General features: G+C 44.1%; 1 protein-coding gene across 3 annotated transcripts; it reads left to right on the top strand.

Moving 5' to 3' along the window:
- The first annotated feature begins 29,468 nt into the window (after positions 1-29,468).
- On the top strand, positions 29,469-70,248 carry MMD (monocyte to macrophage differentiation associated). 3 transcript variants are annotated; one of them, XM_034067669.1, is made up of 7 exons: positions 29,469-29,516; positions 59,271-59,352; positions 65,214-65,374; positions 66,182-66,256; positions 66,629-66,730; positions 67,190-67,259; positions 67,965-70,248. In XM_034067669.1, exons 1-7 carry the CDS (start codon positions 29,476-29,478, stop codon positions 68,163-68,165), a joined length of 732 nt encoding a protein of 243 aa, XP_033923560.1. In that variant the 5' UTR covers positions 29,469-29,475; the 3' UTR covers positions 68,166-70,248. The 3 variants fall into 3 exon arrangements, with proteins under 3 accessions (XP_033923560.1, XP_030902234.1, XP_005146214.1); XM_031046374.2 differs by lacking the exon at positions 29,469-29,516 and adding an exon at positions 49,629-49,736; XM_005146157.4 differs by lacking the exon at positions 29,469-29,516 and adding an exon at positions 53,154-53,409.
- The last annotated feature ends 1,275 nt before the right edge of the window (positions 70,249-71,523 follow it).

Genomic DNA, 71,523 nt, shown 5'->3' with positions numbered 1-71,523 from the left:
CATCCTATGTGCAGCTCCACTCATCCTAGTGAAACAGTATGAACAGTGTTGAGTATCGCTGTGCAGACTCGGCACCAGTTAGAGAAGGATGAAGGTGTGTCTGATGCAGCTGCAGAGGGTCATGGTGTGGATCACAATGAGGTCATAGGAAGCTCTGTAGTTTTTCTTAGTCCAGATGAGAGAAGTATTTGTTTAGGAGTGTCCTCCCCAGAGCTGGGTAGCTGCAGAGTCAAAACACTTCACTTGCATTTCGGAGGTAGAGCTACAATTCTCCAGGGTAGGGGTGGGAGTGTTGCAATCAAGGCTCCTGCCCTCAGCATGATAGGAGAGGTGGAGGGGAAATGATTTTCCAAGTCACTCCTAGGAGCTCTGTATTTTCATGTTAAAAAAGCAGGATTGATGGATAACGCTGCCAAAGCATTGGCTGGAATAGAAACTCCTTTCGCTTTGCAGATGGGAGGTACTGGATGGCTGCACTAGCTCCTTTGGGGTATGAGTTTTTCTGCTTTCATAATTCAGAGTATTCTGAGGATGCATTTGTTCATCAAGATACTTCAGTGCAGCTCCACAAAAGCAGTTGTGATTCAGAGACAGGGCAGTACACAAAGACGCAGCCAGTACAGTGTGCAAATGAAGGTATGTTCTCTTGTTCAAGGAGTTCAGGGGTCAGTTGGAAGAGTTAGGGAGGAGGTTTTGCTATCACTAGTGTACTGGATTAAAACCAGGACCAAGAGTCTGAACAGCTTATTGGGGAGCAAAGGATATTATGGCAAAGCAGGGGGGTCCGTGTGACCTGCATCCCAGTGGAACAACATGGCCATGAAGCAGCAGGCTAAGAGCGATGAAGCGCTGCCATCTCACGCCCCATTCGCTGAGCACTGGAAGGATTACATCCTAACCCCAAAGGATGACTGCAAGCCCTGGACAACTGTTTGTTGTGGGGTTGCTACTGGAGTCTCTGGTATAAAGGAGTTTCTCAGGCATGTTGGTGAGTCATCCGATACAGGAGGAGTCTGAGACAGGAACTACACGTTGCCCCCTGGCCCAGCAGCCGATCCTGGATGGTGCCTGCTATTTAAATCGACAACAGAAGTGTCAATGTATCTGTGACATTTTTCAAAGATGGCTGAGGAGAGCAGGAGCTGACAAATGGTTCTTCCACTTCTCCCGGCTAATTTTGGATGAGCTGCATTTACAAACAGGTGCTGACATGTCCACAGGTCCCCACATTCCTCAGTGTGTCTCTGGGATTTCCAACACCCAAACCTGTGGAGAGCAGTGAGCTCAGGTGCATTAGTGTTCCATCCTTTGCAGTGTATGCAGGCATGTCACACATCATCAGGCCTGGTTTTAAATGCCTGCTTGGCTGATCTCTTAGAAGGAAGTTAAGCACTTCCCCCCCCAGTTGCCCTCTTCTGCCCATGTCCTTGGTGTAAACTGTGGATTTTATCAGATCTGGCCTTGTGCTCTGTGTAAAAGGTGCCAAATATACCCTGGAGCTGGAGCCAGCAGGGAATTGTGTTGGTTACAGACCACAGCAGAGGCTGTGATGACAGAAATGACCATTCTGGGCCCTGCTGTGTCTACTAGTGGGAAGATAGATATGGTGAAATGGCTTTTATCATCATGAGGCATGTCCAGGAGGAAGGAATCTTCTGTATAAAATGAGGACTCATTGGTCCTCATCAACCATTTACTGTCTGGAGCAAGGGAGCCAGCACCCACTGAGGGGTGGGATACCCCAGCAGATGAGGACTGCTTCAGCTCTGTGCCAGGGTGCTGAGGCTTTGCCCCAGGGTGGAACAAAGTGCTGCTAAGGAACATCCAATTGCTCATTCAGACCTCCGCTGGTGCTGAGGTGCGTGTGGAAGATGCCGTTTCTGAGAGCATGTTTATCTCTGAGGCATTTCCAAAGAAAACACTCCGTTTCCCCAGCTTTGTGCTGGCAGAACTTCTATGGAAAGGGAAAATGAAAAACAAACAAGGTTCCTTTTCAGAGAGCTCTGGTGCAAACCACAACGCTGTCCAGTGCTTCTCACAGCTCTGGGCTCACAGAGGCAGTTGTTTCTGGTGGTGGTCAAGCACCATTTACTGCAATTAAACCTTTCTTTTTCCTCACTAACTCTCTTAGAGTGATTTTGGTCCCAGTCCCCTTGAGGAATGGGCAGTCAAGACTATTGGATATTCCTGACCCTCAAAATGCTGATTGAGAATGAGCATTATCTCAGGGGAAGCACCCCCAGAGGTCTTGTTGAAGGAAGAGGCACAGCCAAAGCAAAGGCAGCTGGCTTGGGTCAGAGCAGCATCCTGGAGGACCACAGTGTGGTTAGACTGTCCTAGAGACCTGAAGGCAAGCTGGCAGGCGTTCTGTGAAAGGAATAACATACATACTGAGTTATCTTTGAAAGCTCACTACGTTCTCAAGAAGTCTGAGTATTTTTCAGCTTTCATCAGGATTCTCATGGACCCTCTTTATCTTTTAAATTTAAAAAGTCCCTGTAGAGCCACAGCAGCTTCACAGGTTGTCAGCCTGTTCCCATCAGGGTGACGGCCCTGAGTGCCATCTCTCCCATAGGAGCCACCATCTGCCCTAGGCTCCTGATGCTCCCCTGTCTCATGCAGCAGGAATTCAGTCCCCGAGATAGGCACAGTGATGTTACCAGTGTAAATGGCAGGAAAAAGAATTACTCAGTGGCTTTTCTTTGCCCCTTCACATGGGCAAGGGGAGAAAGTGAAGGAAACCCCTTCATTACACATTGTACTCCCTTCATTCCTTCAATCACAGGTTGCTTGGAGAGGTGGTAGGTGCTCCATCCCTGGAAAGATTCAAGGTCAGGTTGACTGGACCAACCTGATCTGATTGGCGATGTCCCTGATCGTGTCAGGGGGTTTGGAACTAGACAACCTTTGAAGGTCTTTTCCAACCCAAACCATTCTGTGCTGCTGTGAAACGTCATCTGCACAATTAGACACTATGAGAAGGTTTATACATGACAGCATGTGGCCTTGAAGTATGTCTGTTTGTCAGTCTGACTTTCTGCAATATTTAGCTCAACTGTACACAAATATTACTAGTTTAAGGCCAAAGATACAAACTCCTTTTTGATCATCTCTAGCTTCAAGTACAGATCTAAGTAGAAAAAGTTAAAGGTGAGGATGTCAATAGGAATTCATAATTTAGGGGGAAAATACAATGTCTCTGACTAGCTTGTTTTCCACTCTCCTTTACTAGGTATTGCTTGAAGGAGCCTGAATAAAAGCAGTGGCTTAAATCAACATGGTATCAAGTAACAGCACTGCAGAAAACAGAGCTCCTCAGAGCGGCTTCAGGGCAGAGCTACCCTGGGAACTGTACAAGCCTAAGAAGTCAAAAACACTGACTTGAATAAGAATGAGACCATTTTGGGCAGCTGAAATTTAATGTGGAGCCTGAATAAAAGCCCTTCCAGTTCACTGGGAGTACATGTGAATAACTTACTGTTTTTGGCTGAAATCATGGTGTTAAGAGCAGGCAGCAGCATTACACAGCACGCTTTTCATTACTGATGTCAATTTTGATACAGTCCCAGTGGGACTATAGAAAACTCTGCCCCATTATGTTTCAGAACAATAGGATCACTGCAAAAGAAAGACACCAAGTGCGAGTATGCCAAGCTAATTCCTTTCCAGCTTCAGCTTGAGCACAAACAGTCAGGAATGAACATCCTTACATCTTGAGGTGAGCAGAATCAATATTCAGATCTCTGTAATGTGGCTTTCTATGGGCTTTCTTTATACCCTGTTTTGGCAAGGATGATGGATCAGCGTTATGCTCTTCTGAAATGCCATTCCGTGTGTGTGTTGGAGCCCTGCTATCATGTGAGCCCTGAGCACCACCAGCATGTTAGGAAGGGTTGCTATGGGCTATGATGCTGATCTATCAGGACCTGTCTCCAGTAGCAGTTGCTGATATGAAGGTATAACTTCCATTGGTGACAATGTGCAATTATAGTATGTAGCTCCATGGACTGCTTTCTAGGATGGTACAGTTGTTGAGGAAGTGCTGATGTCTTATTGCCTTGACTTCCAATAACCATTGGGGTTTCACTGACTTAATCATAAGCTTATGATTAAAAGTCAAACTCTTTTTCCTGTATCTATTTTCAGAGTTAACAGAGAATGAACAGGCCACTACCAAAAGGTGTTTGACATCTTGTAAACTGTGAGTTGATCATGAATAGCTAGTTGTTGCCAGGCTGTTGACTTGGGGTGAGCTACCAGGTGAAGCGAGTGTTGCATTTATCCCTCTTTTTTTGAGTCCCTTGGGGAAAGCACTTACAGTTTCTGTCAGTAAAGTAACCAATGGGGAAGATGTAGAAACTTTCCGAATACAGGCCATCCTCATTTAACTATATCATGAGGATAATAAATACATCAGAAGGGTAAGCACCAGGGAGGAAGAAGAGCTATTGAAACAGGACAATGTTGGCATGAGAACAAATGAGTCTAGGCTGGCCATAAATATATTTGGGGTGGCATTTGGAAGATCTCTGGCCATCAGAGAGAATTTCTTTCAGTTAAAGAAATGTGGGAAAGAAACTGATTCTTCTCTATGGGATGAAGCTTGGCAAGTGTATGTGAGCAATTACACGTCACAACTGCTGTCTGCAGTTCTGCAGATCTCTTCCTGATCTCTGCTCCTATTTCAAAGGATAAAGGCAGATTTTCATCACTCTACTTCACTTAATCTTTGTAAAAGAGGACTTCCTGTGCAGTTCATTGAAACCATCAATTGTAGTTCCAGCTTTGGACAAAAGACTTCAGATTTCCAATTCCTTTTTTGAGTTTATTCAGAACAACTGAGAGCACCAGCCAAAGAGCAGTGTGAAGAACCACTAGTAGAGCTAACTGACATCATTCTGCACTTTGCTGTTCCAGTGCTAAAACCAGCAAGTCACTGGGAACTGGAACTTGCACAGAAAACCATGTCAGTAGATAATGAACTGCAGGGAGAAGGTAGTAAATCTACCATGTCTCATCTCTATAAACCAAGTGATTAAATCCTCAGCTTTATCCAGAGAGCTGCAAGTGTGGTTATACTCAGAGCTGGAATGCTTCTTCCATTGCGATGCGACTCCCAGGCATGTCTGTGACCTGTCTGCTCTGTTGCACCAGGACGACGTAAGAGCCTGCTGTATCTGCTCACTCTTCCATGTCTTCTCTACATCCTCAGTGTTTGCAGTAGGTTTTTCTCTCTGCATTGTCCAGGAGCAACTTTTCTCCAAACTCAGTCAAAGTATCCCAGACGTTCATGACTCGATATCTCTAGCTTCTGTCTCAAACACATCTTGTACTCCACAGCCTCCTAGTTCAGACCCAGGGGCAGGTCTACATCTCCATGTGAACCGGCCACCTCTCCTCACTCTTTGCACCCCACAAATTGCTTCCAGGCTTTTTGCAGACTAGTTGCTACAGGAGTCCCCCAGTGTTTCCTATATGCCTTGCCTCTCAGCCCAGTAACAGTCCCAGCATATCTTGCACTTGATATTTCTCCAAAAAGTGCCTTTGGGCTGAACTTTAGAAGGGATTTGACAAGGGGAGAAGTCTCCCACGTGCTGAAGCTGAGCCTCTGTGCAGGAAAATGCTGATTCAAACTAACAGGAAACTTTCACTGGAGTTCTTTGATCCAGAGTGGAATTTCTGGACAAAATTAAAGTTCACGTGAGGCAAATTCTTTTGTTTTCTTTCCTCAAGATGCTTGGCTCCTTTGAATCCTTTGTTGCATCTGAGAGACACAACTGGTGTGCCTGTGGATCACCCTTTCAGCCTGCTCACAGCTGCTTTTTCCTCTTCTTGGGCTGGCAGTTCTCATTCTTCTAGTTGGGATCAGCTTCCCTTAGTCCTAAATTATCTTCATACTTGCCACTTCTCTAATCTCAGTTTCAGGAACTACCTGCTTTAAGAAGGATAAGCAAGTGGAGTGGAACAGAGCTTTATAGAAACTAAAACATCTGCTTCTGGTCCCTGTTTGTGAACCTTAAGGTAAAATCATTGATTATGGACTTCCACCCCAAAAACCTGTTTGCTCCCTCCTAAATAACTGAGTTTTGTAAGACTTAATTTTCCCCCTCCTTATCCCAGTAACATACTTGAAATTGCTATTAAAATTGGGGATTTCTCTGAACTTCAGCAGCATAACAATGTCACCAGACAATCTATACTGATAATTTCAGAAGCACACAACTGCAAACAAGCAGATTTAAATTCAACAGCCTCATCTACAGAGAACTGAATGTACAAGCTGTTGCAAGCCATTAGGAAAGCTGATGGATTAGAAGATATTTTGGTATGCCTCTACAATCAGATATCCTATGATACAACCTGGTTTTACTTCAACTCCTGCCTCTTTGTATAATTTCTTCTAATGATAAATGACCCAGCCTTGAGGATGTTTATAGTTCTCAGTTCACTGAGAGTGGAACAGATACCAGTGCTCACATCTTCCAGTTCTCTGACGATGCTGTTGCTGGCCATGGGGAAACAGTCTGGAAGTGACCCATGCTAATAAACATGTGTAGGAGTCCCTGAGATGGATCTCAATGGATTTTTTGTAGCCAGTTTCCCTTTCCCTCTCTCCTTTTCTTTTTTTTCTTCCCCAAATCTACAGAAGGAATAAACTGAAAAGGACTGTATATGTTATAAGCCCACAAGGAAATGAGCCAGAAAGTGATAGGGTGAGTCTCTGAGTCATTAAAGTCAGTTCATACCCTGAAGGAGGCTACAGCAAGACAAGCCAACATAAATATACACTATATTTGTCATATGTCTTTGTTACCCTGGGTGGCCTGCCATCAGTTAACAGGGTAAGGGGAGAAAAGTAGAATACATGAGTATTACAGGATCCTAATCCAGTTCTCATTAACCAGCTAATTTATATGCCTTATCTGAACCAGAATTTGATATTAGTCTGGTGTAAATCTAGAGAAATTACTACATGTTTTACTGAATTCAAGTCCCACAGCTATTGGAACCTGCCCCTTTTCTTCTTGTTGTATGTTCCTAATCTAAGTAACAAATGGAGGTTTGCAGTCAAACAGGACTGCTTTATCATAAGAAAAGCCATACTACAATAAATGCAAATCTTGCACAGCCAGTCTGTTTTATGGAGTTTCAGACCTTGATCCCTGGATAACCCATAAGGGAAGGCTTACAAAGGCTTTGGAGAAAGATGCATGATGCTGGAAGACATTAATGTATTGGCCACAAGTACAGAGAGCGTTATCTCTTAAGATGTAGAGCCAAATTCTGGTTTTCATTAAACTGGTGCAGATCTGGAGAACATTGCTTGCAGTGTTGTCACTCAGGATCTGCTTAGTGTAATAAGAAACAGAGAATTGGTCCAAACATTAAACCACCAACACAGAGTTAAGCTCCATTGTTAATTTGGGTATATGCAGGTGTAAACCTGAGTTTTGCTTGAGGCAAGAATGAGGGCTGTATGTGAGCTGCTCTGTGACCAAAATCAATAAAAATACAATGAAACTCGTGCCGGAAGGGAGCAAAGCCTGGATCCCCTGCTTGGGTGAGGGTTAACTCAACTTGTGAGTGCTGCTTGGAGAAGAGGTGCTTAAGAGACCCACACAGGGCAGGGCTGGGAGCTGCAGTGTGCTGGGCACCTTTGGATGAGCAGGATTACCCCTATGATGGAAGGTTAAGGCGTCCTTTATCCTGTATTGGAAACCTGTGTTGACACCATGGTTTTGTAGACTCACAGATTGGTCTGGGTTGGAAGGAACCTTAAAGTGCATTTATTTCCATCCCCCTGCTATGGATAGGGACCCGTTTCACTGGAGCAGCTGCTCCAAGCCCCTGTGTCCAACCTGGCCTTGAACACTGCCAGGGATGGGGCAGCCACAGCTTCTCTGGGCACCCTGTGCCAGCACCTCAGCATCTTTCATGGGGAAAAATTTCTTCCCACTATCTAATCTGAATCCTGCTTGGATCCTGGCAGGTCTGGGCAAGGCTGTTTTAATGAGCTCAGGAAAGGCACTGTATGAGTGCCTCATGCATAAGTTGCAGTGCTGACCCTCTTCCTCATCCTTCCAGGGAGGCACGGGTGCTTGCTGGCACTGCATGGCCGGCTGCTGGCAGGAGCAAGGGGAAGCTCCACACTCACCCTGCTCTATCCTGTGGCTGTAAAAACAAACACACAAAGGGGTGGGGGAACCCCCAAAAACATCACTACCTTGTTTTGCTTGCCTATCACAAATCTAAACACAATATTTTCTCATTCTTGGGCCTGTATGAATTTGTGACAGTACAATCGGAGGCCGGCGCCCTGAGTGTATTGTCTTGAGGAGCTTACCAAGGAAATCGAGACTTTGGTCAGCAATTGTAAATATCCTCCTGTAATTGAGTTTGTTTGTTCTGCAGTGCGCTCCGGCGTCATGGGCTGTGGGACACCCTGGCACCAGGTTACTGGTGGGAAAGATCCGCTGCTCAGATAAGGATGGGAATAAACTCCACCCACAGAAATGCCACAGAAAAACCCCTGATTTATCCATTAATTGCTTTAAGGGGTGGTGAGTGCAAGTACAACAATGGGGTATTGACAATAATATGCCTCTTTGGCAGGAAAAGGGCTTTCCCCTTGCTCCGAGGCTTTAATGCGCTTGTTCTTGGAATTATTAAAAGTTTGCAAATCCTGCACTGGCTCTGGGATGCAAAATAAAAGACAAGGACCCAGCAAAGAAACCGCGTGTTGGAACAGCCGTTTCTTGCTTGGGGTGAAGCTAAATGCACCTCTTGCTGTGAAATACACCCAACGTCACAGGCTGCGAGTCCACTTGAGATGGAGTTTGCACAATGCATTTTGGGGGGGTTTTAAGGGTTCTTTTTGTGACCTGCTCCTTATTTGTAATTCCCAGTGTAGGAGGTTTCCCAGCTCACAAAGGAATCTGTCTGTTTACCAACCCCAGCTGTTTTCTGAAAGGCTGCACAGAAAGCTTAGCAGATCCTGGGTTTCAGAGAGTGGGAGCTGTGGGGAGAGCAGGTCTGGCTGATGTCCACTGGGGTGCAAGGGGAGAGAAGGAGCAGGCAGGGATCTTGATCATGCAGACCCCTGAGACACAGCAACTGCTGCAGCTCAAATGAGAGCAAGTGGCAAAGAACTGCTTGAACCACTTTGAAGTGTTTTGGGAGAGGTGGTCCCAGGTCATGGGGTTTTGCTCCCTATCTGTGCTCACAGGCCAATGTGATGCTGTGCGTTATCTGCCCACAGGAGCTGGTAAACTGAGGCACAGATGGTCACTGAGCTCTTGTCAAAGATGACAAAGATCCCAAAGCATCAAAATCCTCAGCAGTGTCCAGTGTTTGGTTATAAGTGACAGTCAGCAAGTTAGGGCTCTTACTGCCAAAATCCAAACTGAACCCTCCTCCTAGGGCATTCCCTGCAGGCTGTGCTGCTTGTGCTGATAGTGGGGATTGCTTTGCCTGGAGGAGAAAAGGAGCCGTTTTCTGTGCTCTTCATTTTCATGTGCCTGTGAAAGATGTGAGTGTTACTGGGAAGGGTATGCCAGAGGCCATGACCAGACAGAAAGGAGCCACCTGGCCCTGCACAGCCAACCCACAGTAGTGTCTGCCTTCCCAGAGCACAGTATAAACAGTGTCCACTCTGACAAATACATTAAGAAATCAAGCCCAGCTTCAGTGGATTTATTAGGGAGGAACTAGATATGATACGAACACAAGAAATATCATTTGGACTCTTGAAACTCATCCTGCGTGCTGCTAGTGCCGTGCCATCAAGTCCTCTGCTTGTTCAAGGCTGCTCAGGGTGCATGTACTCCCATGGGCAGGATTTCAGGGCTTTGCTTTAAGTCTGATCACGACTTTTAAAGAGACTTTCTCTGTTTCAGTCTGTCAAGCAGATAAAAACCTTTTCAATACTCCAGAAGCTGCAGGCAGTGGGTATCAGGCTACAGCTCAGTGTCAAGTCACACTGTTTCCACAACCACGGCAAAAAAACCATAGCCTCAAGAGATGCTCATCTACTGGGAACTCAATTTCAGTATATGTTCTCTTGCTAATGAGTCAGAGGTTCAAGTCTGTTCCCTGTTACTCAGTATGAATCTAGAAAGCTCTCCATTAAATTAGTTTATGCTTTGAAAGTCAGTGGAGTTGTTCCAAATTTGCATTGACATAATTGAAAGCAGAATAGGGCCCAGCAGCTCAGCTGACAGCAGCTGAGTCAGGGCAACTTAATCTGATCAAACCAAAGAGACCCTGAACAAATGGCTGGTTGGTTTATGACCACTCTAAGTGTTTCTCCATCTGGTACATAAGGTGCTTCAGGCCAGCAAGTTTCTTTAAAGCCTTCGTGAAAGGCTTCGGTATGTTATGTGTATCTGCAAACACTGATGGTACCTATGGAACTGGAGTTGTGGTGAGGTCTCTGTAGCCATTGCCATGGGTAAGACTGGCTGGTGGGCTTGTGCCATTGAGCACTGAGAGCAGAGTGACGTGTCTCAGCCCAGCTTGTGAATGTACAAACTCCTGAGCTCTTGAAACCTGCAGCATCCAAAAGAGCAGACATAGGCAGACATAGGACTGGAGCCTATGCTGCTCTCCTTAACATTGGTGGGAATTACTCACAAACAGCAGGAAATAGATTATGCTGTAGATCTGCTCTCATGGTGCTGACTGCTGTGCAGATAGCAGATATCCGAGGTTTGTGGGGAGAAGAGGCTGAGCACGCTGTATATCTTTTAAAATGCCTATGGTTTGAAAGGCAGGGCTCTATTGTTTTGTGTTGTGGAGAGGCTGCTCCCTGGAGGATATCCTGTCTGAGACGACCCTGTGCCAGTCTGTCCCATGTCTGCGGAGGGGCTGGATGGTCAGCATGGAAAGAATTAAATAATGCCTTGTAAAAGCAGTGATTTGTTTAGAGGGATGAGGTGGGTGAGGGAAGTCTGAGACTTTGCACATTTAGATAGGGTTTTAGCAGTGTGCCTGCAGTCCTGCTCCTCGGGGCACCCCTGCAGGCTGCTGGCCACTAATGGTGTGCAAGGATGTGTCAGTATCAGTATTGATTTGCACTGTGTCCTCTGGGGAACATGGCCACAAAGGGAAGCATCCAACCACAGCAGTATGAGTGAGCCCCAGTCAGGGTCTCCACGTCATTGTGCCATTTGGCAAATGCTCTGGGAAAAGCAGCTTATTCCAATGAAACTGCCCTGCTCGAGGACTTGTGTGATATCCTAGCTCTGACTTATTTAGTCTGCCCTGCTGGATATGAAAAGGAAAACATATCATTTAAACTAAGTAACACACCAAGTCATTTTGTGTGTGGAATTCACCACAGTTTTGTTCCAGCAGTGGTTTAAAGAACATGCTCTGCTCTGAGCCAGTGTGGTCCTTGGAGGGACAGATCCATGAGGAACTGCCCTCAGAGAGAGCAGCTCGTGAGGATCTCAGCATGTTGGGCTCCTTGCCCATCCTGTGACTCACCCCTTCGATGCCATGGTGCCAGTTGCACCAGCAGAGCTGTGCATGTGGGTATGAGGGGTGTTCCCAGTTTGGAGGGGATGGTCAGGAGGTTGGGATGGGAAAAAGCCTCAGGGATGTGGCAGCAGCCAGTCTGTTCCCATTGGCTCTCTGTAAATACAGGCAAATGATTCTCATGCATCTTTTTCCAGTGAAAAGTATAGATTTGGTGACATCAGGATGTTTTCTGAGCCTATGTTGTGTTTGTTGAAGCTTTTGTTTAGATATTTAGGGTTTTCTCTAAAAATAACTTCAATGTTCTCTTCTAAGGTTCACAAGACTAAAGTGGTCCCCATTTCGAGACAGGGTGGTGGAAATGGCTTCAGCATTTTCTCCAATGGCATAACCATTAAAAACGGAAAAAAAGAAAAAAAATAACCCCCCAGAATTTAAAATAAAATGTTTGGATTTGCTGAGCTATTTTTTTAACCAATCCAAAGTAACATTTCAGTCTTGCTGCCTCCTCCAAGCGCAGAGACTGCAGCCTGCACTGACACATACCGGGACAGAGCCGACTGCTGCTGTTAGTCCCTGACGATGCCTCTGGGAGGGCAGAGATGAAGGATGAACTCTTGCATTTGCCATTTAAGCCCCATTTTGTGAGGCCACTGGGACACACCAGTGCCCATCACTCCATCCTGGCCAGTGGCTGCAGAGCCACAGTCCACAGCAGTTCAGCTTGGTCCTGAGGGCAGCAATTTATCCAGCCCTTCCCTCTCTTTCCCAGTCAGGTCAGTCATCATAACTCTGACCTTAGCTTGCTCCATTAGCTGGATGCTGTTTCCCGAGCAACGCCAGGGCATTTGGAGAGGATTTGTTGTATTAAGTTATAAATCACAGCCCTGAGCTGAACCGCCTCACCAGAACTTTCCTCACAGCTCTTTCTCTCTCCCATCCGGAAAAACAGATGGTTGTCGTCTGCATTGGCAGAAATGCATCACAAATCGCACAGGGGGTGTGTGTAGAGAAGTCAGCCTTGCTCAGGTTTCAGGCTTTACAAGAATAGGCAAGAATTTGGATTACTCTTCATGTGGAAGGGGATAAAACATCCCTTATTTGCTGCTGTTTGGCCCATGTGAGAGAAGAGGCAGTGCCACAATCCTCCCATTGGGCTGCACCAGCAAGGATATTGCTTCTGCACAAGTTTTGAAAGAAACAACTTGTTTCAGCACTTCATTTGGCCACAAGTTCCTTTGGAACTGGCTTGAGTCTGGATTTTAATGAGCTGAGAATGCTTGAGGTCTTCTGCACCCAGTCTTGATATTCACCAGAAGTCCAGCTCTTTTTTGCTCTATACTTCCATGAGCAAACCAAGCTCCCAAAGGAAACCAAGGCTCCCACTGGGGAGTGTGTCCATGGCAGTGCAAAGCTACATGTCCCACGGAACAGCATCTGGGGATGGGCCACTGCTGTGTGCTGTGGTCTGAGGAGCAATGGGACATCTGGAGCTCGTCTCCCTCCACCCAGCATGGACATGGTACCACTGTGCCTTAATATTGGCGGGTGGATTCTGATGGGGTTGCTGCAAGTGCTGACTCATTTGGCAGCTGGACACAGCCCGTGAGTCACTGTGAATCACATCCGTTGCACCTCAGGGTGCATCATTGCTCTTAAAGTCTTTGATGTGGGCTATATGTACGATCCCTTGGAAACAGCTTCCCTTAATTAAATTTAAGGAAAAGCATCACTGGATTTCAGAGCCCCAGTTAGCAGGAAAAGCAAACTCCAAACATGAGCATTTAAGCCCATTTCTGGCAGGACACACTGAGGTCTGCTTCATGCAGCCAGGAGTTTCCAAATGGCACTGAGTATTGCGAATGACACAGTGAAGCTGATCACAAAAGTTGCCTCAATATAGCTTGGAGATGACCAGTTGCAGGCAGCCAAGCTCAGCTTTTCCTCATGCTGCAGCTCAGAAGCGCAGGGCTACCACAGGATATGGAGGTGTGACTGGGGAAGGCAATTTTGTACCTGTTGTCTGCTCCAGAGGCCATAGAAAGCATTTGTCAAAACCCCAGTGCTTTCAGTTGACTTTTGCAAAGACTGCAGGAAAGCAAATACGGTCATTGACTATTTCAGCAAGGTACTTAAGCGCATACTTGAAGCTAGACAGCTTTTTAAGTGCCTTTATGAGCAGGAGCCAAGACAACCAGGGAATACAGTAGATCTTTCTTCCCTGGCCTAAAATCAGCAGAGGCTTCGTCATGTCTAATACAAAAGCCATCTTCAAATCCTGTTTCTTCCTTCCCCTCCCGTGTGGGCCAGGGAGCTCAGTTTAGAGCCACCAAACTCACTGTAGTTGTCGCTTCCATGCTGGAGATGGTGGCACTGTCCTGTCAGCCCAGCCACAAAGTGGCCCTGTCACTACTCATCGTCCCAAAAACTTGCACTTTAACCCTAATAGCAACCCTACTTTTATCCATGCCACTCTTTCTTTTCCCCCCAGTTTATCTGACTGCTTCAGGCTGTGGGATTCTGGCAGGGGTTTTGGAGAAGCAGGGTTTGTAATGCCCCAGGCAGCATTGCCACTTGGGTTGGATCAGTCTGCACAGCTAGGGCAGGGTGCAGCTGATACCACAACCTGGCGAGAAAGACCAGATTATTCTCTGTGGCTCCCCCTCTCTGTGTTTCAATAAACACCCAGTTCACTTTTTCCTCCACATTTTCCTTGGTTTATTCTTCTGGCTCAGTCCCAGCTGGACTGGGAGAACTGGATAAAGCCTTTAGTGAGAGCCTGTGCCCTGGACAAGCTGCAGGGCTACCGAGTGTTTCTCCTGAGTGTGCGTGCACTCATGAATACAAGGGAGTTATGCTTCTCATCTGAGTGAGAAGATGATTTTCCTCTGAGGTATTTTATTCTCAATGATCAGTCTCATTCATAAGTGCCCTTCTGCCTCTCAGGTGGAGTGCTCTTGACTGGGTGATTTTTGTTCTGGGAGCTGGTTTATTTTGCACAACAGCTGCGAGGAGGCACCAAAGGCTGTGAACCAAGCCATAAATCCAGGCTGCAGTCCTTTGTGCCCAGTTGTGAAAACACAAAACTAAATGATTACTCTGTCTGCTTCGCTGGCTCCACTTGCATTCACTTGAGGCAATTTCCTTTTGCAGCTGAGTTAAGTCATCCAGGGCGATGGTTGCTGCAAGAGGAGTTGTGTGTTAACTGGGATCAGCACCTCTCTGAATAACCCATTGTGTCAGACCGTGCCAGAGCTGATTTTCTAAAGAGGAGCTTCTCAAGAACAAAGCCTTTCCCCCTCTAAGTGATTTGGCTCAGAAAATGAAGGCAGAATTCCCTTTTAGCTTCTTGTCTGTGGGGTACAAATCCATACGTAACAAGCACCTACAAGATGCATCAGTCCTTTAACTGTCACTGGGGTGAAGGGCTGGTGGAAAAGCCGTGTGTAGGAAGGCAGGAGGAGGGAAAGCCTAGCTGGTTCGGGATCTGGACATCTTCCAGCGTGGCTCTGGCCCACAGGGGTGGGCTAGGATTAGGAACTGGAAGAGGGGTTTTAAGAAGAGACTAAAGAAGCTGCACGGCCCATGTTAGCTTTGGTGTGTGATCTGGAGAACCCAGAGTCTTTCACCACTCCTGTCACAACAAATGAGCAAACAAACACACACACAAAAAAGCACAGCATAAAGAGAAGTGTTTGGTGAGCAGGAAAAATGGAACAATTTATTGCCAGTAAATAAAGGAAAATAAAACCAAATGGGCTTAAGGGATACCAGGAAAACAACCCTCTGCATTCTTCTCACCAGAGATGCAGACGTATTGTAGGGGCCTGAGGCATGTGATTCCTACCAGAACTGGTGTGGGTTGGGTAGCTGTCTCCTGGCTGCTGTGAAAATCACTTCCAATACATATGTCTGTGGGGACATGTGAATTATGGTAGGGAAGGCAGCCTGGCTGAGCTCGCAGCCCTGATCCAAGTGAAGATGTTATTTCCTGTTCTGCTTGAATCCCTCTTGCTGCCACTGATAGAATACTCTCAACTGTTGATGTTCAGGTTGTATTTACTGTGAATCTGGGAACTCAGAGAGGCCCCTCTGCACACCATGGGGCTGAGAGGGGCCCTACCTACTGATTTATTGGTTTGCAATTACATTAACATCTTGATGGCTGGATTTAGCATTTCCCACTATTAAACCTGTGGTGGTGTTAATGGGCCAGTGATCATGAGATGGGATTAAGGGAGCATTGCTGTAGTGCAGGTCTGGGACACTGTGCACACCCCACAGCAAGCCGTGAGCACCTTGGCTACAAACCTGCAGGCAGAGCATCCGCTTTCTGCAGCGTGGTTTGAGTTACTGTAAAATTCCCACTTCTTTTTGCAGCTTCTGTGAAGAAAACCCCAGGCTGGTGGTGCTGTGGCCAATGCTGCAGTGTCATCACTGTGGTGGTGGGCAGCTCTTGACCAAACCCTCATCCACAGGTCTCATGGTGTTGTTGCATCTCCTTTGGCACATGGCAACCATCCTGTGGCCGTAGCTTGAGTTTCTGCATCGATGCACATCACCTGCACGCAGCCAAATGGTCCTGTCCCCATATTTTGTCCTGTGGCACAGGGGAGGGCTTGTCTTTCAAGAGCATCTCTTCATCCTCTGGACACACCAGGCAGGTGGGAGATTTCCTTTGCAATTAGATGGGGTTAAGGAGCAGCTGTGACTTTCAAGAACATAACATGTTAGACTTACCTAAACCTGGACATTGTTTCGGGTTATAGCAAGGTGTGTGCTTGATGCAGTACTGGTCTTATCCTGGGGTCAAGAGAACCTTGGCTCCAGTTTCTTTCAATCCACTGAGCTGTGTTTGCAGGGCTGATGAAGTGAAACATGAGCAGGTCAGAGGTTGCCACACTAACAGCCACTGACATCTACTTGAGGACAAATGCAAATAGTTTGGCTGCAGAACACAGAGTTTTTTATATGTGTGCATGGAATTTCCATGAACAAACCCATCAATTTTCATTTTTTAACATTTCCAAACATTTTTACTGTCTGATGTGTTGCAAAGTGCTGGTGCTGCAAGTCTGGGCTCTCCTGGGTTAAAAGGAATGAGTGCCTTGCAGTGGCTTTCATGAGCTCCTTCTCTCAGTTTGTGGTTGTTGAGTTCAGCATTTTTGGTGTGTGTGTTTTAAGGAGTGATTCACTTCTTTTTGCTCAGGGCTAGCTCGGTTTCAGTAGGAGCAGGCCAAGGAGGATATATGGGTTTGGTTTTGCAAAACCTCATCAGTGACTTTTAATTTGCTAATCCAAACCCAGAACTAATGGGTGGCTTGGGTCCAGCTTTTATTTATCTAAAATTTATCTAAAATGAAGTGATTAAAACCAAAGCTGAGGTTTGGGGACATGGATCTTCTTTTAACCCACTCTTGCGCCATCATTTTATCTTCTTTGCAGAAGAAGAAAAATGAGACTTTCTGAATGAGCATCAAACACCAGAAAACCTTTGATGGCATCTTTTTGATGACATGCTTTTTTCCTGATGGTGACTTATTTCCAGCTGGTTTCACTTTCTGCAGAGCTCAGCAACACACTGCTCTGGATGTGTAATGCTGGGGGGGGAGTCTCAGCATGGAACAGATTTGCATCATGGAGTGGTGGGACTGCAGTGCTGATACCAGCTTGCTCACACCCAAGGAAGAGCCTGGGCTGTCCTGGGGGATAGGAGTGAGCCCTTGCAGCCCCAGCCATGAAACCTCTCCCCAGCTCTGCCCCTGATAGGCTCAAGATGTCACTGGCAAAGGGACATTGTCCTGTTTTAGGGCTGAAAAACAAGTCTGAAAGGCAGAAACAATTTGCCCAAGGATATGTGACTGAGCCAAATACTGAATTCAGGTTTCTAGCTCTTCTGCTCCTTCTGGCACAGGCTCACCTTTCTTTGCTGGTCTCAGAACCACTGCTTGTGGGGAATACAGGGGACTGGTGTGATTTCAGCCCTGGCAGGGGGATCCTTTATTCTCCTACATAGGCAGGCGGTGCACAATATAACCCTTTTGACTCTTTTTTTCCCCTATATCTCCTGAGGCACTCTCCTGGGTAAGTGGAGCTGAGCCCTCCATGCAGCCTGTGGTGTGGAGCAGCTCAAACAAAAGAGTTCATGTCAGAGGGTTTTATTTCCACTTCAGCATTTTAGATTTCTGAGAGCCTCCAAAGCACAGTGCTGCAGTGCCTGCGAGGGAGCATGAATTGAACATCTGGTAAAGGTTAGGGTCAAACATATAAATGGGGGAAGCACAGCACATTTCATTAAAATACTCCATCTGTGACGTCAATTGAACTGATCAAGCCCTTCTGCATTGCAGTGAGGGAACCATTAACTTCATCCAGTGGAGAGTGTTTATATGGAAAATATGAGGCCAGGAAGTTTCTCCTGATTGTGATATTAAGGGTATCAAAGGAGCTCTCTCTCTTTTTTGTGTGTGTTTAATCTCTACGTGTTGCTTTTCCACCCTGTTACCATCACACCAGCCTATTCCCTGGCTACTGCAGCGTGCCACTTGCCATCTCCTGCCAGCCAAGCTGCTGTCTTCTGCCTCTCGTGGACTTGGATGCCATGAGAGCTTGTGGAGCCACTCTCAGTTGTCCCATTTTGCAGGGAGCCATGCGAGGCAGCTTCCTACCACACGTGCACAGGTTGGCCACTGTCCAAAGTACACTTGGAAGAATTAAGATTAGGTTTAGGAGTGTAATAAAAAAAGAGCTTCCATGGGAACAAAATTCCTACTCTTGCAGTTGTTTAAATCACAAGACAGCATGTCTGCATGGACCTAAAATAGCAGGGATCGATGTGGGACACCCCAGTGTGCTCATAGAGCATAATGCATAAAGCATTAAAGTCCTTGCATTTTTCTCCAGTAATTTTGATTAATTCAAAGCCTGTTTGGTTCCTGCCAGGCAAGAAAGGGCCTTGATTTCTGTGCTGCAGGAGAGAGGAAAGAAGCTGCCATTAAACGACTCTATTGCAGTTTTTGTAGTGCTGAAGTCTTCCTGAAGTTCTCGTAGCTTAAAGAAGCAATCACATCTCAGCCACCACACACACCTCGACAATGGTTGTCATGGGCCTTGGATTTCTTGCAGCAAGGCCTCCAAAGCAAACTCTTCTTTCTGGGAGAAGGAGGCTCCCTGCAGGTGGACTTTGTTCTTTTTTCCTTCTTTTTAAACTTAAAAGAGCTTTTGTTTAACTTCTGAGCGAGCCCTTTGCTTTCAGTGACCTGAGCGCAGGCACACAATCCAGCTGGGAAAACAAGGTTGCTGTAAAAGCAGCAGCCCAGCAAAGACATGGCTGAAACCATGAGAAAAATGGGTTTCTTGCCATGCAACTGGGTGGTCCACATGGAGCAAAGTGTTGTGCTGGGTCTTGTGAAACTTAACACACCTCTGGGCACAAACATCTCCTCTGCAGGATCAGGCATCTCGTTTGCCTCCTGTTACATCCCAAGGCTTTTCCTAAAGCCATGTCCTGCTGCTGTAAAACCTGCCCTTTGTGGAGCTGAAGGACAAGTACTGGGGGATGGCTACTGATTTCCACCTGAGGTATCTCTAGAAAGTGGTGGGGTGAATGGAAAGCCCTAAAGCAAAATTGCCTTTTCTGAGAAAAAGGTATATCCTCCTTGCTTTTTCCACATGAATCTGACCTTTAAATCCATACTCTTACAGACACACGTTCATACAAGTGAGCCATTCCCTTCAACACTGAAGAACTGTCCATGGCTTCTTGTAGACTGCTTTGTGGTTCAGGGTCATGCAGTTGGGGATGGGGTTGGGGTTGATAACATGCCAGTGTGGGTGATTTGGGACCTCTGTGTCCTTTGAAGCAGTGTCAAGGGGGAGAGGGGCAACTCCTCTCTCCTTCCTACAGCTGTAAAGCTTCTTCATCCATTTAATGAGGCAAATCACAAGCCTTGTTTTCACAAACATGTATGTGGAGCTCTCGAGATCATGATCCAGGATGGGTCAGCCAATGTGCTGTTTGAAAAGCATTACAATGTTCAAAATGGAATTGTTTTCCTCCTTTGAATCACGACAGTCTACTGAAGTGCTTCAGCCCAGAGCCAAGTGTTTGAAATTGGAGATTTGTTTTGTGTAGTCGAGCACTGAGTCTCCATGTTGTCTGGGAATAAAACATACAAAATCTTTCAAAGTCCAAAGGATTTGCCAAGCGTGAGAATGTGATTTTGCACTCTAATTAGTTGATCTGTCAGAATAAGAATGAAAACAACACTTGGCTGCACTTAATTAAGGTACTGCCTCAACTAGGACAATACTGGTGGTGGAGTTCAGACTTGTCACTATGAGGAGGTTCAGCCATTGCTGCCCAGATGTAGCCCTCAGGTTGACTGAAGTGTGGTGACACCAGAGAGGAGGATGGCATTTACCAGTCTCACATCACAGTGTTTTCCTTTGGTTTGGTTGTGTCTCTGCATGGGTTGGTTCATGTGGGCTGCAGCTGCTGGAATGCATCATTGACTCACAAAGATGGCACACAGCTAAACGATTTGACAACAGCCTCTCTGTCCCGAAGGACTACTGATTATCTGAGCATAATTGTGACCAAGAACTATCAAACATTAGGCAAAAGACAAGTTTGATATATTAAATTGAAAATAGATATCTCTATACAGAGTGACAAGAGCATAAATTGTTGTCTCATCCTCCCTTCTCACAGGAGGATCTGCCTCTGACACAAATGGTGGATTTAATGCCTGGAGGATTTAAAGCTTAAGCTCTCATAATTTCCTCTTTGGCCACCTTTGCTACATGAAGATTACGTATGCTGCTAATCAAAAGAAGTTGCGGAGCAGTTGGCTCAAAATGTTGTAACTGTTCTCAGAATATCATGTATTTGTCTGATTTATCTCCACTGAATGACCCAATACACAGTTAAGTGCTACTGGGTAGTGAATTACTTGAAAGCATGAGCTGTATTTTAGTAGGAGTTCACACAAATGGGTCTGTGGAGCATCACAGGGGTTTTAGCCAACTGGGCTCAGCTCCATGGCTCTGGGGAAAGCTCAGGGCAAAGAAATCCTCATTTCATCTTGTGCTTGTGAACATTTTCATAGTCACCTTCCCACCACTTTGAGTTCTGCTTTCAGTCAAAGGATACATTCAAGTTGAGTTCAGCTGAGTTTTCGCTCCGGGAGGTTGAAATACATTAACAGGAACAAAGAGAAACCAGAATGTTATGAATTAGCACTAACAAGATGTCTGATGAATGACATCAAAACTTGACTAAAGCTAAGCCTGCAGTGGTACACAAAGAGCCAGAAGACAGATAGGAACCGCAGAGGAAGCTAAGGGAGAACAACACAGCAATGATAAGACAGCAGCTGGGAGAGAACAATGCAGAAATGACTGGGGCTAAATGTGCAGCAGAAAACCAAGCCTGGTGCCAAGAAAGAAACCCAAGGAACACGGCAGGACTGACTGCAGTAAAACTGATGGGTCTAGACAAGAAGTCAAGCCCAAGTGTCGGGAGCAAAGCTGGAAGGAGGAGATTAGAGGCCCAAACCTCCCAATAGCATGGGGCCTTGATTTCCTTTCCATCAGAGATGAAAAGCTCCCAGGAAAAGTCCCTTGCTGCAGACAGGAGTCCTGCTTTTGTCCAAGGAAATACAAAATTAAAAGGTGGGTGTGGAAGAAGCAGAGAGAGCAAAAACCAGAAGCCTGGTGGAGAACAGAGTGGAAGTGGGTGAGGCAGGGGAACAGGATTCAGGTCAGACTGACACATCAGTTATTTATTACTGTTTGTATCCCCATATCTTCCATCTCAAAAGGAAGGCAAAGGCTTTGTCCTCAGAGGCCGGTTATCTGCACCCGAGGGCGGCTGGCAGCAGTGGGTTCCGGTGGCAAGGGACCGTGTCCCTGGATGGAGGTGGCGCCAGGCTGGCCCTGCACGTCAGCTGAGAGGCACAGTGATGGGAGCAGGGGCTTGGGATGCTGGGATGGTCACATTTCACCTTCCCTTGTGGGCAAATGAACTAACTCTAAGAAATGCAGGTTGCTGTGAAGGAGGGACAAGAGGTGACGTGGCTGCTTAGGTTTGAACATGGTGGGAATGGCACAGTTCAAGCATCCATCTCTGCTGAGCAAAGATGTCCACATGTGCCTAGCTGGAGGCATTGAACAAGTCCTACACTCTTGACTGAGGATTAGGTTTAAGCCTGTTCTGTTTTTCTAAATTAAACTGTTGCTTTAAAAACACTGAGAACTCGAAATCAGGGACAGCAAAGCCAATCTTGCTCTAGTTTTCATATTTGTTCCCAGAGGCTTGTTGGCAAAACTGTACTCTATGTACTTTTACAAAAGAAATCTAGGACAGAATAATTTGAATAGAGAGCTATAAGTGATAAAAATCTGTTTATACCACAACATCTCCAGCCAAATGATTGACGTATACATTTCTGTCCTTCCATTGATGTAACTTTTCAATTTCCTGTTGATGTCTAAGCTTGATTTATTTTTCCATTTATTTGGGTTTTACAAAGGACACTAAAGAGCTTGGCACTTGGGTCTCTATTTTTTCATCATTCAACTCTCTTAGTCCTCGATCACTTCATTGTTTCTGCAAACAATGAAAAAGAGAGATGGAAAGAACAGCTGTGAACAGCTGGTTTGTTCACCAGGTGCCTGACTGGTATTCAAGTATCCTCTTTTGAGGGAGGTCTGTATTCCCTGAATAACCCTGAAAAGGCGAAATTCAGAGTTCACTTTATTTGCTGCCTTTGTACATGACGTGACAGAGATTTGCAGGGATCCTAGCAAGGAGCCTGAAAATCAAAGCAAACAAGAAAAGCTGCCTCAGGAAACCTCAGGGTTTTTTCTTTCCAGATGCATCCCAGCTGAATAAAGCAGAGATCTCTGCAAGACCTTCTCAGGCTGATTTTGCCAAGCTATTTTTAGTGAATCTTCCTCTTCTTATCATCAAACTCCTCTCTGCCTCCTTCACCCAACATCACATTCAACAGAGCCATGGGCAGATCTAGAGACCACTGGTTTTGCAGACATGTCAGCAGTGGCTGTTCACAACCATGGTGCCTCCTGCAAACTTGGGCAAGGAGCCTCTATGTATTCCCAGCTCATAGAAGTCCTCTGATTCCTTGAAAAGTAGCTGTGTTGCCAGTTGTCCCAAGGTAGCAGAGGCTTGAAAGCAAATCAAGGAGAAGCAGATTGAATTCAGAAGCAAAACTGATTTATTGCCCGCAATCTGTAAGATGATCTCCCCAGCACTCAAACATGCCCCAGGCATACTGATGTATTCCTTACATCCTGCCTCACAGGGGTTTATTCAAGGTAAATAGAGAGGCAAACGCACATAGATCATAAATCATAGAATCATGGAATGGTTTGTATTGGAAGGGACCTTAAAGATTAATATGTCACATATGTCACCCTAAGGATAGATGTACAGGGTTTGTGCCTGTCAGGACCAGGGAACTGCTCTGCAGCCCGTCTGCAATGGCAAAAATGTGTGAGCAGCACTGCCAGGAGTTGGAACCTCCCATTCCTGACCTTCCCTCTCCCAGCTTGGGTCCTGGAGCTTCTCTTGCATGTCTTTAGCACCAGACTTTTCAGGGAGGTCACCTAAGGGTGCCAGTACCTATTTTCCTCTAGCAGGCTGCAGTTGTGCTGGTGAAGAGGTTACCATCCCCTGCACAGCCTGGCTCTCGGTGCATCAAGTGCCTCTTGCTAACATGCTAGAGCAGCTCCAGTCCCAGTGAGCCAAGTCAGCAAAATCCTGATTTACTGGGAATGAGGAAGGAAAGAATATAGCCCTTAATCTTCACAAGCAATAAACCAAGAATTAGTGCTCTAAACCAAGAAGCTATAGCTCTCACTTAGTGATTTCTCATATTAAGTGCTTTACTACCTACAATAATACTTGTATTCCTTGCAGCCACACTGTAGTTAATAGCCCAAGTTAAGCTGAACACACATGCCTGAGCTAAGTGCTGTGTGTGCCTAAATCCATCCCAGTTTGGCAAAGCATATGAGCATACACTACAGTGCCAGGGAAATCAGGGAAGTGTATCCTTAATGTCTTGGCTAAAGCTGTTTGTACAGCACCCAGTCAGAACAGTGGGAAGGAGGGGATAGTTTATGTGGTGTAATTTTGAGTTTGAACTCAGTGAATGCCAGTGGGGTAAGCAAAAGAAGATTCATTGAATTTGTTGCAACCACATCTATACACTTTGATTTTGTATCTGTATTATATGCATTAGCTCTCGCAGAAGATGTATTATGGGACAGAAGACAAACCAAGCGAGCAGCCCAACTCCAGCAAAATTGAGACCCAGTTTGAGTCTGCTTTACCCATGCATGACCCATTTGAGGAGGTTTGCATTCAGTATCAAACGTCTTCATTTTCTTCCTCCTGTTTTAAGTCAGTTTACCATTAATAATGACAAGGCATTCACATCTGCATATGCTTCTCAAGCAGCTGAGGACAAGTAGACTGACCAAATATTTCACAGCACATCAAACTAGATCTGCTACTGTTTGACTTATTTGAGCTCTCACTGGAAAGTTACCTAGAGATGAAAAATAATGTTGCCTTTCTTCAGGTATTAACCCTCTATAGACTCTCACCCTGCAAGCAGCACTGTCTAAACTGCACCCATGCTCCACTGATATCAGCCCAGTTATGTTTATAAAGTTATATAGAGAAATTTATCTCACATGAAGGTTTGGGTCACTGCTCTAAAATCAAGTGGTGGGGTTTGCCTCTCATATCCAATCTGCCTTCTTGGTTAACAGAAGAAGTCGATTAAATTTTAAACTATTTTTAATGAACATTCAGCATCATTTGAATTACATCCAACAGGGATCATGAAAAGGATTGCACTCGAATTGTCACACTGTGAACCCCTGGCTAAGGTCACCTAACTCCAGTGTCATGCATCACCCTGGACTTGTACACACTCTCAGGAAAACTATCTTTTTTTGCCTGCATAATCCCTATCCAAAGTGAAACCATCACAGTGCAAAATCAGATCCCTTTGGGTTTTGCTTCTTGCAGCACCAAATAGACCCAGTTCTGACACCAGCAGAGCTCTTGCAGGGAGCTGGGGTAGGAGTAAGCACCAGCACCCCATGTCTGTTTGATAGATCTCAGCTGGGCCACGGGTTTGAAGGATGCATCTCACCTGGAGCCCTGAGATGAAGAAAAACCGATCAGAAAAATAGCTGATCAACAGCTGCCACCTTATGGCAACTGCCTTTCTCTTACCGAGCAGCAGGTCCTCTCCAGCTGAGGCTTTTCTGGTAGCTGATTTGCTGATAAGGGAAATTGGATTTAAGTCTGTGCGTTGGGATGATGAGTGTATAGGGTTGTGGGGGTGAAGTGTTTTTAATGAGTGTGTAGCTGCGGTGTGTAAGGTGTTGGAGTGAGGAACTGAAGACATGCAGGTAATGTTTGTGAGTGATGTTTAATGTAATAAGACTTCAGCTTTTGTTTTGAGCTTCTGGCTTTTTTTCAGTGTGATTCTGCTTGTCTTTCACCTCTGTAGGACTATTCAGAGTCCCAAAGTCAGACACTTTCCTGGCTTGTGTATTGCAGGCTAAGGGTCCCTGGAGGGAGCTGCAATGCAAATAACAAAGTAGACTAAATCTGTGTCATAATGGCTATTTTGTACTTTTCCTTTTCATCTTTTTATTTGAATTTCTATTCCTTTCTCAAAAGCAGCATTTCAGTAGCTGTTTTCTAATGCTGTTGGGGTCAAATAGGTAACAAATGCACCCCGAAAGCAGGAAATAGTTTAACCACTGCACTCAAATACCTCCTGAGAATGAGCACAGTATAAACCCTACACAATAACGGTGGAAGCTCTTGCTGACGGAGGCTTGACACCATTGACCACAAGGGCTTATGGAAGCAGAGCTGTCCTTCCGAGAAAGCGGTGCTGTATCCTGTGCACAGAAGTTTGCGTGGTACGGAGGGATGCGAACACTCTGGGATCGAGACCAGCGCCGCGCTCAGCCGCTCCGATGCTTTCATAGGGAAAGCAACAGCACCTACGTGTGGCCAGCCCGAGTGAGGCGTTTGTAACGGTGTGGGCATGATCCTGCAAAGCTGAGCTGAAAGAGACCTCTAGGGAAAACCTGACTCGTAAAATCGGGATATCGTGGGTCAGTTTTGGTCCCTGCTATACAGAAAAAGATGTGGACACGATGGAGAGGGTCCAGAGAAGGACCACGAAGGTGATCCAAGGACTGAGAAGCCACATGAGGAAAGGCTGAGATGGGTTTATTCAGCCTTGAGAAAAGAAGGCTTAGGGAAGACCTGCAATAAGCAGTGTTCTAGTGTTTAAACAGTGGCTACAAAGGAGGAGACTCCCTTTTTACAAGGAGGCATATGGAAAAGACAAGGCAGGACAAGGTGTTATCCAGGAGGCAGTCCTGTCCTTTCTGATACGCCAGAAAGGTACAAATGGTCTCATATTTCTGTTTGAAATATGCTGGGATTGTTGTCATCCATATTCACCTTTTTCATGCTGCACTATTGAGGAGATTTATTTCCTAGGGGCTATTTTTAGCCATGGCACTGCAGTTAAGCCAAATGAGCCTGGCAGTGATAGCTCCCTCAGTGGGTTGCAGCTCCGAGGTGCAGCCACTGGGATGGGGGTTAGGCACGTTGAGCAGCATGTTCTGCAGCACATCAGGCACTCAGGCTTCATCTGGGAAGCACCAAGACTGGAAACTGCTTTTTGCTTCCCTGTGGCTCAGTCCAGCAGAGCCTGGTCCCTTTTGTATGTTTGGCTGTGTACATCCATCTTGATGCATTGTGTGATGGGTCTCCCCTTCTGAGCTCCTGCAGCTGGGATCAACCAGCTGGAATGCTGGTGTGATCAGCCCTGACCTGCTGTAGTCAAAGAGAGCTGGCACAGCAGACACCCACTGTTGAACTCTTGTGTTAGATGAGAAGATGCCAGAGTTTCTCACAGACTGATTTGCCTTGGGTGATGTGTTTTAGTGTGAGGTGTCCCTGCCCATGGCAGGGGGGTTGGAACTAGATGATCTTGAGGTCCTTTCCAATCCTAACTATTCTATGATTCTATGATTTCAGCTACAGAGCTGTGGCTACAGGATGGGCAGGAGGGAGCAGTGTTGGGCAGGGGAGGACTCTGTGATACCAGCCTTGGGAATAGTGCCAGTGCTGGAGAGAGCCTCTGCTATAAAAAGCCCCAGCGTGTGTGCAGATGAGGTTCCCAAGGTGGAGTGATGCTCCTTCTGGGCAGGGGTGCTGGCAGGTGGAATTAGGCCCTGGCAATCCTTTGGCGCAGGAATATTAAAGAGTGAAATGAACTGGGAGGAGGGAAGAAATAATGGTATCAAAGCCAAGTCCCTCGTAGACTTCAGTTTCCAGCATGCTGACCTCATATATGGGCTGCTGTGAGCAGCTCTGTCTCAAGGACAGGGACCTGGGAATACAACAGCATTAATGTGAGGTCTTGCTGCAAACAGGCCCTGGATACATCCTTCTAGGGGTGTTTTGAAAGTATCATGTATTTTCACTCTATTTATTTTCTTTGAGAAGCTGCAGACATGTAGGAACATGGAGACTTTTCTCTCTCCAAGAGGCTGTGTCTGCAGCAGCATGAAGGTGGTACAGTAATCTAGTACCAGATTTTACAGTTTGAAAAGTCCCCTAGGAGCTGGCTCGATGCCTATCTAAGTTAAACACTTAATGGCATGTATCTCCCAGCTGCAATATTGGACAGACACCTGAAACCAGCCTGGAGGACTTTAAAGGAGACAATTCAGGTTTGGCAAACTTGCTGGTACTAAATGAATGCAAAGGAGAAAAATTGCACGAACTTTCTTTTGTGAGAACAGTGATGCCATTTAAGAACTAGTTTAAAAGACTTAAAGGAATATGAAATCCCATATCTCTCTCAACATAAGAACTATACAGTATTTAGTGCTTTGGTACTAAGTTTTTGTAGTGCAACATGATAGAAATCGAAGACCCTAAATTCTATTGCCTTTCAAAGGCACCTGTGCTTCTGGAGCAGTTTGGAGGGATCTTCACAAGACTTTTGGTTTCCCAGCAAGCATGAAATCAAATCCCAGCTCTGATCATCATTGCTGTGGAGGGGAAGTGTGCAATCAAAACACTCAGCCTGTCTTGAAAAATCTCAGCCTCACCTAAGCTCCAGCCAACAGCCTGGTCTGCTTCAGGTGTAGTACATGCTAATGTAACAGGCACAATATGAGGGTCACACACATGTGCCTCTTGTGTTTTGTGCTCCCTGCTAAGCATGCCTCCTGCAGTGCCAGGCTTGGGATTACTTCTCAATACAAGCTACTTCTCAGCTAAAAAGCCATGAAGGCAAATGGTGGGGAATGCAGCTGATGTTGGCCTTAAAATGAGCGGAATGTGTTGAGGTCTGTGGCAGCAGGATGGCCCCACAACATATTTCTTACAGCTTAGATACACCAGATTGGATTCCTGCTGACACGTAAAGCCTTTCTCCGCAGCTCCGGCAGTGCTAAGAGCTGGGACAACCTACTCTTTTCCTAAACCCCTCCTGTGCTGTAATGCTGACCAAAACCTTGGAGTTTTGTATGGAAGGGGTTAGCATGTTGATATAGGGTCTGTGGTGCTCATCAGCATCACCTCCTGCCCTTTGTGTCTGCCTTCCTGGTATCTTATACATCTGGGTTTTATGGAGAAGAAGGAAGGATGGTGTCTCTAGCAGTCTTGAAGCAAGTGCTGTGTAGGCAATGTGTGGCTGCTGTGTGTGTTCCTACTCACTCACCAGCTTCAGAGCTGTAAAACTGGAAGATGCAAGAAGAACTTGCAGGTTTTGTGGCTGGGCAATGGGGCTCTGCTGCCAGGCAGGCGACAGTCACATCACAGGCTTCACCTCTGGTTTTAGCAAGTGGAAGGTCCACATAGGAAAAAGAAAAGAGTGGTGCCCAGGCTACAGAAATGCTGCAGTCGTGTTGCACCTTCTCGCATGTGGGAGACTCAAAGAGGACAAAGCAGCCTGTGGGAGGCAGGATCCTAGAGCTGAGTTCATGCAAGGACTGGCTGGGCAGCATGTGATATGATATGGTGTGACATGTCCCTGTAATCCTGATATGGAACTGGGTAACAGAAGTCTTTAGTTCACTTAATAAACCCTTCTATAGCACTAGCGCAGGACAATAAGGTCTTAGTTGAAATAGGAACCAGTGAGAAATTACCTTGCAAATTACTTACTCCCTGATTTGTTTCTGTATTCATTTATTACATAGCTCGGTTCTCTTTAGCCCACAGTCCCAAACCTACTTGAGGAAGGCAGATTCTGCAAAATGCCCTTAGATGAAAACTGGTTTGATACCTGCCCAGCAAGGCAGAGATATTCCCTGAGCAAGGAGGATGTTTTCCTGTCAATATAGCATTCAGATTTAGCTTCTGCCACTGTAGGCAACGCGGCATTAAAAGAAGGAGCTTAAGTTATTAAACTGAGCTGCTTTAATCATCCAGTTCACGGAAAGCCATTGCTACAGGAGACCTGAGGATTAATGTATTTTTACCGCAAAGCCAATACATCCATTCTGATCAGTTAGTGGTTGCTCACTCGAGCATATGAAACTCCATTCTCTGGGTTTGCACTCAATAGTATGGGACCAAATGGAGTTTTATTTGGAGATTGATCCTGTTACCTTGAATCTCATCATTCTGGTAGCTAGTTATGTTATTTTGCTTCTGGTTTTCCTGATCTCCTGTGTGCTCTATGACTGCAGGGGGAAGGATCCCAGCAAGGAATATGCTCCCGAGGTCCCTGCAGACACCCAGCCTCCGATCCGGTTGGTGGTGATGCAGCAGGGCTCCCCCAACACCCGCTGGGCAAAGGGGCTCATCTCTGCCTACGAGAATTCCTCTGACTTGCCAGGGAAAAGGACTACTGTTGTGTAAGGGGACCCTGCCTCGGCGCTCGGGTTTCTGCTGCCTCCTCTGCTATGTTTACTCTCCGTGTGCAGAAGGATAATGTGTTCACAAGGTAAGTTGAGTTGCTGATTTATTTGAGACCGTGCCATTGTCAGGGGGGTCATTTTACGTTTAGCAGTTTTCTGCACTGATATAGGCTTGCAGTCCTGCCTGCCATCCACAAAGAGACTGATTTCCATTAGTGCTGCTGCTGCTTTGCAGCCCTCTGGCAGTCAGAAGCAGTGGTGCTTTATCAACTCAGGCACTGAAAAGGGGTCTTGGTTTAATCTGGAGTCATGCTTGGTACTCTTGGTTTTGCAGGAACACGGTGTTGTTCAAAGCATCCCACCTACAGCACTGCCTTGTAGCCTCAGCACATCTTCTCCAGCCAGCAGAGTGCAAATGACCTTGGCAGGCTGTTTATCTCTCCAGTGAGAAAAGAAGCACAAAGGGTTTTGAAAGGATAGAGATAGTGCCTTTCTGATAGAAGCCAGCTGCTGCTCCCATCAGAACTTAATACTTTCCATATTGTCCCCAGAGGGCAGTGCCAAGCCTGTCTTGGCACTTATTTTCCATACGGAGAACATGAGCTCTGCTCTTACCAGGCAGAGTACCCCTTGCCCTGCACAAATCCCCTGACAAGATACAATATGCTTCCTGGAAAAGCTGGGCACGATGCTTCCTGCCCAAGGGAAAGTGTGAACCAGGGCAAATGTATCAGTAATGCAATATGTGTGAGTCATTGCTGCTGTCTGCCCCATGAAACAGCAATCTCTGACCCTTTGCAGCAAGTCTGACTTACGTCCTCGCTTTCAATGTGCATCTCCACGTGTCTGACCCTGCCTCTTGTCCCCAAGCCTTCTTTCAGCTGTATTGTGCTTCAGCTGGGCCACATGAAGGCTCTTATTATATCTCCAGTAAATCTACTCTTTATCTGTGTCACCTCCCGTTATTCTCCCCATCATTTGGAAGCTATGAGCTAGATGCCTTTTCGGCTAATAAGTTTCTTCCATGTCTTGCTGGTTTTCTCCCTGTAGGTGTTTGATGGACTGAAGTCCACATCTCTTGAAAGGAAGGAAAATGCTTTCTTTGTCCTCCAGGTGAAGCACAAATGGACAGAGATGAGGAATGTTGATCCTGTAGCCACAGAAGTGGCTGCAGTGTTATCTAGCTGTTCCCAAGCACAGCCAGCTCAGGTCATGCTCTGTCCCCATCAGGCTGGGCTGCAAGACTCACCTGAGAAGCTGGGGAGATGCTGCCTGGGTTGGTTCCTGCTGTGTTCCATGCTGGCAGAGGCACTTTGTCACTGGTGGCCAAACCAGGTTTTAAAACTAATCTGTCTATAGGGAATTTGTGGTTTAAGTTGTTTTTCCTGCCCAAACATACTGTGACCAAACAAAAATCTGAAATTTCTTTTCTGAAATCCCAAGATGGATGCCAGGTTCCTGTGTCCCTCTGGTTAACACAGTTACTGTGTGTGGTACTCTTTAGCTGGTGAGTTTTAACTGGTTATTAAGGGAAAACTAGTGTTGGACCAACACAGTTCAAGATATTTGTCCCCTATGCTATTTTACATCATCTTAAGGTGAAGTACCCTCAGAGTCCTATAGAAAGCTTTAGTAAACATGCTGAGATTTATTACCTGCCTACATCAGGTGTCATGGATGACTCACTGGATGCACTGGTCCTACTGCCTTCAGCACAGGCATCTTAAATACTTCCAGAAATAAACTGCAGTGAATTCAAATTGCAATGGAATGAATCTCTTGTTCAGCTGGGTTGCATGGTTTCTACCTCAGCTAGGTGGTAACCATCTGCCTGCGCTACATCCCAAAGTGGTGATTTATGCATCAGCCAGCAGAGCATCCTGGCAGAAGCAGAGAACTCTCAAGTATCTTTTAATTTATCTGTATATTTAAAAGCAGCCAGAATAGGTTGTGGCTTTCATTTTGGTTTCTAAATTCTTGAGGGTGAGCTTGGTTTTGTATTCAATCTGTCCTCTGCACCCCTGTGAGTTACATATACCCCTGGGTTTGGAAGGAAGGCTTCTGGGAAGCTTGATTAAAACCCTTGGTGTGATGAAACTGGTAATAAATCAGAAGTTGGAGGCATGATCCTTTGCCAAACAGACTGCAATAATTATGTTGAATGTCTTGTTTTGGTTATTTAGCAGTGAAAAAGTTCAATTAGTAACCACAAGTTGTAGCTGCTTTGCCAAAACTTGGCAGTGACTAAGCTGCTGGTATGTTATTGCCACTGTCACCCACGCAGGGCAGTGTTATCTTTTCTTGGGCTTTCCTATCTGCCTTATCTTTAGCTTGTAAGCTCTTGAAAGCCTTTTGTGTGTTCATGTATCATTGAACATGCTAGGAGCCTTCTTGGTGATAAGTGATTCTTGATGTTAGGGAACAGAAATAATAATCTTTGCTAAGAAGAGCCTGGGGGATGAAAACCAGCTCAAAAATATCACAGTGTGTGGCACAGCTCTCTTCACTGGTGGTAAGATACCACATAAAATGCCACAGTGCCAGAGAGGAACAATGTGAGTCTTTGATGAAGGTCATGCAAACAGTGTAATGATGCCAGGACACATTTTGTTTTCCTTGAACCTACTGGGGTTAGTTCATAAAACGCAATTCAAGTGCAGCCCCTGCACACCGGTGTTGTAGTAACCCCCTTAGGAACCACACTAATGTCTACGAAGAAAGCAGTCTCAGTACAGAGCAGGAAAAATTAACACTGAGCAGACAAAAGGGGTGAAGTGGGAACTGAGCTGCCCAAGGATCTTTACCACCCTGTTGTTTTTGTAAGTAGTAATGCAGAGATAGAGGCTTGCAAGGCTGTGTGAGTAAGTACTTTTATATAGCTGCATTTCTCAAGGTCTGCAAACCTTTTGTGTGCACCAGCCACAGACTCCTGGCTCCAATAATGCAATGCCAAAGTCATTGATTTTTGGTGTGGACAAGTTTCTTTGCTTGAGCTTTAAGCAGGCAGGCTGCAGTGTGCAGGGAGGCTGCAGGCAGGGGGGCAGTGCCTAGGAGCACAGTGTTCACATCTGTAGACATTTATCAGTTGTGATAGAGTTGGTGGACTCTGCCCTGAAACACGGAGGTAGAAGAGCAGTACATGACCCTTTCTTCCTGATAGTGTTTCTAAGCAGTGGGTAAAATCCCCTTCCAGAAAATGAGACACTAAAGTGTATCAGGATGTTGTTTTTCCAATGGGAATAAAATGGCTTTCTTAGTTTTTTCTCTATTAGAACAATATTGCTATATGAAAGCAGCGGGAGAGCCCTTGGGTATGTACAGAGAATTGCAAGTAATCAAATCTGTGAGTAAAATCACTGCTTTGCAGTACGTGGTCTCTGCTACCATGCTTTACTTAATGACTGTGGCAGGATTAATGCATGCAGATGGGCTCTTATCGGGCCAAGCTTGGAGGAAATCACCTGTGAAGCTGCATTCCCTCCAGCATTTGCAGTCCTCTGCCATGTCCTTTGCATAATTGGGAGAAACTGGGTACAAATGTTCTTGTAGCAATGCAGCTGTTTTCCCTAAATTGTGCCATGTAAAATGTGTGTCCCCTGCTGGAGTTCACACAGCCTAAAAAGCCTCCTGAAGCGAGGCTCTGCCAACAGCTATAACAAACCAAGCCATGCAGGGGAGTTGTGCAGAGACCTTTGAGGTATCTGCAGCATCATACACGCTCTGGTCCATGGCTGGCAACATGGGGAAAGCACTGGGATGGAAATGCTGTTGAGATCTGCAGCTGCAGTAAAACAGCACTCCTGGAGCTCCTGACATTGTCTGGTTCTTACACTGTCGTTCAGTTGATCAGGGTCTGTGCCTATGCAGAGGTGTTTTGCTGAGAGGATTAGGTGGTATTTTAAGGCTTGGGTATCTAGCATAGAAATACTGTTCTGACGTACATGCCATGTGCAAATAAGGTGTTGGTAAGAATTGTGTTAACATTTGTTCAGAAGCAATATGATTTGGAGAGTGTCAGATGGATAAGGATTTAGGAAATACGCTCTGTTCCCAATTCTGCCCTTGGCTTATGAGACATCCTTGGGCAGCTCAATTCCCACTTTGCCCCTTGTGTCTCTGCTCTGTGTTAATTTTTCCTGCTCTGCTGTCCTCTGTACTGAGATTGCTGTCTTAGACATTAGTGTGGTTCCGAAGGGGATTACTACTAAACTGGCGTGCAGGGGCTGCACTTGAACTGCATTTTATGAACTAAGTCCAGTAAGTTCAAAGAATGCAAAATTAAACAAACTCCAACAAAAAATGGCCGGAGCGGGTGAAGCAGTGAAGCTGATGAATAAACCATGGTACATCCAGGGAAATAATGGGCATAGAGCCTGAGGACACTTGCTTTGGGTGAGCTCTGGTCATCGTGGCAGTCTGGTGATCTGTAACTGTGGCTTGAAGGGAACCGAGTGGTGGCAGAAGGATTTATTGCTGTTCTGCAGGAAGCAGGAATTCAGTCTGCTCTGGCTCGCTTTCAATTGGCTTTAGAGCCCTTTTAGAGTTATGCATTACTGCTTCTGTAAAGCCTTTATTAAAGGGTTTCACAGAAACAACAGCAAAAAACTCCCAAACCAACCAGATTTCTCCAACATGAATTCAAGTCAAATGTGTCATTAAATTCACTGAAAACACATCTTTCATGTGAGCCTGGTCCACTGTAAATATACATCTAAGCCTTCAGGGTTTTTTTAATCCCTAATAAGCCACCGCATATGAGTAGAGGATTAGTCCAGACAGACTTAACCCATATCCACAAGGGAGAATTCCTTCCCCTGCAATAATTTTATTCTTTTTTAATTGGAAAAGGGATAATTTTTATATTTTTTTTAGCACACTGTTCTTGTGGTGCAAATGCTCATCCTCTGATAGTGCTAAGTATAGAAGCACAGCAGCAAGTCCAAGTCAAACCCCTTGGCTCTAAGAAGAGCTGAAGAATAGTTTTTATTGCCTAGAACCACATCGCCTTATGTTATCAGCTATTCAGCTTGCGTAATGCTGGTGCTTTGGTGGGAATGCCAGAAGAAGAACTAATATTGGGTGTTTAATAGGAAATACTGTTCTCCCAGCCATAATCCAGTGTTCTTTATACTTAGGGGAGCCTTACAGCCCAGCATGCCGTCTTTTAGATGGCTTAAAACTTGCAAGCCCTGTCTCCCAAGCTACCTTTGTATAATATACAAAGTATATATATATATATGTACTTTTTATAAGGTAAAGCATCAACCTGTGTCTCCTGGTCCTGCTCTAGCCCAAATGACTTTGTGAGTTTCCCAAGTGTTTGACTCCCTGTGCTGAATTTCAGTATCTGGGTGTTGAAAGAAAAGGGACTACTGCAGCCTGTACCCAGAATAGCTGCATTTCAGTGGGGGGTGAAATGACAGCCGGAGCCATAGTGAGGATACACACATGAGGAAGGTGGGAGGATGTATGCTGGGGGTATGTGGTGGCTCCTGCTGTCCAGGAGGAAAGCAGGGTGACTTGTGGGGCATCTGTCAGAGCTCTGAGGTAGAGATCTGGTCCTTCATGCTTGAGTGACAGGAAGTTAAATTGTGTGTAAGTAAATTGCTCTGACATTCACAGCAGGAAGCTGCCGAACTTAGCAGAAAGTCATACCAGGAATATAAAACATGGGACAACAGATATGGCTGCCATCTCTAACTGAAGTTACAACTGCTGGTTTTCCTGCCTTGCTCCCTCCTTCTCACGTGTTCCTGTTTCCTTGGAGATGCTGCTGCTTTATTTCCCCCTCTAATAATGACACTGTTTGACATTAACCTTTCAAAGAAGCATTTCCACCCTGATGTGATGATTTGAGTGCAGCTTTTGGAGGCAGATACTTGTCATGAGACATCCAGATCCAGCATCGGATTGTTCAACTCGGATAGGTCAGTCTCTTCCCAGCTCTGCAGCAGATGCTCTGTGTGGGCAATGAGACTGTGCCCTAGTTTCTCCATCTGTCAATGGCAGTAATAATTGTTACACAGCTGGGTGTTGGGTTGATTTAATATTTATGAAGGAACATGCGATCCTTTCACGGGTGATGCTACAGAGATGTTGTTAATTATGAATGATGATGTATTTGCATCTCTTCCTGAGCACAGGGAGACTTGGACATATTGTTTAAACACCCACATTTCACACTCCTTCAGCATTGAAGCTTATTAGGCTCTTTATTACCCTAAAAATACACTGAAGTTAACTTCTATTGACTTCAGCATGAGCAAAGAATATAGGCTTGGCATCCACCTCTATTTGTATTAATAAAATTGCCTAAATTATCAATATTTTTAATAGCCCAACCACCTTTAACTAAAATAAATGTATGAATTCAGGCCAATTCTATGTCTAAACCTTTGAAGAAAGGGATGGGAAGGCAGGAATCAGGCACATCCTTCTCCTGAGCCTTCTTCAAATGACACAACGGAGACATGAATTTCTGAGGGATTAATGTATTTATCTCAAGTCTCTTGCTGGAAACTGGACATATATAAATCAAATCTAATAAGAATAAGGTTGGTAGAAAAAAGGTCTGTGAGTAGCAGGGCTTGATTTAATGTCTGCATGTGCCATGGTCATTGGGTATAGCCCCTATACCACTTACCTTCCCTAACAACAACAAAAAGACAGTACTTGATGAACGCATATTAATAGTGCTTCTTGGAGGGGATTTGTTCCTGTTCTCTGAATGTTCTTTTTGTACATAAGTCACCTACTTGTTTCTTCAAAGAGAGAAAACCTTGTTTTCATTCCAAAAGAAAAGAAGGCAGTAGCAGCCTTGGCTTGCTGAAGGACACATCCCTTACTAGACAGAAAGGATCAATCCGAATCTCAGTCTGTTCCCAGCTCAGAGCAGTGTAGGGATGTGGTTTGCTATCTACAGGGCTCACAGCAGCATTTCCATTGAATCATTTCTCATCAGCCACCAACAGCTCTGCGATTTCCATCCCTCCAGGCAACAAACACAGGTTACAGCAGCAGATAAGGCAGGAACCCAGGGACACTGGAGGGCAAGAAAAGCTTTATAATTAGATGGGAATAGTATTTGATCACTTTTCAGGGCATTAGTTTTAGAGCAGGTTTACACTGTGGTTTAATAATGGGTGGGTGTTATTATTATTAGCAAAACTCCGATGCAGGCATGATCACACCAGGAAAAAGTAAGTTGACAATAAACCTTATTATGTTTGCTGAAACTCTGTGCACTAACTTGGCAAATAACCTCCTTAATTAATTGAAGCTCTATTTACAGTCGATGGAGAGAGACAGCTTGTAGGGGCATGCCATTAAGTCTGTTCTAGTGCAGACAAGGCTCTGTAAAGCTGCATTTTTATTAATGTACATCTGCAGAATAGAAATGGGGGCAGTGCTTGTGAAGCCAAGTGTTTTGTCCCTGGGGTATTGAATAGAAGGCAAATCTTTGGCATGGGGAGGCTCTGTGTTTGTTTTGGGAAGGAGACCTGGCAGGGATCCCAATGCTAACTCTGAACATCTGAGGAAAAGGATGGCTGCAAAGAATTATATTGTGACGCAGACAGGGGAAAGCCAGGAAATTCAAAGGCAGGACAGAGGCTCCTACCTTAACTCATTCTGGCATGGCAAAAACAGTCGTGAAGTGTTAACACTGCATCCTTGGGACGCTGTTTACTGGTGGTTTAGTGTGTCTTGAGAGGATGGAGGTTTTAAACCAACTTGTTGTGGTAGAGGTTAGAGAACTGCTTGGACAAGTAGGAGCTTTAAGCCGTAACTGAAGGAGAAGGTATGGCTCATCATTGTCAAGTCTGTGTAGTTTTGCAACTGTCTTGGTGGGGTTATTTGGCCTGGAGGACATGTGCTGCTCTCCTGTTACTATCTCTATAGGGATGAAAGGACAAAGGGCCCTTTTTCTTTCCCTCCAACTCTCTTGCCAGCTTTGCAGTGTGGCAGATCTCTTGTGATTTTGTGTTCTCAGTGTTTCAAAGGTCCATCAGTTTGGGGTGACAGTTAAACTGCCATGAGCAGGATGTAAGATACTATCACAGGATGGTTAATGGGAAATGATTTTATACATAGACTCGCTGCTCTTCTCCTTCTGCAAACAGAAAATGCTTAGTCCTCCTCATCTCCTTAAGGTGAATACATGATGTGATTTCACTGCCTGTGAGCATGCAGTGGAAGAGAGAGTCCCCAGCCTGGTGTGCAGGATCCAAGAGGAGCAGGCAGCAGTGCTTGTGGCAAGAGGGCAGAGAAAGGCTCCAGCAGTGGTGGGGCTGTTGAAGCTTCCCCTGAAAGGTTACTGAAGCCTGTCCCACAAGGCAGAGCTTCAAAGCATGGTCACACTGTAGGGCTGCTGTTTCCTGTTTTGTTTAGCAGCTGCTTGGGAGGAGGTGGGTTGTGACCGCAGTGTTTCTGTGTCCTCTCTGCTGGGAAGTGCACAGGGTAACCTGGAGTAACAGGCACTAGAGAAGCCAGGTCATTCCCATTTGTTTTAGAGCAGAAGTCAATGCATACTTACTGGATGAAAAGGATGAAGGAAAATAGCTTAAGGCCAGGCTGTGCCCTTGGCACACAAGGTGAAGCACTTCTCTTTGTTTCTAGCATTTGCAAAGTCTTGTTCTTACCTGGACTGGCCCAGGTCCAGCTGTTTGCTGTTAGCTGCTTCCCAGGCAGGTGTACAGCAGCACTCCTGCCTCTCTGCAATGCAGAGGGCACCCTTTGACCTCCAAGTACTTTCCATCCCGTGCAGATGGGTCTCAGCAGCCACCTGCATGTGCACAGAAGCCAGACCCCGTGGGGTGAGCACCCAGACCTCAGCAAGATTGCACCAGTGCATGTCCTGAGCAGGGCCAAGCAGGACGTGTGGGGCCAGTGGCACAGCTCTGAGTTGGTGCAGTGTGTGACAATGCTGTAAGTGTGGTGCAGCTTCCTGCCACCGCATCCTGCCCAGTGCAGGGCTTGAAAGCATCTTTGTGGATCAGACGTGTTCTACCACTCTTGTTTTGATTTAAGTGCTAACCCATCAGATTAGCTCTGCTCCTACGGGGCACCAGCTTTCCTGTCTTAACAGATAAACCCCTGTCAGCCAGATCACATCTATCTGAAACTCACAGAATAACCTGCCAAAAGGCAAGGAGGACCTGGATAATCTCGGAGTTCAAAGGGCTGCTTTGCCTGATCACAACTTTAACCTGAGGTGGGGACAGCATGTGCCCAAGCTGACTGGGGCAGGGCAAGGCTGCCACACTTGAGAAATAGGTTTGTAGGTACAGCCCTGGCTGCTGGCACAGAGCAGGCTCCTGCAAGGGGCATGTGGTGAAGTCAGAAAATGCTTTAATGTTTTGCCATGGATTCAAAAAATTGAAACAATCATAATCCATTATCTCCTAATGAAAGATATTACCTAAAGAAAAGCAACTATATCAGCTTCTTTGGTTGTTATACCCATATTAATGTACAATGCATGCATACACCTACGCATGCAGAGACATATGTCTGTGTGCACATAATTGCAGATTGTATAAAGATTGCAGGTGTTTCTGTTTTAACTGTGTATTACAGTAGCTTGAATTCAGAAGTCAGCCCAGCTTCATTCTCATTCTTCACCTTGCCTTGGACCACCCTTTTTCTTCACCAAAGCTAATGAGACAGGGCAGGTGATTTGACAGTCAACTGCGTCAAGCAACTACTGTCCAAAGCATCATCTTTCCAAAAAGCACATTCTGGGACACAGGCACAGCCCATCAAGTGCATCCTGTTTCTCTTCACAAACCATTGCTCTTTCCATGCTCCAGTTTTTGGATTTGCAGGGTACAGGTTTTGCTGCCTGAGACTCGCTGTGAACCTGGACTGGCTTCTAAGCCACGGCTGTGCTCTGCTCTTCCTTTCCCCATTGTGGGCAGGAGGTTACTTGAGGTAATTCAATGGGATTTCAGTGGGAATACACAAGTGCAAGTACAGTGCAGGAGAGAATGTCCAAATTTGCACAAATACACCCACAACTGACATTCAGCTGCCATGCTTCAGAGCTTGTTTCAAGACACAGTTTGGCTGCTGGACCTGTTTCTGCCATCCCTCTCTGGTTTCAGGATGAGCAGCTCTCCGCCTGTTGATTTCCACACTCCTTTTGCTGCTCTTTGTACAACAACATGACCACTAATTGCACCAGTGTTAAAAAGACAGTGTCTTAGTCCTCAGCCTCAACCCATGGACTGCAGGAAAGCTCTCCTGAGAGGCAAAGGCAGTTACTGTTGTGAACACCCCAAAGCCATGTCATTAGGGCATGCACCTGCAAGACACAGCACTGTGCTTTGTTTGCCTTTTGAGGGCCTTGAGCAATGTTTTTTCTTAGTCAGGATGCTTCATAGTGGACAGATGGCCCTTTTCAAGTGGAGATGGGTGGAAGATGAATGAAATCAAATATTTGATTCAGTTTGAACTAAAATAATTTGTCTCATCAGACTGTCTTCCTCTGATGTCAATCCATGGAAATACAGAGTGGCAAATAACAGCAAATGACCTCCCTGAGAGGCTGAGCCCTGTTTAGCAGAGATTTCACTGCATTCCCAGGGCTTTCTGGCATCAGTTGAGATTTGGTGTAATGCTGAAAATTGCTTCTTTTGAAGACTACACATCTCATTCTCTGAGTAGCTTTGCACCTTCAGAACTGAAGTCCTATGGATATAGCCCCCACAAAGCCTCCTGTGCAAAGGGGGTGTGTAATGGTACCATTATAGCAGCTCTGGCTGCTCCTCACCCAGCTGGGGCCAGCTGCTGGTAACAAGACCTTGTTTTTGTCAACCTGAGATCTCATTTCTGGCGCTCCTGTACAATGGCCTGTGTATTACACAAGCAGACTTGTACACAAGGTATAAGTCATCAGCTCCTTTCTTTCTCTAGCTTTTGCACAGAGGGTAAGAGCAGTCCTACTTCCTTTGGATAGTGCAGTAATTTATCTTTTGACAGTGGCTTAATGAAAACCAGGCTGTTCTCCCTGGAATTTGAGTATCAGCATTACAAAGAAATCCTTCCTTGACCTTTCCCTCTTGGCTGCTCCTGGAAATTAGAGTGTCTTCATCTTAATGAGCTCAGAGGATTGGGGAGTTGCAAGAGAAAAAAATCAGCTTCAAAACTACCTCTTGTGAATAAGTCAGGACATGTTTTTAGATACAGAGTGCTCTAAACCTGACCAGGCTTGTGCTCTCCTCATTCTTTGACTTCTCCAGCTGAGCTATTTCTTGGCTCCAGCCTATGGTTTATGATGCAAGGCCATATTTAGTTTGCGTGAGCTTTGTTGCAACATATAGACCAGATCCTCAGCTGGTGTAAATCAGTCTTTGCTCCCCTTTCTATCACTCCTGCAGTCAAATCTAGGTGGCAAGCCATGGGTGACCCATCTCTGATTGGGTATGTATGTACATATATATGAATATACACTCATTTGCAATATAAATATGCATCCTTGTAAGTCTTCCAAGAGCTGGGTCTAAATTGACAATGCAGTCACCCATGCAAAATGGAAGAGAATGTGCTAAATGGAAATGAGAGTAAGAACAGAATGAGGTCAGGAGGTGCTGATTTCAGGTTTACCCTTGTTTTCCCAAGGGTAAACAAAAGGATCCTGGAACTACTCAGTTCCCTACCTGTGGGTCCGTTCCTTGGGCACGTGGGCTCTGAACTGTGCCCATGTGCAGGGATGAACCACAGGTGATGTGAACACAGAGCCCAGCACTTGAAGAGCTGCCAGTCTGCAGGCGCATGCTCGGGCCAGGCAACTGCTGCTCCTCTAAGAGTGATGGTTTGTGACTGTACCCACTGGCTGGTATTGAAAATTGTCCTGATTTTACCTTTTTTGGCAGGTGAGATGAGTTCTTCCAGAATTGGTGTTATGGCTCAGTCAGATTTCAAGCCCAGTTTCATGCCTATGGAAGCATTCCTCCTCTCTTACCAACCTGAGTGCCTGATTAGAAATCCAGTGTGCTTCCACAGGGAGAGGGATGGGTACCTCCAGAGGAAAGTCAGACCTTAGCTGGGTTTTGTTTCTTCTGATAGAAAGCTGCAGGTGACAAGGCACTGCATTTGGATTCTCAAGATTCACTGGGAAGAAGGCAGTTTGGTCTCTACTGTGTATTTTGGGTTTCAGGCCTTGGAGGTGGTGTGAGCACAGCCATATTGAAGTTCCACTCCAGCTCCATGTCTTAGGGAATGTTTGCTGTGAGCTATATGTTAGGTTTGGATGTGTAAATAACAGTCTTTTGTAGTAATATACACAGACTATTTCACATACTAGTAGCAAGACAGTAAGCTTGGAAGAGAACCATGTTTGCAAAGGGCTGTAGTGGCAAATGTTTCCTTCTTGTGTCGGTGTACAGCACATAGTGGAAGCCAGTATATAATGGAGAATCTGCAGGAAAGCTAATTCATTCTATCAGTGTGAAAAACACATACAAAATGGCTCTATATTTATATTTGCAGAGTTTATTAGCACAAATAATAGTGAGGGGAACAAAAAATAAGCTGCAGTGAACATAAAATAAACCATACTGAATATGGGAGTAGTGTCAGTAAACCTTTCCTTGCTGCTGCTTCAGTGCCTTTATCCAACATCAGTGCTGAGCATTCCCAAAACAGGACTGAACAATTCAGCTACAAAGAGAGCCAGGGAAGAAAAGATAGTGATTACTGTTTATGAAATCAGGCTAAGACCTGGATGGAGCAGCCATGTGTAAGCGTGAATGTTGTTACATGAAGGGATAAATGTGCATGTATAAAATGTCTTTAAATGATTTTAGTTCATTTTTAATAACAAACAATAAGAGTTTCACTGCCTCGCCTGCAAGCAGCTGAAGAGCTCATTCTTTCAATGCTGGCTGAAGTTCCAACATAAGAATGTGATTTCTTATGAAATCATATGAAAAAAGTTAGCCATAGCTGACAGTTTCTGATTGTGGCCTCTGGGTGTTATTTTCCAAGTGAGAAGGTTAATAGATACCAGCTTTGCCACTATAAAATGGGGAAAACAGCTGCAGTTCTTACTGCAGTCAGGTGGCTGAGCATGGTCATCTCTGAGTAGGAATATGGTGTTCTGCTCACCTGGCTGTGGTGCAGTAAAAACTGGACACGCCTCATCTCCGCAGGGATTTTACAGCTCTGGAGCTGAGGCACATTCATTATCTTGCCGTCAAAACAAACCATTCTCCTGCACTAAGGGCAAAGCTGCTGCTCGGAGCTGGCCTCAAGAGCTGGAATAACAGGGGTATGTGAGGGCAGGGCTGGAGGTGAGCTGGCAGGGCTCCCCAGGGCAGGCATGCAGAGTGGTGCCTGCATTACCACGTGCTTAGCTCAGGCTGTCCCCTGCTCTCGTGCCCATTTTTGACAACAAAACCAGCTCCACCACCTCCTCTGTGTGAACACTGGAAGAAGGATGGGCATTGTCCCATTCTCTTTCCAGCTGGGAACACTCTCCAGTGTGAAAACATTTCCATCTGGTGTAGTTACCCCCTAGTCCATGCTATGACCAGCCCTTTTTTGGCAGCCAGGTGAACAGTGTGTGTGGGGTGTCAGAGTGGGAGCCTTTGCTGGGAGCCCATCCTCACAAACAAAACAGTAGCAGATGACTGAAATGCAGTCCCACATAGGCTGATTGGTCCTTCTTGGGTGCTAAGACTGAAGTGAAGATGGGCATGTCTTTGTGGTGCTGTTCTTCATCCCTCCACCATCAAACACTACTTGCAGTGGGTAAACTGTGACCAAAATAGAGACTCTGAACTGCTTGGTTTGTGTTTTCACATTTCAAGATAAAAAGCAGGATTTGAGATGTAAAGCTCTGCAGAATCAGCCAGAATAAAAGTGCAGAGAGCAGCCCTGGCTTGCAGCGGCTGCCCTGGGGTCACAGCTCTTGACACCAACTGAGGATCTGCCCTTCACACTGAGCAGAAGGGCTGGTTCATTCCTGTCATGCCATGTGTGGTGTTGAGTGCAGCACGGCTTTTACAGGCAGGCACGTTCGTCACCCACAGCAAAGTTTAATGGAGAGCCAACCTTTTTGGCAGCTTTTTATTACAGGGAGGTGAGAGGCTTTATGTGAACAGGATTTGTGAAGGCGGGTGAACAAATATTTGTTCTCTGCTCCTTAGCAGCAGAGATGCCTACAAACAACATCTCCATTTAAGGCCCCACTCACTTGTTACAAAAGACTTGGTCCAATTTTGGTTCTGTTATAGGCCTCCAGCTCATTTTGCAGGTTGTGTAACGTGTAGCTCAGCCCCCGCCCCATAGCACTGTACAGAGGCAAGAGTCTTGACAGAGCCACGCTGCAATGATGGAGATGATGGAAATCCTCCATGGGGTCTGGGTAGCAGCTGTAAAAAGGAGAACTTTGGGATCCTCAGTCTTGTACAATTCCATCTATATCTGATTATCACAAACATCAATCTGCACCCCGTGAACACAGGATCTCGCCATAAGCATCCAAGCCAACAGCACACCAGTGCAGGTGGTTATTTACCCAGTGGGACTTGGCTGCTCCAGGCAGTTGGCTCTCCTGCAGTCACCGCACCAGAAGATATGGTTCACACTACAGGGGAAAAATGTGTTTCTAAAGACAAAAGAAGTCAACAGGAAAAGATCTAGCATGCAGATTGAGTGCTCAAGTTACATTAGGGCTGCCCTACAAAGGACCAAGGATCAGATCAGATTATCACAACTGCAGTTTATAAAACCTCTCCCTCACAGCTTGGATTAAACCTTAGAATGCATACTGAAAAGTAAAAAAAGAGAATTGAATATTGACTAGCTGTGCCCAGAGTGAACATAGGCTATCCAGTGTGTGATTTTTCCTACAGGAAAAAATAGTTTAGTCATGGTATTATGTACTGTGCCATGTTAGACATATACAGAAAGACTAAGCCAGAGTTGACTAATTCTGGTGCTCTCTAATGTTAAGGTCTTTGATTTGCAACTTTAGTATTATTCTTTTATGTTGTAGGTGGAGACATTTTGTGCTTAAAAATGTCTATTTTTAAACCAGCCCTTGTGTGGCAGAGCACAGGGCTCTGCTGTGCCTGCAGGGAAGCTGTAAGAAAAACAACAGCTTGAACAACCTCTGTTAGATGATCCCAAAACTAATGACATTTATCAACCATTTATTTTAACCTTCTGCATTGCAGGCATACCCGTGGAGGTATGGATGGATCACCTCAGTCTGGATGGGACTAATGTAGCTGCACAAAGGTTGGGCCTCTGCTCCCCAAAGCTCTAGAACAAGAGGAGAGATACGAGGTCCTCCAGACTATCATCTGTTTGCTGCTGAGGGGTGTCTTTCCTTAAAGCAGATTCCCTCCTTTCAGTCTTGGAGGGCACTAAGGGCCTTTTAAATAGTTAACATTAGTCCAGATGTACCCAGCAGAGCTCTACTGCCACAACAGGAGAATTTGGGTTTCTGCTGAAATGTGCCTTTAGAAAGCTCAGGTGGAAACATTTGTAATTTTCACCAGAACCTCCACAAAGGGTTTCCCAGTGCCAAAGGAACTGATGTTTTGAGCTTCTTTTTGTTTAAAAAGCTAATATTTAAGTAAAATACTAGTACCAAACTCCACTAAAATTTACAACTAATTGGTAGCCACTCAAACCCTAACATTCCTATTTACGTCAGATGTGAGACTGGTTGAAGTGAGTCGTGTGCAGTTGCTAACAGCAGTGAGGGGCCAGCTGAGGGCACAGGCAGATGCCACCATGGTGGCTGGCTGTGTGCCACACTGGGTGAGCAGCACACACCTTCCCCATCCTCGCTCTCACACCAGGGCTGTATCTCACCCTGTAATTTATAAAACTGATCCTGCCAAAACCCAACAGGAGGAGAGTGGTGTGACCTCAGCCAGGAGGAATGGTCCAAGCACGGCACAGGAATTCCTGGGCTTTGATCTGGTGCCAGCACCACATCCCAGCTACTGGGGGAGCTACTGAGGAAACAGATTTTGAAAGCATGGCCTTCCTCCAAGGCCCTGGATTCCATTCCCAAAAATGTGGCCTTGCAGTTTTGCCTCCACAAGCTACAGATAAGAGGGTTGTAACGTCCAGTGCGGCAGAACAAGGTCAGCCCTTGTGAGGACTCCTGCTCCTCTCTTTGGATAACCAGAAGCAGCTCAGAAGTGACAGCCCTGGGGAAGGAGCAGTTTCTAAAGAGCCATGCTCTATACCCACATCACCAAGGACACTGTCTGTTATCTCTTGATTTCATGGAACCAGCTTACCTTTGTCCTTGTACACACTGCTATTGTGCCACAAGAGTCCAGGGGACAGGAATTTGCTGTTTGAGGGTCCAGTCTTGGAAAAACAGCTTGAGGGACTCTTGTGCCCCTCTGGATGCTTGTTTACCCATTCCCTCTTCAACTGGCTCCTAAAAGCCTCCCAGCTGTAGGTTTTTTCCCTGTAGGCATTCCCACAGTTATGCAATGGATCAGCCTCACCACTGCAGGTCCAACCACTCAGTTACACCACAGAACACTCCAGACTTTCATCCACCACAACAGTCAGGTCAGTGTCTGTCTGAGAACCTCTCTCTTCCACCAAAGGTAACATAATATATCTTTATCTTCACTTTTTCTATCTCAAGAGTGAAGACTGGCTGGATAATGGAAGCAAGGCCTCACAAAGGTTGCCAGCAGCAGTTACATCTGTTTTGCAATCACTGTTTGTGAGCTGAGTAGGCAAATTTGCACTGGAATCAAACCTCTTGATGCCTCTGTCTCTTGCATGTCCTCTAACCTCTCAGCAACTTGGGCTGTCCACCAGTAACTAAATGGTATACACCAAGAATTTCCTGCTGTCCGAAGGAATGTTGTGAAACAGAACTCCCTTTACTCTGTGTAACAGAGCACAGCCAAGAGAAAAAGCATTTGGGTTTTTGTCTTTGAATACCGTGATTTCTGCAGAAACACTGGGGAAAACAATGTCTCAACCTATCAGGGGAATTGCAAGTCAGACGATCTCTGGCTTTTCTTGTCCTTGCCAGCCCCTCTGCTCCCTCTTTCCAAGGCTAACAAGCATTATTTACATTGGGAGATATGGTAGGAACAGTGTGTCTAGTGTTTGTTGGGCTCTAGTGAAGAACGCACTCATTTTGCTTTTGAGTTGTGTTGGTAAACATTTGCCAGCAATAGAGAAAATAGATTCATATTTTATTAAGTCCATTTACAAATCCTTGCAGACCTGATGTAATACTGTGTGTTGGAGCACTGAAGTTCTCTCCCTTTCCAAACCTACACCCCAGAAACCTGACAAGGTGTTCACCAAGGTGCTCTGCGAGGAAGTCCATGTGGTGCTGGCAGGAAGGACAAAGTGAGCTCACAGCATGTCTGGTCTTGGACTCCACACAGCCCTGCCAGTGAGGCCCAGCTCCCACACCAGCCTGACCCTCACATGCACCTCTCCAGCTGAACTGACTTCATTCAGCTTTACCTCCTCTATTTGTATTCTAAACTATGGAGAAGACGAGCTGCTGGTTTAAGCTAAAATACAATCATCAAAATACAATTCAAGCAAACTTACCTTTCAAATCCCAAAACAATCCAGAGTAAAATTTCAACCTTTTAACCACTGACAAGAAATCAATTTATTTTCTTTTGCTAAATACGTTTAAAATCTCTAAGCAGTCCAAATGGGACATTTCGTCTCAGATGACAAATGATGGGCTAAACTCCACCCCTCCATTCACTTCAGGCTTGACCTAGAGCTGATAGGAAACAATGAGAGCCTTTCTGTTAACTTAAATGGATTTTATGTCAGACCCATTAAGTAACAGCTTATTTCACTTCATTGATTGTGATGTTCAAAATGAGGTATTAAGAGTGATTATGGATGGCAGACACGTTCACTGAGTGAAACCCCAATGGTGGGAAGAACAGAGAAGGGCGAAATGTTTTTGTATGTCAGTGTCTAAAGCAATGATTAAAGATGGTCAGCTTTACCTGTGGAAAGGGTTTAAACATGGAACTGGTTTATTGTGCCTTGGGTGTAAGCGTGAACATTTTTGCCTGTTAGCTTAAGTTTCATACCAATTTCAGGTGAAGAAACTGATAGATGTTCCGAGAGCTATGTGCCACACAACCATCACCAACAGGTTAAACCCTTCATCGTGTTTTTTTATGGTGCAATTACTAAAAGCTATAAACGACTGACACTTGTTATTTCTAAAAAAGCCTTGAATTGTGGCACCTTTATGACTAAAGCTTCCCAAAGGAAACACTACAGAATCAATGTCTGAAAGCAGAATATTCCATGTTTTTTGAAGTAAAAGTCGACTGCATTCACTAACAGACTTGATTCATCTGATGACTCAGAATTTGTGCAGCTGGTCCAAGGCCAGTACAGAGACTGACAAGTGCTGTTCTTCCTCCTTCTCCTCTAAAGATGTGATCTTTTCTCAGTTACACAAAGCACCTCCTGCCCTTGCATCAACTTCATCTAAGCAGGAGGTTTAATGCGTAACATTCAACAGGAAGGAATTGGATTTTTCACTCCAACAGAAAGTTCTCTTTGTAACAAACAAATCACTGTTATCCTACTGAAAACTGTTACTTATGGAAAGATGTTTGAGGTAAATCATGAATCCAGATAAACTCAACTCTGTTAAGCAAGGGAAAAATACCAGTGTTTTTGAAACAGTCTTAACAACTGATAGAGTAGAAATGTGCTTTTAGGCTCAAGTATGCCATGGGATCTTAGCAACTTTCAAAAAGAGACCTTTTCATATTTTCTATTATTTTAAAGATAAATTAGTATCAAATTTAATCTTTGGTTTTCTCAGTATGGATTTTGAAATCTGTGTAATTTTGTTTCCTACCAGAAATGCAATACATGGTACAACTATTATTTGGTACATAGACCAAGTGGCTGTGAAATGGTGTTTCTCCTCGTAGGTTTGAGGCCATGAAAAGTACACTTTTATCAGAATTACTGACAAAAGAGAAACATTAAGCAGAATTTAACATTTCATTTTCCAGCCTACTGTAATCTAATACAAGGCACATCCCTCCAGAATCCCTTGTTTTGCTTGCTGTCAGTCTTCACTATTCTGTTAGGTAATGCTGTAATCCAATTTCAGGTTTAATGCTGGCAGCAAGAGCACTGTGACATCAGGTACATGTTTATGTTTCAACATTTCTACTGCAAGCAGCTGTATATGCTAAGGAGCCAGCCCTTCTTAGATGCTTGTGTCACCCTGGAAAAGTTGCCCAGGCCCGAACTAATTCCATTAGTGTTTGGAAAGCTATTTATAAGCCTGCCTTCTGTGGGATGACCTTATTAATTAGACTGGGGAGGGCTGAGGGAGGGAGAGGTGCTTGTTTCACAAGCCAATTGACATGCATTTCAGCAAGAGATGCTTCTCCTTCACACTGCACTCAAAAAAGACTGTTAGATAAAGCTGAATCTGGGTCAGTTTGAATCAAGAAAGGAAAAAAAGTGAGCTACATCCAGCTGTCTGCAGGACCCTCATCCTAGTTCAGATCCAGAGCATAACTTTTAGCAGGGCAGCTCTGCTGCTGTGTCCTCAGACGGAGCAGGAAAGCCCAAGCCCTTCCCTGAAGGGCTCTATGTTGGTTTGCCCACTTGATCTGTACTACAGAGATGTGTTTGAGGACAACCTCAAGCATTTCCCCCAGTGAGCATCCCACTGCTTATACTTAAGCATGAGCTTGTGCCCAAAGTGGAGCACACTGCTTTATCTTGGGCTTGCCTAAGACCTATTGCTGTCCTGGTCTTACAGTCCACATTATTGAAAAACTGATTTTCACATTAGAAACCTGAAGAAGAAATAGAATTTCCTTCAAAAATTGCACCAGGAAGTTATGTCCTAACAGCCAAGATCTGTTTTAGAATGTATTTCTACAATAACCACACACGCATCTGAAGCAGGCACTCAGTTACAAACCACTTACTTCTGAATTTGTTCTCTAAATCTAAGGAGGGGAAGGAGCTTTACCTCTAAAGCTTCTTGCATTATCACATATATCCCTCAGAGACTAGGTCCTCATTCTCTGTTTTGAAGTCAAAAGAAAACAGAAGAATATTTTTCTCCACCCTCATTCACCACAAATGTTTGATTTGTTCTCCCATGTAGACTGGGAGTGGAGAGGAGTTTCACCTGTCAAACTTGTTTCCCATGCCTCATTAGTGCCCATGCTGCTTAGCTTGCCTCCCTGCTGCATTACATTGGCTAAGAGCTTCTCGAGCCATAGCACGCTGCTCTGCTCCCTCCACAGTCAGCCTCTCACCCCTGGCACCTCCAAAAAGTAAGTACCTGAGAACATTAGCAATGTCTTGTCACCAAGGCATCTGTTTTGGCAGTCATGGAGCTGCTTAGAAATGTTTGTTTCTCTGTTACCTGTTTAATAAGTCAGGAGACTGGATATTGTGCAGGCTTATTGTAAGAACTTGTCTGTGCCAAACAGCCAGAAGAAACCCAGCTTTTGTGTGAGATGTTTAGTTTTATTCATATAACCTCCTGATCAAATTTCATTCACCACTGACATCTCATTATCCTCTTGGGTGGGGAAAAGGAAGCTTTCAGCAAGTCCCACCTATTTGTTTGACAGATTTGTGCAACCCAAGACAATTTTACAGTGCAGGAAAAAAACAGACCCCACTTTTGTGTCCCTATTTGCATAATCCTATAAAAGCATTTGATGTCTGATTCAGGAATTACGTAGGCCTCTGTCTGTGTCAACTTAATGCTTATAAGTAGTCCAGGAGAGCAAACTCCATCCCTAGACAAGCAGATAGTGCCTGTGAGGGACCAGCAGGAGATTCAGCATGGGAAAATTTGACCTACAAATAATAAGGGCAAACCACATAGCCCATGTACTCATTGACTTCACTGCTGAGACTGTCAGCAACTGCAATTACTAACAGATTTTCTATGCAAATACCTTCTATTAGGTGCCAGAGGGGGTCTATTAGATATCAAACTGGGATTGCCCAGTTCATTGTGGACAATCCATTTTACAAATACCTCACAGGCCTGATCAGAACTAAATTCTTTTTGCCCAATGAAAAAATAATAGGTTAAATTTCTTATTAATGAATTATTCTTGGATGTTCATTTTCAATACATTGCTTCTTCTTCCAAATGCACTATGTGATAGTGCCCCACAGCAGGGATGCATTCAGTAAGGAAAGTTCTTCCATCTTCTCATAACCCTGACTCATTTATTAAAATACATTTCTGGCTGAGCTCACTATGACATAGTTCCAGTCTTAAGAACATTTTAAATCAGATGGACATTGGGTATTTGAAGGCTTTTTATTCTTTCTTACCTCTTTGTAAGTAAGAGTAATCAAACTAATAGGTTTTTGCTTCCTTAATTTTGTATGCTTAATGCCAGTGCTTAATGTCAGTTTTTAGGGTTAGATAGTCACTTGGCCCATAGTAAGGGAGTTCTTTTGCTGTGATTGTTTATAAAGGCATTCTGATTCATTACATCATAAAAAGCAATTACAGAAATGAGTTCAACAAGAGTCACTGGTACTACAAACATGTTACTGGTCAGGATGGCTCTATGTTGAGTAATTTAGTGATCTCCTTAAGAGACATAGACATTCAGGTCAAAAACTTCCAGTCTCATCACTGCTGTCATGATGGTTGGTGGTCTTGTTAACCTGGTTCCATTTGGTTAAGCTTCATGATTTGAATGTTCTTGTTTTCACTCAAAATGAACAAGTTGGGAACAGTACTATTTTTAACTGCATCTTGAATCTGTAAATCTTTGATGCTCCAGCAACAGGAAGCTACAGCATTTGTTGTTTTAAAGATCTCACTATTCTGTGACCACAGAACCAAGGTGGAAAAACAGGCTTTGAAAACTGTGAGGAGAAAAACTCTCTCTGAAACATCTGCCTTCTAGCTCAAACGGCAAAGACAGCAGGAAAGGAAATGAAAGTGGCTTGGAGAGAGAAGAGTCAAGTAAGAGCAGAGGGAGTGAGAGGAGACAAAATGCAGTGCCTCTGTGCACACTTTTCAAGATCTCAGCAGATCCATTCTATAAGTCAGTCCAGCTTTTCACCAGAAACCCCAGAAGTCAGCCTTGCAGCCATGGTGTCCACAGCATCACCCATTCCAGCACAGTTTTACAGCCTGAAAGAGCAAATGACTGGGCAGTCACAGAGCAATGCAAGGGTGGGAGTGTGGTATTGAGCAGGAAGGTACCTGCGCCGCCACAGCTTCAACCTCGAAGCCCTGTATTGGGATGCTGCTGAAGCCTCAGATGTTCAGATGCATCCATGCATGCATGGCTGGGTTCAGCAGTGGTGTTCTCAAACTTTGTTCCTTTTGGATTAACAGATAACATAAACAATATGAAACTTAATCAGCAGTGACAGTGTTGAATCAGGTGACAGATTGAACTAACTTATTAACAGTGATACCTCCCTAGATTAATGGGAAGTATTTCCCAGGGAACTAGGTTGGCTTTGCATTTCAGGAGCTCTCCTTTCCAGCAACAAGCTCTACCTCCCCTTTAAGCAAAGTTGAGCAACTTCCTGTCTGCAGTGGTCCTCTGGCCCAGCCCCAGCTGTCCTTGCTGGAGACCAAAATCTGCAATTTGGACCAGAAGAGCTTATTCTATCCTGAAACTAGAGAAACTGAGGGACAGTTTATAAAGCTTTTACCACCCAATCAATTCCTCACTCCTGGCATGAAGGAAGAATTAGTAAAGGGACTGAATAAAGCCAGATTTGGACTGACAGCCAGCCAACATGATGCTCACACTTCCTTCTGCTGCCTGAGGTGACTGTTTGTCTGTGGCGATGACTTACAAGCCATAGCAGCATCAGTCAATAGATCCTATCTGTCTGTCTCAGTCCTACCATAAAAGATGTTGATCGTGAGTATAGTTTATTTGTCTAAACCAGTGGTTGGCTTTGGTGTGCCTCTGCTAATCACTTCTGTTGAGGGCTGGAACCCTTTGAAATCTCATTGTAAACAAGATCTAAGATTAGAAAACAGACATTTGAATAAACTTAATATTCTTGTAATTCATGTTCTGATGTATACCAATGAGGAAATACAGCATTAGTCTTTCAGAAGCACACTTGACATGGTCTTTTCGCTTAGTAAAGTAACCCCTGCTTGGAAAAGTTTGTTTTTAGTAGATAAGATTATGGTTTACAGCTGGAGGAGCAAGGAGGAGAGCTAACCAGGTTATCACAAGCTGTCTAGCCCCTGCAATCTTGATTTAGAGACAAGTAAATGCAGTTTTACATGCAGTTTTACATGAAAGCAGAGCCTCTTTTGCCAGAAGCAGGCTGGGGGGTAAGGGCACCGTGGGCCAGGGCCTTGCTCAGCTGATGCTCTGCTCCCCGAGGAAGGGCTCTTTCAGCTTCCAGGGTTTAAAAATTAGGCATGTTTAAATCGCTAGATCCTCATCTGTGTGCCTGTGTGGGTGAATGCGTTGAGACAATGGCAATCCGGCCACCAGCTCCTGTCAATCTCTGCTGCTGAACCGCGGCCGCCGCTCCCGGGGCTGCGGGGATGAGCTGCAGCCGCTGCGCTCGGGAAGCCCAGAGCCTCCGGCATTGATGCTGCTGCTGTTGTTGTTGTTGCCTTCCAGGCCGACCCTGGGCACCGGCTCAGGGGGACCCCGCTCGGGGCCGCCTCCCTCCATTGCCGCGGTGCTGCGGGGGCGGGCCCAGCCGCTGTAGGCGGGCAGGGGCGGAGGGAAGCCGGGGCTGAGCGGAGCCGAGAGGCCGGTTAAAGCGGCCGCCGCAGCCGCCCGGCTCCCGCAGCTCCCGGCGGACGGCGCCGGCCGTCGCTGCGCGCCGCCGAGGCTCGCACGCCAATGAGGGCCCGGACTCCGGCCCTCGCTGCCTCAGGAGCCGCTCGCAGCCTCCCGTCCCGACCCCCTGCCCGCAGCCCGGCCGGGGCGGGCGGCCCGGACCCATGCGGCGGCTCCAGGAGAGGTTCAGGAGGTGAGGTCCCCCCTTCCCTCGGCTCCCCGCGTTCCCTGCACGGCCGGACGGGAGCTCCGGGGCTCGGGGTCGTGTGAGGGCTGGGCCGTGGGTACCCGAGCTCTCGTTCACACGCCCGGTACCGGAGCATCGCCGGTGCTGGGTGGGAAGAGCAGGGCCGCCCCAGCGCGGTGTGAATGGGGCTCTGCGCGGCTGCTCTTTGTTTATGATTTTTGTCTTTCTTCCCCCAGTTTAAATGGGTGAAGGTTCACGCATCCGGCCCTGTCACATCCCCGGCCCCGCCGCGCCGCCCGCCGAGCCCGACCTGTGGCTCCCGGGCAGGGCTGGGCATGGCAGGGCTGCCCCGGCCCGAGCGCACCCCTCCGCACAGCGCTGGAGCAATGCGCTCAGGTGTCACTCGGGGAGGGCTGAGGATGCTGCCGGTGCACGGGTCGGTTGGGTAGCAGTGCGAGCCGGGTGAACATGGATGTGTGTGGGCTGTAGGTACTGAGCTGCTCGAAGTCCAGGTGCAAGGCCGGTAACTGTTGAGCCTGGCTCCCGGTATGCTGTAGTCTGACCAGGTATGCTGCTGCAGGGCTGCCTTGCGCTCCTTTCACCAACTTGCTCACGAAACCGAAGCCGAAGTATTAAAAAGGAAATAAAATTGAAAGAGAGAAGGATGTGAATGTGGTCAGACCTGGTACTAGCCCACACCGAGGCTCCAGTGTTGGCTGATACCTTGGCCCTGAGCTCAGATGTGCTGCAGCACCTTGTGTGACTTGTGTTCTCCCTCCGCGCTCTTCACTTGACATTTTGCCTTCCATACTTACCAGAAGGCTGAAGAGTCTTTGGGGACGTCAGCGGGATGTGCAGACACTGTTTTCCATGACCTAATCTATGTATGATACCACAATTGTTAATGGATCTCAGAGTATTGCAGATTTCATTTTATCTTGAGTATCCTGCTGTAAGTACATGAACCTTTACGCAGCATGTGATTTCACTGATGTGTTCCAAATAAGTGGTCTGCTGCTGTGCGGATCTGAGTTATTTCTGTGACTCAGTTGGTCAGTGATAGCAAAGATTACGTGAACAGTTACAAACCACAACTAGAAGTCTTCTAATCCAGGAAGGAAGGTGCTAGTCCTGAGGAGTATGGCTCTATTTTTAACTGAATGGACTGAAGTTGTAAATAGCGAATAGCTGCCAATTTGGTCAAAGAAAGCAAGCTTTTCATAAACCTATTTGTTTCTTTTCCAGATCTTACCTAAATGGTCATCATGAAAATGTAGCACTGATCTATTTGACATGCTTGTGATTTTTTGGCTTTGTTTTTTCCTCTCTAAAACAAAGAGCCTGGGTAACATAAAAATCGCTTCAATAACTGAATATGTAACCCCATTTAATGTATGCTGCTGCTGCCGGTTTTGTGGCGTTATCACCACCTTGTTGCAGTTCCTCATATGCTGTTATTTGTGGTTTATTACATCTAAATGGCCTCTCCTGCTGCTGGAAAGCACAGGAAAAAGAGATACAAAAAGGGGTAATGTGTTTTTAAGCTGGTAAAAGGAAGTACGAGGCCTTTTTGAGCTGTACATAGGAAATGGACTTCCTGAAAAGTCTAGAAAATCCAGATCTTTGAGGCTATTATCACTGCTTGCTGCTTTTACCGACATGCTTAAAAGAATAACTAATTCAGCAGATGGGACTGAGGAATAAGGCAAGATCTGAAAGTGCTTTTCTCTTCTGCAGTTTGGGGTGTAAGCTGTGATACCAGACAAATTCCAGACACATATGTACAATAGATTTGGCATTTTGTCATATTTCTAAGCTAGTTTGCATGTAAAGACAAAGCATTAAGAAACCTTAGATTTCCCTCCTGCTTGCTGGAATCACTATGAAACATACAGCATCTGCTCCTTGGAAATTAATAGGAACTTGGAGATCAGAGGTCTCACAAAGAATGGATTGGTCCATATGTTTAACACTGTAAATATCTGATGTGTTTCAAGATCTACTTTCAAGTAGTATAAAGGGAGAGGTATGAGGTTTTTCTCTCAAATAGTCATATGCCTTTCTCAGTACCCCTTTTCCACTTACGCTGGGGATGTGCTCATCAGAGGTTGTTGCGTGCTGTGAAATTATGAAGCTTGGGCCTCCTTGGCCTCAAGTAGATCTTGAGCTTTAAGAGTGCATTTAAATTGTGACAATGATCTTGTAACTCGGTTCAGTGCAAAAGCATTCTGCACCCATGTTACTGGTCTGTTTGTTTGGAAATCTCATATTCTGATATTGCAGGAGTTAATAATTTATCCTTAGAGGTCTTGGATTGTAAGTATCTTAAATGGAGACATATTTCTATGTTCTTGTGATATAATGCTGCATATCCCCTGATTAAATCACTCTGGTTTTCACTGGAGCTCCTATTAAAGAATACATTAGAGATTTGTTAGAGAAAAGGCTTAAAGATGTTTCCTGTAAACTGTAGTCTAGTTCAATGGGACCTTCTCCTGCATTTGATAATAGACTTAATGGTTGTGTTATAGAGAGCCTTTATTTAAGAGTAAACAGCATCTGAAGGTTGTATACCAAGTTTCCACTTTTAGGAAGGCGAGATTATATTCCTCACAATTATCTTTTCCAGAAGAGGCAAAGTTGACCTGTCGAGAGGAAGGAAAACAATGTCTCTGTGTTGCAGCATTCATGTGGCAGAAAACAAAAAGCATCCATTGTTGGTGGTATGAGGTTTATTAATTTATTTATCTTTAAGAAAGAACAGAACAATTTTTGCCTCTAGACTGTAAGTCTGCAACCAAATTCTTCTGCCCTCATGTTGCAATATCATACATACAGGAGTATGTGCCTGACTTTTAACAGTATGTGTCAAAGTAATTGTGCCTGGGTTTAATGCTTACCTCAGTGTAGTATCACAAAGCAGCTACTTTCAAACTTCAGGTCTGTTTCTTAAGACATTAAACACCAACTGTCAAACTGGAAATGAAACAAATGCAAAAGAAGCATTGGCTGGAATTATTGCCCAGTTCAGCTACTTTTTAAATGACCCTTCCTCTGAAGTTGTTTCTGGTAACTTTTATAGATAGTATTATAAAAAGGCATGGGGAAAACAAAAACCCCTGGATTTCTGTTTTACTGAAAATGGTTGTGTGCAGTGATCTGAGCACGTGTGCTCCAGCATTTGCAGTCTGGGTCTTGTCGTTGATACCCTTCAGAAAGGACAGGTTCAGGTATGTCAATGTCTGTCAAAGTTAGGTACTGGGGTGTTGCGAGATCCTTTTCCTTAAGGCATAGGTAAAGTCTAACACTTTGCTGCCCAAACCAAACACAGTGCTGGTGTTGGTAGTGTAAGCATGTAGGTGAAGGGGATGGGTAAAGCATTGCTAAAGGTGCTGTTCTGCTAGAACTCTCTCTGCTGGAAGAAAAGCAAGTTTCAGCTGCTGTGAGAGTCCAGTCGAGCTTTCTGTCCAACAACCATTTGTTACTGTTGTTTCAAATAATCAGAACTGAAATATATAATAATTAAAAAGAAAAAAGGTTTGAAATGTTTTGCAAGGGTGAAGTCTTCTGAAGCCAGGTCCTTTTCTGTTTTCCAGCCTCAAGTTGCCACACAGGTGAATGACCCTTTTCATGATTCCTGTGCTGGCACAAAGAAAAGGGGAAAACCCCAACCGTAGATAGAGGAGAAAGAATAGCTTTGTTCATGTCTGTGTTCTGTTTTACTGCTAATAACACTGTCTTTAAATCAGTGAAGGTAAGAGGTCCCAATAATAAACGGACTTTTCTGAAGTGTTTGTTCATAATTCTATGTAAAATCTAACATTATCCCAGGCTCTGTTGTATCTTTTCTTCCAAATAAATACAAATGAAGTGTAAAAAATATCAGCTGTAGTCCTCTAGTGGATAATGGAAGGTCCCATCAGCAGGCTGCCTTCAAGCATTTATAGACTTTTAGATTATGATAATATCTTGTATAGAAATTTGGAACAAGAGAAATGATAAAGCTCATACTGAGGATAAGCTTATGCCTTTTATTATTTATTTATTACTATTTTTTACTTCTTGTGAGACTTCCAAAATACCACCATGGCCTTTGGAGAAACATAATAAAATTCCAGATGTCATCAGGGAAAGGTTTCCCATGGCTCTGGATTTATGGAGTGGGACAAGGGCAGCCTAATCCTGGTCACTCAAATGAGCCAACAGATGCTTTTACTTCACAGTGATTTCCTAACTTGGAAGCAGAGCTGGGTAACTGAATGTTCCATGTTTAGAGGATGCTGAGATGGGCTTCAGCAGCTGTTGAGGACCTGCATGCACTGGGTAACAAAATCAGTTTCCCATGTATACGAGTGCAATGTCATTATCCTCTTGAGAGCAAGGTGTCAGTGCCACTGACAAAGACTTGCCAGTTTTTAACCATATATTAACTCCCATGGAATTATTCACTTGCTGACAGCCATTTATACTCACAGCCTGTGAATGTAATACTGGTTTTCCTTACCCTTTGTATTAGTAACAGTTAAAGCTGATTTTTGAAATTGACATGATTTGTCAATTCATGGCCCTGTTGGTTTATAAATGCTGTTAAATTTTCATATATCAGTTTAGAAAAGAAAAGGTTTACAAACAAATCAGTCAAGAAAACCAAGTGTTTTTGTATCCCAGAAATCTGGAACTGCTTACTGAAACTATAAGATTCTGGTTGTTTTGGGGTTGGTTGTTTTTGTCCTGGTTTGATATTGGCCAATATTTTACAGGTGTCATAAAAATAGGACTGGATTTTACTTAAACCAGGAGGGACATGGGGGAAGGCCAAAGTTTGTCTAACAAGCTCTTTCTATACAACTATCTAGCAGAGCTGCTCTCAGTGCTGAGCACGCAGGCGTGTTCTCTATCTGTTGGGAAGCTGTTCCTGGCTTGTTTGATACCTGACTAATTGTCAGTGTATGGTTTTCTAATAGTCTGCAGTAAACTGGAATTTATTAGTGGAAGAGAATCGCTTTGGTATGATGGTAGGCTGTACTGGGATAACATACATGGTGCTGTAGGTGCAGTACATAGCTTTGATTTGGCTGTGTGGTTGTATATATGTGTGCTGTCTGATAGAGGTTTTTACGTGCAGATTTAAATTGTGTAGTCTCACGGAAACAAGTGTTTGTTTTTTGGGGATAGTTAAATGTGATGTTTATGTTGGCAAGTTCTTCCAAAGCTCTCTCAGGTTTCGTCATATTCCCTTTGGTTTGCATAGGCTGTGCTTGGTGTGATTGTTGGGAGAAAAAAGTAGTTTATGGTAAGCCTCTTGAAACTTTTCCTCTTTGGAGTTAACCATTAGAGTCTCCTTTCATCCCTGTGTAGCTTGGATCTTATTAGAAGCAGAAGATGACATTAGCCTCAAAGAAAAATGGAACCATCCAATGCTGCAAATGTGAATATTGCTTGCTGTAGGAATTGAAAAGTCAGTGTTCAAGTTGGTTTATTCCAAGGTGTTATACTGAAACACTGCTCTAGTTTCAGGAACCTCTTTAGAGAGTATTGTGGTTAACCCAGGACAAAGAGTAACCCTTGGCAGTTATAAAGTCCATATTTCACGAGTAATTTGAACCCATATTATGTAATTTAAATAGGTGATTCCTCAACCAAGCTGTCAGAAAAGGGGGGTCTGACTTCTGTATGCAAAGACTTGGTTAAAGATAATGATCCACTGTGACAGGCAGTCACAGAAATGTATTTAATGTGCGTTTCTGTTAAGAGATCTTACTGTCCTTATGATTTTTAACATGATTAGGTTGGAGGTATTCCTCCATGATACTCCAGAGATGGTTTATTAGCTTTCATAAAAATACCTCCTCTTCATTATTCAACAGGTTCATGAACCACCCAGCTCCAGCAAACAGCCGCTACAAACCCACTTGCTATGAGCATGCTGCGAACTGTTACACACATGCAGTAAGTACATTTCCTTTCTTTTTTAAACCAGCTGTTTTGGTAAATCGTTGTGGGTTTGGATGGCTAAATGCTTGCTTTTGCCTGGGTATATAAAAGTCCAGAAGCCATAATGCTAATTAGATGGCTGGTAATCACTCATCACTGTTCTGAATCTCTAGGAGCACCAGGTGCTTCATAGGACTCTTTTTCACCCAAGTAAGTTGCATGTCTTTAAGTAGATGTTTTTCCTCTGTCCCAGTCAATCGGTGGCTATGGTAAAGTGAACGTAGGCCTGTGCAAGTTAATCTTGCAAGGGAGATTTCCCAGTACTGTGCTGACATAATATTGTGCAAATCATGTTCTGCAACTGTAAAATTTATTCATGCTAGAGGTAGAATGCTTCCTAAGACTACCATGTGGATGTTAGCTGGAAGATCAGAAACAGCTTAGTTCTTATGCTTAATATCTATGAACTGCTTCTTTGAGAAAACTGCTGTTTTGAAAGAAGCACTAATAATGCTGACAGCCCTACTAAAAACCTTACTCTGCCGTTACCTTCATACTGTAAGGACCCATACTAGGTTTGAAATATGATATAGACAGAATAAGGAAATCAGTCATGTTGGTGTGTTCCCCCCATTTTTTATTTCTTTTGTAATTAGGAAGTTTAATTTGCTGTTTGGCACTTTGAACAAGACTTAAAAATGTGTTTGTTTGTTCTTCAAGATAGCATTTGCCCTTTTATAAAAGTACCTTGTGCTTCTCCTCAGCCCCTTGTTTAACTCCAAACATCTGAAGTATGTTTGACTTTGTCCTTAGTCTCTTATCTCCAGCGTGTCTGAGTGACCTACAGATAGGAATGCTCAAGGTAGTGTGCAGGACTCTTGAGTTCTAGAAAGAGCTCTATTCTTAAGGACCCTTTGTGTATAAATAACCGACATACAGCTCAGTGTTGCTGGTAAAAACAAGATCACCTTGGTTTACATATAGAAAAGGTAATTGAAGCTTAAGTGTTTGTAAGCCAAGGGTCTCATGTACAGCATTATGTAAATATATGCTTATTTGTCTAGGGAATGAAGCAACATTCTGTTAGTTAGCACAACTATGTAGTTTATCTCATAATCCTTGTACAAATCTTGTTTACTCTGGGCAAAAAGTTAGATTTCAAAATATCTGGCAGAAGTTGCTGAACTCCTTAGCAATTCCAGCCTTCATCTAGTTGGAGAATAGGCATGTCTTATTCCTGCCTGTCAGCAGTAGCTCGCAGCCAAGGTGTTCTATCAGTATTTTCTGGTATGCTCCAGTTGCTGGTGAAGCTGTCTAATTGCTTTCTGAACAGTCAAGCTACATGCTAAAACCTCCCATGAGCTGCTAATGCCTTGGGGATATGCAGTGTTGGCATACCCAATGGAAGAAGATAGTGTGGTATAAAAGAGGGATTGTTACTCCTTAAATACAGTTGTATGCCATAAATAACTTTTTAATCAAAATTTAAACCCTTGAAATAGGCGTCTGATCTGGGAAAGCACAGTGGATTATACAGAAAAGCTGTGGGGCATGCTTGCTTCACCTCCATGTTACAGATTGGTTTACTCAATGTTAGGCAGTCAAGTGGTCTTTGAGTCTTTGCCACTAGATTACAGCATGAGTTTTCCATTTGACATTGATGTATTTTTTACAGAACAGTTTGAATAATAATATGGAGAACTCCTGCTGAAGCTTTAGTCATGCTTCAGGAAGCAGACAACTTGCGTTTTATGTGTGGCTGGATCCTCAGTAGCTATCCTGTCTGGGTTTTGACTTAAAAAGATACAGTTTATGCAGCTGCTTAAAAACCAAAACCCCCAAAACCAACCGAACAAAATCTCCTGAACAGTAAATGGGGATACCTAACCTCATGCATATCTTTTTGGTACAATGCTTGAAAGATAATTTTGTGTAACATAGTGAAGGTATCTTCAAATTTCTAATTAGTAAGGCTGTTTAAAATGTCTTGACTTTTTTAGCTTTAAATGAAGCACTGACTTGTCTTTAGACATGAGGAGAGAGGAAGGGCAGCTAAGCAGGTGAATACAGAGACAGAAAAGGCTGCTTGCTGTGTTTAGAAGAACAGGAAGGAAACAGTGTATGAGAGAAGCAGGAGTTCTAAGAATTTGAGTTGTAAGGTAAGCTATGCCTAAGAGGAGGGATAGCTCTTTCACAGTGGAACTTTCTAGTATATGTAAGGTTTATCAGACAAAAGATATGTTCTGCTGTATTAAACCCTCAGAATTCAGGCACAGCTTGCTTTATACTGCTCTAAGTTTCTTCCAACTGCCTTGAAAGGAGGAACTACTCTTAACATAAGTTACAGTCTCTAAATTCCAGTCTTGGTTTGTGCAGTGCATGGAAAAAAGAAGGAAGAAATATAAATATTCCAAAAATGAGGCCTGGAGCACTTAGCAGGCCATTTGAGCATGGAAGAAGGGCTCATCAGGTTTCAGAAGGGCTCTTGTGTTGAAAAAGTCTCTGTTCTAGATGACTGATAGGAGCAGTTTCTCTGCTGTCTGTATATTGACCAACACTAGTAAGTGGTTTGTTTCCACTCTGCCATGCACATGTTCTGATCTGGGAAGTGAAAACTGGTGAGTAGGGAAACTTGACTTCAGGACTGCACTCCGGAGTGGGCAGCTTGAGATGGACACAGTCCTTCATGGCTCCTTCTGAGTGTCACATGTACTTTTGGCTGCCTTGTTGATCATTCCATTGTCTTTCTTTCTTTCCTTTCCAAGAGGAAGTGTGGGGAACATCTCTATGTTAGTGTTTCTCTCTCAATGAAAGGCACATGAGATTACAATAACTCCATTACAACAATGGCACCGTTGCAACAACAACACCATGCTTTGCAACAGTGGCTTGTGCATCGCAAGTTGTTGCTGACTACATGATGTGCACAGCCTGCGTATAAAGAAAGTAACATTCACGACAAAGTAGGTTTTATACAAAAGCACAATTTTAACAGATTTTTAAACCTCTCAGTGGGAGAGATTGCAGAAATACAGAAAGAATACAGTAAAATACAGACCAATGTACCAGTATCCTAAGCAACCGCAGATAGGTGGGAGATTTAGCACCTTTCATAATCTTTCTTTGTGCCTTAAGGCTTTTTGCAGTGGCTGCAATTGCACTCACATTCTATTAGTTCTGATTCTTTGATTGTACATCTCTCATTTTAAGGGACTGATTGCTTGCTTCTCCATTCTGAAGATCAAAATGCACTTCTTGCACTAGAGATTGATTTTTTTCGAATGAACATGGGAAAATCTGCCTTGTTTTGTTGATTAAAGTGGTACATTTATCTTGTAAGATGGATGTTAAATATAATGAAGTCCATTGTAGCATATGTTATGTGTTATGACGTTAGTATCTGAAGAGCCCTTTTCCAGTTGGCTGGAACAGCAGGGTATAATTTCTGGATTTTGTCTTTAATCTAGCTATTTTTAGTCATAAAAAGAGTAATAAAACATCTCTTGTTTAGTCTAACTGCTCTCATGATGCATATCGGGTACAGAGGGAAAAGTGGTTCCAAATAGAATGCTTAGAAAAAACAGTAAATCCTTCTTATGGTAGTATAGTGCTGTTCCCTGTGAGAAGACAAGGCAGAAAAGAGATTAATTTAGGTCTTAATTCACATACTTATTTGCAGCTGCATTCTTCATTCTGAAGATGCAAAGAATTGTTTGTTTAAGTCCTATAACTTGATATACAATAATTACTGGAAAGAGTGGTTGACATCAAAGACTGTTGGCTCATTTGAGCATTACACATCATAATTTAAGTTGTGAAATACTTACTTTGGTAGACTGGAAAAAGCTGGGATACCTGTGTAAGAAAGGGAAGTTGTCCTGTGTAATACCTGGTTTCCAAAGTGGCCTTCCTTTCTATAAAATGGTCTCAGTCACAGCTCCAGGCAAAATCTTTGAGCAGCTTATGCACAGGCTTTTAGTAGGGAATTAGTAAGGATTTGCTATTTTACTCAGTACTTGTGTTCATGATACTTGCAGGTGCATAATCTCTCTGAAACCTTTCAGTTAGTTTAGACAAAACTGGAATTTGCATTAGAAATTGGGAATGTATCTGATGAACATGGACACAGCCTGATGACACAGCTTAAAGAATCATGGCTAAACAGCTATTTCTGGAGCTCAGTATCCTCCTGTCTCCTGCAAAAACTAAATGAAATGACTGCCACAACTAATCAGTCCTTTGCTGTCTCAAGGGCTTCAGCCACTCTTTAAACTGTATGTCATATGTGGAAACCAGGAGTGACTAATCCCCTGAGGAGTGAAACACTTTAACCTTTCCTGAATCTGGGGGCTGTCCAGGATATGTAGATGGAAATTTATGGTTTGTGATAAATGAGAAGCCAGGCTGGCAGACTATTTTTGTCCTGAGAGTGCATGAGGTCAACTTCCATAGGCTCATTACAGAAACTCAGAAAGTGTTTTCACTCTGATCCAAGCGCTGTGGATAGAGAAATACCATCCTTTTCACTTCCATGACTCTACAGCTTTTGGTATAAATGTACTCAATTTCTCAAAAAGGAAGAAAATGGAATAATGAAGCTACAGTTCATATGCTTCAAAAGCCAGAAGTAAAAGCCACCTTGAGTTGTTTGGGGTTTTTGTACAACTCTGGATTAACCAACTACCCTGCAGCTGTGATCAGAACCTCAGTTTCTTCTAGTCCTTAAGCAGATGAAGGACAAAGACAGTGCAGGCTAGACCAGAACTCTGCCCTGTGAGCTATCAAACCTGTAATGCAAAGCAGAGCTGCAGATTCGTTTAAACGGGTTTTGTTCTAAGCATTATTGTTTAGCATGTGGGTCTTGGGTTTAACTATGAAGAATTTAACCTATGAAGGTTATTCGCAATTCAGCATCTTAAGATACACCATAGGGACCGGAAGGGAACTTGTGTGGTGTTTTTAACTTAGAAGGCTGACAAAGATATGGGAATATGGCTTGGCAGTGGAAGGAAACAGGTAGAAATGTCTGAGCCAGCAGGTTCTTCTCTTAAAATACCTGTTGGAAATGCCTTCCCCTCACCCACTTCTTCCTAGTTAGTTTTTTTCTGAATGAGGCAAAGGTACCTGATGCAATTTGCTCTGGAAAGGGGGTATTCTGTAAACATGTATGAAGCCTGAAGCCTACTTCTTAGGTATGTCATATGAGCATGCTAATTCCCTCATGATGTTAGAACAGTGGTTGCTTTGGAAGATCTGAATTAAAGCTGCTTGAGAGGGAGCTGGTAAGGAGAACAGAGTTGGATGCACTGCACTCAAAGAACATCTTTGTAGAATCTATTAATAAGTTTGCAGTTAGTTTATTTATGATATCTGAACCCCAAGTTCTGCACAGTCTTTACTTAATTTTCTTAACCTCATACTTCCAGATGATTTGTTTCTTCATTTGGGATTTATGTTCATTTTGGTCTGTCCCATGCTCTGCCTTTATGCACAAGAGGTGGTTTAGGATCAAGCCTAGAGTAAGGTCAAAACACAAAGCAGAATGTGAAAATAAATCCACCATTAAGATGCAGCAGATTCTTTTGTCTCATTTTTCATGGCTAGAGGAGCTAACCTAGCCTAATACCACATGAGGAGAAATTCATCACAAACGGGTATAACAGGAATGTCTGAGACATTGGTGAAGTCTTGATGCTTATTTGTCAACACTCAACTAAAGGAGAAACTTGCTCTGGTTCAGAGCACGTCACCGATTGTCAGATGTATACAGTCTTGCCAGGCACGCTGCAGTTGTCTCTGCCCTGCTGGTGCTGTACTGTGGGTGGTACTGTGCTGGCTGCCAGAAAAGACTGAACAGTGGCCTTTTGTTTCCTTAGTTCCTCATTGTTCCTGCGATTGTGGGCAGTGCCCTTCTCCACCGGCTTTCTGATGATCGATGGGAAAAGATAACAGCATGGATGTACGGTGTGGGGCTCTGTGCGCTCTTCATTGTCTCCACAGTATTCCATATCGTTTCCTGGAAAAAGAGTCACTTAAGGTATCACTGTACGATGTAGGAGGTGTTTTATGTTCATGTCCTGTGATGGGTTTTCCACTGTGTTGATGGGTTTAAAGAAGGCTGGAGTGGTACCATGTACTGAATCATGAAAAAACACCCTTGATTCTGTTGGAAGAAATAGTGAGCCAAGTTCTTGCACAAATGGACTTTAATATCTGCTGTTTTTCTAGGCCCTAGTGGCTCTTAATCCAGTATTTGGATGGGAAAAACATTATCTAAGTGCACAGTGAATATGATCCCACTGCAGAAATGAGAACACTGTCTGGGACTATGGCATGCTCAAATACTTTGAGGAACAGAGAGTTTGCCAAGAGAATTATAATACCATACACAGCTAACTGGCAGGGAGCCTCCTGGGGAGCAAGGCAGCAGCAGCACAACTAAGATGGGATTTTTTTTCATTATTACTTATATTTTTGGTCCCATTAAGATTCCTGTATAATTCTGGGCCATAAATTGGATTTAACTGGTGATCACAGAATAGTAACAGCTTCTACATTAGGCAGAGTTGATGTGCCAGCTTTTTGCCTTCTTGCCAGAGAGCAGGATGTATGTTGGGGCGGAGAAGAGAAATGGAGGAGTGTTCATCTCCTTGCATCTTCCACTTAGAGCCTCCTGTCAGCTGAGCAGTCCAACAAATGGTTTTAAGAGCTTATAGAGATGATGGCATTTTCCCTAAAGTAATTCCAAAGTGTGTCAGGGATATAATACAAAATTGTATGTGTGTGTGATATAATGCAAAAACCTTTCATAAATCTAACTTGGTGACTTGTTCTCTCTTACCAGGACAATGGAGCATTGCTTTCACATGTGTGACAGAATGATGATCTATGTCTTCATTGCAGCATCTTATGCACCATGGTAAGAAACCTGAAGCACAGCTTCAGAATTAAAGCTTTTTCCAATATAAACAGTTTATCGTTGTGCCTTTCCAAAATCTGGAGATATCTTCTTAGATACAGTTGACTACATTCTGTATTGCAAAATGCTACATAATGTAATCTCCTGGGATTTGCTGAACAGAAAGTAATTTATATTCCACATTCAAGCTTCCCTCACATCAATGCAAATGCACCTTCTTCCTCTCTGTATAGAATGTCAAAGTGTCTTCTCCCCCATCACGCCTATGTTATAGCTGCGAATATTATTTATTTTTATCGAGTCCTACTCCTCTTTTGTCAGTATAGTCCCTTTGTTCGTCACTTTTGTCTCTTGAAATCTTTGTACCTCCAGGTTAAATCTACGTGAACTTGGACCTCTGGCATCTCACATGCGTTGGTTTATCTGGCTGATGGCTGCTGGAGGAACCATTTATGTATTTCTCTACCATGAAAAGTAAGAATTAATATTTGCATTTAAGCTTAAACTGAAAGCTTAAAAATTGAAGGGTGGGGGCTTCTTGCTTTATGAGTGTTCTTACCCAGCCTTCCTGGTTTTGTTTTGAGGTAAGTCCTTGAGTTAAGATCTGAATTCTTGAGCTGCTTTCATTACTTGTCCTCAGGGAGCAAGACCCAACTTTTTTGGTTTGGAGATGAGCTATTGAGGTTCTTGTCATTGAGGTTGTCTCAATGTTTTATTCTCACTGTCACTTAATGCAATTGAATTCATCTGGGCAGTATTTAGAGAAGAAGGTACTGGCTGTAATTGTACAATGCACAGTTAAATACTAGCTTTATTTTTGGTTATCTATCTGCATAGAAAGTTTTTTAAATAGTTAAAGGGACCCATGCTAATAAAAAATGTATGTTCCTCCTCTTGTACACCTCCTTAAATGACTCAGTCCTTCCTTTTTAGGTATAAGATCGTTGAACTCTTTTTCTATCTAGCGATGGGATTTTCTCCTGCTCTGGTAGTGACATCCATGGTAAGGAATGTGACTATTAACATTACAAACACACAGACTTTCCTTTTATAACTAGCTTAAGTTCCATTGCAGGTCTCTTTTATCTGAAAAGATGTTCATTTTAGTCTGCCATAATTGTAAATCTTAGCTGCAGAAGAACCAAATCTAGTCAGTTGTATTTTGGGTTTATAGTTTACATTTCAGTTGAAATGCTACTTTGTTTTCTTCAATCTGGGCTGCAGGTTCTAGATAGAAAGAGTTTAGATTTCAAATTTCACTTCTGAAAGGATATTGGACATACAATTCAGTTACTTCATTTGAGTAAAAATGATACAGATGTGAAGTACCTTTTAGTATGCCAAAACCTTGCTGGGTGCTTCCCCCAACTCTCAGGAATTGCATTAAAGTTTCCCTTACACACAGTAATGTGGTTTTCTTTCTCTGTGTTTGACTGCTCTGGTAGTGAGCATGAAGCAAAACATCAAGCTTGCCATAATTCTCAAGCTACCCCACTATTACTTCTATAGTGTTGCTGGTATATTACATATTTCACAAAATGTAATCTAAATATACTTGTTTTCTCGCTTGTCCATCTGTCACATCCAAGATATTCTGAGCTACAACAGCCAGCCTTCTCTTGGGGGAGGAAATCACTTTGTATTTTGTATATGAAATACTCTTTCTTTCTCTATACCCTATGCCTAATCTTTCCTTGTCAATTGACAGAGCAACACCGATGGACTTCAGGAGGTTGCCTGGGGAGGCTTGATCTATTGTCTGGGTGTGGTGTTCTTCAAGAGCGATGGAGTCATCCCGTTTGCCCATGCCATCTGGCACATATTTGTGGCCACAGCAGCTGCTGTTCATTACTATGCCATTTGGAAGTACCTTTACAGAAGTCCTGCAGACATAATTCGTCACTTATGAGATATATATATACACACACATATATATATATAATAGTCTGCATTTGGCCTCTGTAACAGTATTATTTGACTTAAGGAATTCGGGGGCAGATTGGAAGATTGCACAGAAAAACTGCACTGACTTTGGTAGTTCTCTGAACACAGTTACTGTGAACTGTCTTGTGTGTCCTGCAATTGCCCATCAGATGGCAAGTGCTGTCAATAACCAAGATACTGTACTGCAGTACCAAGAGTCCATTCCATATTAGCAGAACTGGCTACCTGATGTTTACAAATAAATTTTGTATTCTAGTTTAATTTTACAATTTTTAACTATGTGGATTTTTCTAAATTAGTGATTCAAAAGGTGAAGTCAGTGCAAGAGTGAAAATGTAACTCTCTGGATTTGCAATTGGTTTCTATCACCTTTCCACTAATCATGTATTAAATATGAATCACGGACAGATAATCTCCCTTTACCACCCCTTCTCTTGGTATAATGTGACTTTTATAGAAACTTTCTGTGTTTTTGGTAAACTTTGAAATTACACTTCTTGAACTGAAACCACACAAGTGTCATCTATGCAGTTCCTCATGTTGCAAAATCTTGCAAGAAATGGTTACATTCCGCACGCTGTACTGACAAACAAACGTTGTACCTCTTCCATAGGTTGTATTATAGGTGTAATTGTAATAACCACTTTTACAAACTAAAATCTAAATGTGATTCTGCTGATTTTTAACATGATAGCATCCTGCGCATCTGTAGTACCACTTGAACAGCACTTTAATTTGGCTTTATTAGTGATGGAAATGAAGTGCTTCAAAAGGAATAGTTAATGTGATTTTTCTTCTCCAGATTCCCAGTCCCACACCACGCTGCCCAGCCAGGCAGCAGCTTGGATGAAAGCTGACTTAGGAAGGGTTGGCAAAATTAAGGAAGGTGGACAGCTAACAGCCAAACCCAGAGTCAGTCATTTCTCCAGGATAGATATACAGGTATTGGTGCTGTAATAGTAAGGCTTGGATTTTCAAAGGGATTTATATTGTTCAACAGAATCTATTCCCACCAGCTTCTGCTGGGGTTATTCTGTTGGGAGATTCTGGTCAGAGCAGCAGCTATAGAGCAATTGCTGACCACTTTGAGTCATGGTTACTGGTTCATCACAAGCACAGCCTTTCAGGGGGGAGAGCTCGAAGAACCTGATGCAATGTCACTTGTCATTCTGAGATGTTTCACAGAGCAAAACTGGTCATTAATTGTGTTGATGTCTTTCTGTACAGGAAAAGCAAATGTGGTAGCAAATCATGATTGTAGAACATGTGCATTAAATGACCAGCTGTAGAAGAGTCACTGTAATACTGGTTGTCCAATAATTGTATCCTGTCCCACTATATAATGAATGTCTTATATTAAGATTGACTTTATCCTTTTTCTAATTTACTCAGTTTTTCATGTCAGTATTTAAAACCAAACCAAAATGTGTTGCCTTTTTCAGATTTTGTTCTGGATATTGCCTGTCTGCAAACAATGAGTAGCAAGATAGGGATGTTTTTCAAGGTACCATTTAATACTGCACCTGGGTTTGCCAGTGGGTTGCATATTTTAGAGCACATACATTTGTATACAGAATTTACAAGAGGGACAAACTTTAAATTCAAGGCATTGAAGAGTTGCTGGATGGTGTTGGCAGGTGATAGGAGAAATTGCACCCCCACAGCAGACTAATTGACTGCCCCAAAAGAGAACTGATGGAACATCTGGGCAGGTGATTCCTAGTACAACACTCGCACATCTGGATGCCTCAGTTTTTTAACATTGTGTCTATTTTAATACTTTCCACTTTTTGTGAGTTCATCTATTTTGTTTAAATGCAGTACTGTTAAAACCACTAAAATCCATGTAAGGGATTTCTCTAGTCAGAAGTGAAACTATTGCTTGAATATGTTTGTTTTAAGTTAATTTTTCATGGCATTGCTTTTTTGGAGTATTTGAAATGGTTTTTAAAGATTTCAATTCGCCAAAAGTATTTTGAATTACTGTGTTCTAGTCAATACGATACTGAATGTACCAGACTAACAATAAACATTTTGTGCAATTTGGACACTCTTGTATCTTCAGTGGTTGTTCTTCCCCCCCCCAACACTTATACAGGAAAGTAAGGGACCAACTTGCTGCTCCTGACATGAGAGATCTGGAGCTGAACCAATGACCCTCAGCCAACTCTTTACAATAAAAGCAGTAGGAAAGGTTACAGCCCAAGTTATTCAGTTTGTGGTATGGAAAAATGTCTAAATTTGGTTAATATTGGGAACTTGCTGTTCTCCCTTTTGCTGTTATGGATCACTTTTCTTATACCATTGTATACTTCTGGGGGTCTTCAATGATATAGCACTAAAATACATAATTATGCTGCTATCCCTATAGCAGCATCATTGCATAAAGTACATGCGAGCTGAATTAAAAATGCATTTCTGTGTGGAAAACAAGTATGTCAGAGAGACTTACTTATTTCCTCCCCTCCATCTAATTCCAGCTCTCCAGGCAGATTGCTCCCAGGAGCAGCAGCAATGCTTTTCCCAGCAATGCTTGCTGCAATAGCAGAGATGGGATTTCTTTGTCTTCTGAAGCAAGTGTTTTTAAAGCACTTGCTACTGTCTTTTCTATGCCTCTACATTTAGAAGTGCAACACTGAGTCTGAAGCAGTGATAACCTGTGTTTTGCAGATGGACTTTTCTGGAGGATGTCTAGGAGAACAGGTACTTTGAATACCCCAGGCTCTCAGTCCCGTCACTTTTATGGCACATTTTTCTGACACGATTTATTGTGTTTGTCTAAAAATAATTCAGTTATCTGAAAGGATTCATTTAAATGTTTATTATAGAGTGTGCTTTTTAATTAATATGCAGTTTTAATTCAACAGCATCAATACACAGATATACACAAAGAAAATAATTGCCTTTTTTCTGTCTGCTAACAAAAGCAGTCATACAAACAGGCTGCTTTTCCAATGTTGTCTTTCCCGAGAGCCCTCTGAATTGCTTGTGATTATAGTAAGAAACTATATTACTGTCTCCCAGTTCTAGGGAAGTAATGAAGTCCTTTCAAAGGAGGCTTGAGTGTCCAAACATGGTTACTGTGTCCAAACCACATTGAGCTGTGGTGTGAAAATGGGTCCTTCATGGATTGTTTGGATCAGTTGGTTTTCCAAAACTTAAGCCAACTAAATCCCAGATCAGACAAGGCACTTCCTTTTTATGTGTGTGTTACACAGCTTTGTTCTAATTGGTTTTCTACCTGAATTGAAGCATCAAGCCTGGGTCAGGCATGCAGGGCTCTGGTTGTTCCACAGACCAGCAGTTGTACAGTGTTGGCTGGA

This window comes from Melopsittacus undulatus, chromosome 11 (genome assembly GCF_012275295.1).
Source record: "Melopsittacus undulatus isolate bMelUnd1 chromosome 11, bMelUnd1.mat.Z, whole genome shotgun sequence".
NCBI classification, from domain to species: Eukaryota; Metazoa; Chordata; class Aves; order Psittaciformes; family Psittaculidae; genus Melopsittacus; species Melopsittacus undulatus.
Note: the sequence above shows the minus strand (reverse complement) of the source record. Positions and strands in the feature narration are given on the sequence as shown.

What these genes read in the sequence shown, in the direction of transcription:
- MMD (XM_034067669.1), top strand. Translation starts at nt 29,476, where the DNA reads ATGTTTACTCTCCGTGTGCAGAAGGATAATGTGTTCACAAG. An exon ending in AAGGATAATGTGTTCACAAG is followed by an intron (nt 29,517 to 59,270) that starts GTAAGTTGAGTT and finishes ATTATTCAACAG; the next exon opens with GTTCATGAACCACCCAGCTC. An exon ending in GCAGCATCTTATGCACCATG is followed by an intron (nt 66,257 to 66,628) that starts GTAAGAAACCTG and finishes TTGTACCTCCAG; the next exon opens with GTTAAATCTACGTGAACTTG.